Here is a 63,828-nt window from a genome sequence, read left to right on the forward strand (position 1 = left end):
ATCAACATATAGGCAGACAATTAGCATGCTTCCATCTGTCTCCATCTTCATATATAGCACATGCTCGTAGGGACACTTGTCAAATCCATTCTTTTGAAAGTAGTCATCAATCCTCATGTTCCACGCACGAGGTGCCTACTTCAAGCCATAGAGTGCTTTCTTTAACTTGTACACTTTATCTTCTTTGTCCTTCTTCACATATCCAGGTGTTTGATCGATATAGATCTCATCCTCTAGAAAACCATTTAGAAATGTTGATTTCATATCCAACTGGTAAATCTTCCATCCATTTTGCGCTGACAGCGAAATTAGTAATTTGATGGTTTCAAGTCTGGCAACCGGGGCAAAGATTTCTCCATAATCAATCCCTTCTTTCTACTTGTAGCCTTTAGCGACAAGTCTTACTTTGTATCTTTGAACTTCACCTTGAGCATTCTTCTTGGTCTTGTAAACCCATTTCACACCAAAAGTTTTGCGGCCCTTCGGGAGATTTGTCAATTCCCAAGTCTTGTTCTTCTCAATGGATTGAATTTCTTCATCCATCGATTTTCCCCATTTTTCCTCTTAATTAGCTTCCTCAAAGTTAATCAGGTCGCTAGTCAGCAACAGACAGTTTAGAGCAACATACTCTTCCATTGGTTCTATATTTTCATATAGATCAACTAGGTTACAGGCACCTCTAGGCCTCATGTCTGAGATTTCATGCTCAATTGGTGATGAAGCTTCATTCCTCTGTGGCGAATGGTAACTATGTGGAGGTGTATGCACTTCGGGAACTTGTGACTCAATAGCCACTTCTCTTGTCTGTGTGGGTTCTTCTTCTTCAAGCATTAATTCTGCATCTTTGGAAGTTTCAGTCTGGTCCCATTTCTAGGATTCATTTTCTTCAAAAACGACATCCCTGCTATGAATGACTTTCTTATTGATGGGATTTATAGAGTCGATATCCCATAGTGTTGTCACCATATCCAACAAGGATACACTTCTCTCCTTTATATTCCAGCTTTGTCCTTCTTGCTTCTGTGATTTTGGCGTAGGCTATGGAGCCAAACACCCTAAGATGACTCACACTGGGGTTGTGAGTACTCCAAGCTTCATATGGTGTCATTGTATCAAGACTCTTCGTAGGATACCGGTTAAGTAGATAGACTGCACATGACATTGCTTCTGCCCAAAAACTCTTGGGCACATTCTTATCCTTTAACATGCTTCTAGCCATGTTAAGGATCGTGCAGTTCTTCCTTTCAGCTACATCATTCAACTGGGGAGTGTAGGTCGGTGTGAACTATTTTTGAATCCCTTGTTGCCTAAGGAATTCCAAGAAAGCTTCGTCCTTGTACTCTCCTCATTGGTCTAACCGGAGTGACTTGATGCGATAGCCACTCTGTTTCTCCACAAAATCTTTGAACTTTTTGAACTTATCGAACATTTTTGACTTCCTTTTCAGAAAGTAGATCTAAGTCTTCCTACTGTAGTCGTCGATGAAGGTGAGGAAGTATCGATTCTGTCTATTTGAAAACAACCTCAATGGACCACACACGTCTATGTGTACTAGTTGGAACGGCATGGTAGATCTCCTTATCTTTTTACTTTAGTGATGGACCAATTGACTAAGAGTATTCAAAAGGAGGTTCCATGGTGTATTATATTTGCAGATGATATTGTATTAATTGACGAAAGTAGGGATGGAGTAGAGGTTGAGTTAGAATTATGGAGAGAAGTTTTGGAATCTAGAGGCTTTAAGATAAGTAGAAATAAAGCAGAAATATGAAATGTAATTTTAGTAATGATAGGAGGAATATTGGAGACAAAGTTAAACTTGATGATGAAGAAATAAATAGCACTTGTAGATTTCAATACCTTGGATCTATTATGCAAGTTGAAGGAGCAATTGAAGATGATGTAATGCATAGAGTTAAAGCAGGTTGGGTAAAATGGAGAAGTACTTCAAGTGTGCTATGTGATCATAGAATACCCTTAAAATTGAAAAGGAAGTTTTATAGGACAGTTATAAGACCAGTTATGCTATATGGATTGGAATGTTGGGCGACGAATAAGCATAATATCCAAAAAGTAAAAGTTGATGAGAAGAAGATGCTTAGATGGATGAGTGGTATAACATTGAAAGATAAATTAAGGAATGAATATATTTGTGGTAAGTTAGGTGTAGCTCTTATAGAAGATAAGATAAAGGAGGGACGACTCAGATGGTATGGACACTTGCAACGTAGGCCTTATAGTGCACCTGTGAGGAAGAGTAATTTAGTTACTGTGGGGGGCAGTAGAAGGGGTAGGGATAGACCTAAAATAACTTGGGAGGAGATAGTGAGTAAGGATTTAATATCCTTGAATCTATCAAAAGAAATGGTCCATGATCACACAAATTGGTGGAAAAGGATTCAAATAGCCGACCCCACTTAGTGGGAATAAGGCTTGGTTTTGTTGTTGTTGTTATTTGTTGCTCAGGACACAACTTTCACATATCATATTTGGGTGGTTGATGTTTGGTAAGTCTTTCACCATCTTCTTGCTTCCTAATTTTTTCAAACTTTCAAAATTCAGATGTCCATACCTGAGATGCCATAGCTAGTCTTTGTCTTGGTATATGGATTAGGAATGTACTGAAATATCTGAGATTTCTTCAAGATAACCCCACAGAATTCTACATTGGCAACCGATCAGCGATTGCACTTGCAAAAAATCCAATTTACCATGAAAGAAGCAAACATATTGATACTCAGTAACATTTTATCAGGGAGCATGTCAAGAATAAAGAAGTAGAGGTGATATCTTAAAGAACGTACGATTAGATTGCTGATATTTTCACGAAACCACTCAGGCATAATATTTTTGTAAGACTGAAGACAATGCTCGGAATGACAAAGTTAGGAGAGTCAAGTTTAAGGGGGGATGTTGAAAGAGTAAACTTGACGGTGGACGGTGGCAGTAATGGTTAATGACGACTGCCAACCAGCCGCTTCTGTTAATCACCAACCATGTAAGAACTCGAACTAGGATATATGGATTTAATATTCGAAAAAGGGGTAAAATGGTAATTTGGGCAAGCTTCGTCGATGAAGCTAGAGTTTGTCAACGAAGTCCCTTCTCTTCTCGGCGACAAAATTCAGTGTCTCGTCGATAAGGAGATCCCGAGGGATTTTGGAAAAATCTTGAACCTCGGCTTGTCGATGAGGCCACCATCTTGTCGATGAAGGTAATGGCGGACTCATCGATGAGGACGCCAATTCGTTGGCGAATCAACCCAAGTCAAAGGGCTATAAATATCCAAAAGGGTCGCTTCCAAGCTAAGTTAGCTTGATTTTCTCTCCCTCTCTCTCTAGAACTCGAAGCTCTCTCTCTCTCTCTCTTGATTTCTTCGTCGTTTGTCGCCTGATTCGTAAATCAAACTTTACTGTGAGGATCAGAGAAGGATTCTCTACGTTTCTAGTGGCTCGAAATTTCGTTTCGAGTGATTTCAGGTTTCGGGCTAAAATCGAGGTAAGGCTCAGTTTTCGTTTCTGATTCAGAATATGTGTAGTAGTACGAATTATAAGCATGTATTGTACAGTGGTTTGTAGGTTTTGGGATCTCGATTCGTAGTTTTGGGGACCATAGAGTTCGTAGTTGGAATTCGGGTTAAGGTAAGGGGATTCAGTTTATATCAGTTTATTTCGAAATCAAGATTTGTAAGCATGTAGGCTACGATCATATGTATGTTTTGATAACTTATTTGGGAAAATCTATCGCGTAAAATATGGGATTTTTGAGTTATAGTTTTCAAAAAATTTTGGGGATTTTGGGTATAATTTTTGCTTTGTTTGGAAAACCGTTTGTTTTGTTTAAACTGTATTATTGAGATGACTGTTATCCATATTTGTATAAAATGTATACTTGAATTGGAAAACGATATGATTTGTCGTAAACCAAATAAGTGTGGTATGTATGGTTGTATGTAATTGTTCCAGGTATTTTGTAAAACAGCTAGTGGCGGCTAATTACCGTGAGCTAATATGTATAGGAGTGTGAGCTCCAAAATGATTCCAGGTTTTTTGAAATCAGCTAGTGGCAACTAATTACCATACGCCGAAACAGCTATGTCGCAGCTAATTACCGTACGCTGCACCATGTACCGGTGTGAAAACTATGGCTGAGAGTGTCTGGCTCTATATTCGATGGTGTGAAATATCACTTCATAACCTGGCTAGTCACAGAGGGGTTTGAGCTACACTGTATTGGAAATGTAATCACTGTGAAGTTTCAGGTTTCATGGAGTAGTTACGTACTAATGTGAGCTACATCGTATTAGCAATGTAATCGCTGTGAAGTTTCGGGATTCATAGCATAGTTGCGTATTAGTGTGACGACACTGACCGTATTTTTTGGGTATCGTATGTACTAGAATGAATTTGTGAAAATACTGGAACTGTATGGAAATGTTTTGAACTGTATCGTATTGTATAGTGTTATGTTTTGCGTAAAATAACACTGGTATGTCACGCACTGATATAACATGCTTTCTTCCTTATTGAGAGGCGTCTCACCCCGAATGTACGTACAATGTTTTCAGGTCCATCAGGTAGCCGTATTCAGCATCTTAGAAATCGAAAGCGAGGGTGTCATTTGTTGCTGTTAGTACCTGATTAGGTACAAGATTTTGGTAACCGGGTTGTCATGATGGTTTTTGTAGACACCCGAAGTGTGTACAGTATTTATGGGATTGTATACCTTAGTATTGTATGGGTTTGTATATCCTCACTTTGTACAGACTCTGGTATGGTATCTTATATAGATAGATGAAGCATTTTTCGCTGCGTAACTAATGAGTATGGATGTATATGTGTATGTGTATAGGGCATCCGTGTACCTCATAGGGTCAGACCCTCTTATTGGATTGTATCATGTATGTTTGAATTGATACAGAGACAGGTTATGTTACTATATTCACACTTGGGACCTATCTGCGGGTTTGGGGTGTAACATCTTACTATCAGAGCTAACCAAGTTACTAGGTCTTATAGACTTGGTTAGGAATATTGATGTGTATATACTAGAGTATAGGATGTAGGAAATAGGTAGTGTTGGTCGAGGGTTGTTCTGTTGTTAGACCAGGATTTGTTGACGGTATTCCATGTTTTTCTTGGGATGACAATTCCAGTAAAGGCAGGGCAAACCATTGATGGATTCGTGTCAGTGTGACGGGGTAGGATTAAACCTATGAGAGTAATAGTTGACATGATTAGGTCTTTGATTGTGTTAACTGTGTACGATATAGGAATTCTAACCGATTCCTATTCTGTTTTCAAAATGGAGCCCAAGGATAATAACTTGGAGAGTGGCTCCGAGGAAATGGCAAGCGATGAGTCTCCTTCTGTGTGTCATGGTTTGGTGAGACAGGTGATCCAAGAGATTGGGCGAAGTGTTAGGAGACTTGAGAGCTCTCCCACTGATGTGGGGTGTACCATCGAGAGGTTCACATGCATGCACCCTCTGAAATTTATAGGAGGACCTAATCCGATAGTTGTGGAGGACTGGGTCGAGAAGACCAAGAGGATTTTTGGAAGTCCTCCACTGCACTGAGAAGCAAAAGGTCTTGCATGTTACCTTCCAGCTGACTAGGGAGGCAGGGCGTTGGTGGACAGCGGTGAGTCTGCTTGAGAGGTAGAGAACTGGTCCATCTGGTATGACGTGGGACTGCTTTAAAGAGGTATTTTTCGAGAGATACTTTCTGATCTCCATTCGGGATGCAAAGGCTGATGAGTTCTCAGGCCTGACGTAGGGAACTCTAATGGTGCAAAGGTATGCTGCCAAGTTTATCGAGTTGTCTCGTTTTGTGCTGTACTTGGTTCCGAATGAGCATGAGAAGGCTCAGAGGTTTGAAAGGGGTCTGAGGAAAGACATCTGCCGTCTTGTGGGGATGCTGCAGATCCGTGAGTTCTCTATTCTAATGGATAAAGCCACCATAGTTGAGACCAACCTTCAGGGAGATGAGGTAGTGCAAGATCAGGGGAAGAGGCCAGTATCTTTTAGTCCTCAGAGTGGTCCTCGGTAGGGACAGTGGAAGAAGAAGAAAAGCTACAGTTGTGGTTATCGGCAAAACACCGAAAAACAGAGTTATCAGGGGGATCCGTCCCCTGCACTGTGCGCCAAGTTCCGTAAAAGGCGCAATGGCGAATGTCAGCCGTTCTAGGGAAACTGCTACAATTGTGGCAAGTTGAACCACATATCACAGAGTTTCCAGGCACCGAGGGGGGATATGCCTGCACAGAGCTAGAACCGTGGGAGTAATTAGATGCCTCGAGGGAACTATCAAGCAACCACGGCTCCGGCAAGGGTATATTCACTAACTCCAGTAGATGTGGAACACGCTGGGAACGCAGTGACAGGTACCATCTTATTGCTTTCGAATAGAATTATTGTTTTATTTGATTCGGGGGCAACCCATTCGTTCACATCTGCTTGTTTTGTGAAGTTGTGTGGGGCTGAAACGTGTGTGATGAATGAGATATTGTCTGTGACTACGCCGACTGGGAGTGTAACGATCTGTAGTAAGATATTAGGGAACTGCCCAATGGAAATCCAGGGGAGACTACTACCAGTGAACCTTGTAGTATATGACATGTATGGTTTTGACGTCATACTTGGGATGGATTGGCTATTCTCTAGTTTTGCAGTGATTGATTGTTGTAGGAAGGTAGTAGTGTTCAGACTTCCTGGAGAGCAGGAGTAGGATCGTGTGTGCGTTTGACGCAACAGGTTCTATCTGCGTTACAGGTGAGGAGACTACTCTTGGATGGGTGTTAGGGGTACCTAGCTTGTGTGAAGGAACCGCTGTGGGATGAGTTGAGACTCAAGGATATTTGGGTATCAACGAGTTTCCTGATGTGTTTCTTGATGATTTACCCGTTTTACCTTTCTGATCGTGAGGTGGAGTTTGTGATAGAGTTGCTGCCTGGTAAGGCAACGATCTCTAAAGCTTCGTACCAGATGGCTCCAGCAAAACTTCAAGAGTTAAAGGAGCAGTTGTAGGAATTATTGAACCAGGGTTTTATTCACCGTGGGGAGCTCCAGTTTTGTTTGTGAAGAAGAAGGACGGGGTGATGCGCATGTACATTGATTACTGTGAGATTAACAAATCGACAATGAAGAATCGTTACCCTTTGCCTTGTATAGATGATCTGTTTGACAAGTTGTAGGGAACGCATGTTTTTTTGAAGATCAACCTACGATCTGGGTATCATCAGGTGAGGGTTAGATTTGAGGATGTAGTAAAGACTGCTTTCCGAACCAGATACAGCCACTATGAGTTTTTGGTTATGCCGTTTGGGTTAACCAATGCGCCGGCAGTGTTCATGGATCTGATGAACAGGGTGTTTCATGAGTACCTAGATTAGTTCATAGCGGTATTCATCGATGACATTCTGGTATACTCGAGGAGTTCTAAAGAGCATGAGAATCATCTGAGGTTGGTGCTACAAATTCTGTGAGAGAGGAAGTTGTATGCTAAGCTGAAAAAGTGCGAGTTCTAGTTGAATTAGGTCATGTTCTTAGGTTATGTGGTGTCTAAGGGTGGTATCTCAGTTGATCCTAGCAAGGTTGAAGTTGTAGTCGACTAGGCGAGACCGAAGAGTGTGCAGGAGGTTCAGAGTTTTCTGGACTGGTGGGTTACTATCATCGGTTCGTAGAGGGTTTCTCTAAATTGTCTGGACCTCTGACATGATTGACTAAGAAGGGGGTGAAGTTTGACTGGACTAGTGATTGCGAGCAGTGCTTTCTTGAGTTGAAGCACCGGCTAGTTACTACTCTAGTATTGACCATTCCTTCGAGGAATGGGGGTTTTGTGATCTACAGCGACGCGTCCCAGAAAAGTTTGGGATATGTGCTTATGCAACAGGGTAAGGTGGTAGCTTATGCTTCTCGGCAACTTAAGGAGTATGAGAAGAATTACCCTACGCATGATCTGGAATTGGCTACTATAGTTTATGCCCTAAAGATCTAGCGACGCTACTTGTACAGTGTTCAGTGTGAGATTTTCACTGACCACAAAAGCCTCAGGTACTTTTTCACGCAGAAGAAGCTAAATATGAGGCAGAGGCGGTGGCTAGAGTTGATCAAGGACTACGTTTGCATGATCAGTTATCACTCGGGGAAGGCTAATGTGGTAGCGAATGCGTTGAGTTGAAAGTCAAAACAAGTAACAGTATCTGCAGTTGTAGCTCAGCTTCATGTCAGACGGGATCTGGAAAGCCTTGGCATGGAGTTGGTGTCTGGTGACCATCAGACTTTCATTGCTAGCTTGGTGATCCAGCCGACCTTATTTGAGCGTATTAAAGCCGCGCAAGCTAGTGATGCGGAGTTAGCTGAGATTGTGGAGAAAATGCAACAGGGTTTGGCTGTGGATTTTAACATCTCTAATAGAGGTGTGTTGAGGTTTGGGACCAGGCTGTGTATTTCAAATGACAATAAGATCAGAAGGACGATTCTGGAGGAAGCGCATCGTTATTTGTATACGGTATATCCAGGTAGTATGAAAATGTATCGGGATTTGCGCGAGTCTTTCTAGTGGAGTGGTATGAAGAGGGATAATGCCCAATTCGTGAAGTAGTGTCTGACGTGTCAACAGGTGAAAGCTGAACATCAGAGGCCGGCAGGGCCATTGCAGCCTTTGCCTATTTCGGTGTGGAAATGGGAGCATATTTCAATGGACTTTGTTACCGGATTTCCGCTAGCGCTTCATAAGCAGAATGCTATTTGGGTAATCTTGGACAAGTTGATGAAATCTGCTCACTTTGTACTGACGAAGGTTAGCTACCTTTTGAGTAGGCTAGTGAACTAGTATTTGCATGGTGTCCATTGTTTCAGATAGGGATCCGAGGTTTACTTCTTGATTCTGGAAGAGCTTGCAGGAAGCACTGGGAACACCATTCGAGGCTTTGTATGGTCAGAGGTGTCGATCTCCTTTGTATTGGGATGAGGTTGGTGAACGTCAGGTTTTAGGACCTAAACTCATGCAATAGGCGTCTGAAAAGGTGGGCTTGATCCGGGAAAGGATTAGATCGGCTCAGAGTTTGTAGAAGAGTTACGTAGATTTTTGCCGCCGTGAGTTGGAGTTCGAGGTGGGAGGTAAGGTATTCCTTAGAATTGCTCCGATGAAGGAAATGATGAGATTCAGAAAGAAGGGCAAGCTAAGCCCGAGGTTTATCGGACTATTCGAGATTTTAGAACGAGTGGGTCCAGTAGCCTACCGGATTGCACTTTCCCATGTGCTCTCGAGGATCCATGATGTATTTCACGTATCCATGTTGAGGAGGTACGTGTCGGATCCGTCACATATTATCAGTTATGAGTCTTTGGGACTTAGGGATACTTTGGCATATGAGGAAGTACCTGTTTAGATTCTGGACTGGAAGGTTCATAAGTTGCATACCAAGGAAATACCGTTAGTAAAGGTATTATGGTGGAATCACGCGGTTGAGGAAGCTTCTTGGGAATTGGAGGCAGAAATAAGCCGAAAGTATCTGTACTTGTTCTAAGTAGTAGTTGGATAGCAGGGTTGGTATAGGTATGTATGTTAATACTATGTTATCGTAGCAGTATTGGGTGGTTAGTCTTAGGGAGAGTCATGTTGTATTGTAAGCTCCCGAGACCGTATATGTATGTAACCACGATATTCCTCCGCCATAAGTGAGGGAATGTTTGTATATATGTATGTATGTATCATGACGGGGTTGCGTATAAATGGCCTCCGTTTTCTTTAGAGTATGTATGTATCGTAACGGGGCTGCGTATAAATGGCTGTTGTTTTCTCTTAGAGTATGTATGTATCGTAACAGGGCTGCGTATAAATGGCCGCCGGTTCCTCTTAGAGTGTGTATGTATTTGGTAGTATGAATGTATTCGCAATGAGAGATTGCAAATTTCGAGAACGAAATTTTTTGTAAGGAGGGGAGGTTGTAAGAACCAGAACTAGGATATATGGATTTACTATTCGAAAAAGGGGTAAAATGTCATTTGGGCAAGCTTCGTCGATGAAGCTAGAGTTCGTCCACGAAGTCCCTTCTCTTCTCGGCGACGAAATTCAATGTCTCGTCGACAAGGAGATCTCAAGGGATTTTGGAAAAATCTGGAACCTCGGCTCGTTGACGAGGCCACCATCTCATCGACGAAGGTAATGGCGGACTCGTCGATGAGGACGCCAATTCATCAACAATCCCACCCGAGTCAAAGGGCTATAAATATTCAAAAGGGTTACTTCCAAGCTAAGTTAGCTTTATTTTCTCTCCCTCTCTCTCTAGAACTCAAAGCTCTCTCTCTCTCTCTCTCTCTCTCTCTCTCTTGATTTCTTCGTCGTTCGTCTCCTGATTCGTAAATCAGACTTTACTGTGAGGATCAGGAAAGGATTCTCTACGTTTCTAGCAGATCAGAATTTCGTTTTGAGCGATTTTGGGTTTCAGGCTAAAATTGAGGTAAGGCTCGGTTTTTGTTTCTAATTTAGAATATGTGTAGTAGTACGAATTGTAAGCATGTATTGTACTGTGGTTTGTAAATTTTGGGGTCTCGGTTCGTAGTTTTGGGGACCATAGAGTTCGTAGTTGGAATTCGGGTTGTGGTAAGGGGATTCAGTTTATATCAATTTATTTTCAAAATCAGGATTGGTAAGCTTGTAGGCTACGATCGTATGTATGTTTTGGTAACTTATTTGGGAAAATCTAACGAGTAAAATACGGGATTTTCAGGTTACAATTTTTGAGAAAATTTGGGAATTTCAAGTATCATCTCTGCTTTGGTTGGAAAACTGTGTGTTTTATTTAAACTGTATTATTGATATGACTGTTATCCATATTTATATAAACTGTATACTTGAATTGGAAAACGATATGATTTGTTGTAAACCAAATAAGTGTGATATGTATGGTTGTATGTAATTATTCCAAGTATTTTGTAAAACAGCTAGTGGCAGCTAATTACCGTACGCTAATATGTATATGAGTGTGAGGTCCAAAATGATTCCAGGTTTTGTGAAATTAACTAGTGGCGGCTAATTACTGTACACCAAAACAGCTATGTGGAGGCTAATTATCATACGCTACGCCATGTACAAGTGTGAAAATCGTGGGCAAGAGTGTCCGGCTCTATATCTGAGGGTGTGAAATATCACTTGTATCTCACCTGGTCACCGAGGGGTGTGAGCTACACTGTATTGGCAATGTAATCGCTATGAAGCTTCGAGTTTCATGAAGTAGTTGCATATTAGTGTGAGTTACATCGTATTAGCAATGTAATCGTTGTGAAGTTTCGGGTTTCATGGAGTAGTTGCGTGTTGGCAATGTAATCGCTATGAAACTTTGGATTCATGAAGTAGTTGCGTAGTAGTGTGATCTACATCGTATTGGCAATGTAATCGCTGTGAAGTTTTGGGTTTCATAGCGTAGTTGCGTATTAGTGTGACGACACTGACTGTATGTTTTGCGTATCGTATGTACTGGAATGAATTTGTGAAAATACTGGAACTGTATGGAAATGTTTCGAACTGTAACGTATTGTATAGTGTTATGTTTTGCATAAAATAACGGTGGTATGCCACATACTGATATAACCTACTTTCTTCTTTACTGAGAGGTGTCTCCCCTCAAATGTACGTATAATGTTTTCAGGTCCATCAAGTAGCCGTATTTAACATTCTAGTAATCGGAAGCGGGGGTGTCATTTGTTGGTGTTAGTACCTGATTAGGTATGAGATTTTGGTAACCAGGTTGTCGTGATGGTTTTTGTAGACACTCGGAGTGTGTACAGTATTTATGGGATTGTATACCTTAATATTGTATGGGTTCGTATATCCTAACTTTGTATAGACTCTAGTATGGTATGTTATATAGATAGATGAAGCATTTTTCGCTACGTAACTGATAAGTATGGATGTATATGTGTATATGTATAGGGCATCTGTGTACCTCATGGGGTCAGACCCTCTTATTATATTGTATCGTCTATGTTTGAATTGATATAGAGACAAGTTAGATTACTATATTCACACTTGTGACCCATTTGTGGGTTCGAGGCGTGACAAACCTCACCTACTAACTGCATTTGTTGATTATTTTGGTTTTGTATTTGCTATAAATAGATGTATGTGTGTGTAATGTAATATAAGGTGTTGAGAGAGTAAAACCAATGAGTGAGAGAGAGAGTTGTTCTTTGAAGTTCTCTGTATTTCTTTTCAGATTGAAATACATTGTTATTGCAATTTATTCTCACTGAGTTTCAGTACAATCAGTGACTGAGTGTTCCTCTCCACTCATCATATATATATATATATATATATATATATATATATATATATATGTATGTATATATATATATATAATAAAATAAAAAACATAAGATCCTTGACCTATAGTCCTATATATGTATATATAAAATAAAATAAAAAACATAAGATCCTTGCCCAATGCTCTAAAAGTTAAAACTAAAAAAAAGAAACAAGAAATAGCCCCTCCATGTAAATTGTGGAATTCATCACTCAAAGGATGTAGCCATGGTGCTTGGATTATATAACTGAGATGTACAGTTTTGTTTTTGTTTTAATATTGACCATGCATTACATTAATCGATCCAAATATTAATATACTATAATTTGATTGGTAGATTCTAAATCATATATGAATAGATTATCCCTCATGAGAAAATTTTGAGTGGTCTTGAACTATCCATGTTTGTCACACGAGTAGTATTTTCAAATCACTTATATTTCCAAAAAAAAAGGAATGTAACATATAACTAAAAATATACTCACTTATGAATAAGAGTGGTCCAAAACCATCATTTATAGTCTAAGATACCCAAAAAATTTCTCTTCCCTTACAAGTTACAACTCAGTAAAACTATATTCATTCGCAAAATCATTACAAGAAAATTTTAAAAGTGATTTGTGATTTTATTATTTGTTGAAAATAATAACATTATGCATCATTTTTTTTTTAGTGATGAGTAATCAAACTCATAAATCTAAACAAATACAAAAGTTGGGTTTGTCTCCTCTTGAGATTTTAACATGGCACTATTATGTTATTACCACATAATGCCCTTTTGTTCACTCACTTGACCTAAGTGAGTATATGGTGGGTTTGAATTGATGAGGATTTCTTTTCTTATTTCATGAAATAATATGTATTTTTCTAGTAATAATAATAGATTAAGTCCAACTATCCATTACCACAAATGTACATGACAAAAGTAAAGAACAAGACAGCTAGACTCATAAGTCCCCTCTAATCCCCTTTTCTTTTGCCATGTGAGTCCTAATATCATGGGCTCGTGATGACAAACAATTTCTTGATAAATCACAGTTGCTTAGTAAAACTTGTTATTTTTCTACTAAACTTTTACGATTAATCTCTATTATTAGAAGGGAATCCTCCTCCTTTGATCTGATTTAAAATTTTTTAAAACATCCATATAATTATCTGTAAACATTTTTAAAAGTACTCCATGTTGTTTTTTGTTCCACATTGGTATAAAAAGTTATTTTGAATTTTTTGTATTATTTGTCCCACATTGGTGAGAAGTGTTTTTTAGACTTGAGATTGAAGTTATATAAAGAGTTCAACTCTCCATTTTCAATACACACCTCAAAGTTGTACTTTGTCAATAAGTAGTGGATTGATTATCGGCGCCCGAGGACGCAGGTAATTTTATACATAACCTCGTTAATTTGTTGTCTTATTCTTTTTACTGTCTTTCGTTATTAGTTTCTACATTTGCTTTAGTTCTTTATATTTTCAATAACATTAGTTGTAGTATTGGTGTTTGGTACATGTGGGGTGCTCTACACAACAATTGGTATCAAATCTAGGTTGAATAGTATCGATATGGAGGTGTTCCTCAGTTAGGATCATTGATTCCACGTTTGATGCGTAAGAAAGACCTTATCTAAGTGAGTGCTCAGAGACCATTATGGCTCAATCACTCCCTGAAGGTCAGCCTAGTCAAAGTAGAATTTCATAGGATAAAACAGAGTAGACACAGTTGGTACGTATTATTCATCCTAGGCTTTTTGTTTTGTTAGTTGCTATTGAATATATAAAAGATGGCAGAAACTAGTGCAGCAGTAGAAGAAACTCTGTCTACAAGAACTCCAACCCCTTCGGCTTTGACAGCAAAGATGATAGCTAATGCTCGGTTTGAGGTGGAGGAATTTGATGGTTCCAATAATTTTGGTATGTGGCAATGTGAGGTGATGGACATCCTGTTTCGGCAAGAATTAGATATTTCTTTGGATGATAAACCAGTGGATATGGGTGAGAAAGATTGGGAAAAGATCAATCGTCAGACATGTGGTATGATTCGTTTATGTCTCGCTAAAAATCAAAAATATTGTGTTATGAGGGAGATATCTGCAAAGAAATTGTAGAAGACATTGGAAGATACATTTATGACCAAGAGTCTGAAGAATCGACTCTATTTGAAAAAGAAATTGTTTCGCTTTCAATATCAACCGGGTATTTCGATTAATGACCACATAAATGCTTTCAATAAAATTTTGGTTGATTTGTTAAATTTGGATGAAAAGGTGAAAGATGAGGATAAAACCATATTGTTACTGAATTCTCTCTCTAATGATTATGAACATCTGACCACCACTTTTTTGTATGAGAAAAATAAAGTTACTTTTGATGTTGTTTGTACTGCATTGATTAGTACTGAATGCCGAATGAAGGACTAGAGGGTCCATAAAGAAACAGTAGAAGCACCAACAATAAGGGGACGTTCTCAGAGTTGTAAGTTTGGAAGGAGGAGTAAATCTCATAGGAAACCTGCTAAAGATGAATGCACCTTTTATCATGAGAGAGGGCACTAGAAGAAAGATTGTCCTAAATTACAATAGAAAAATAAGGGCAAAGCACATTCTAATGTCACTATAGCCAATGATGATGGAAGTGAGTCAGATTTTTCTCTTGTTGGAACATCTTCGTCACATTATTTTGGTGAGTGGATTTTGGATTCTGGTTGTTCCTATTACATGTGTCCTAATAGGGAATGTTTTTCTAAATTTGAAGAATTAGATGGTGAAGTTGTTTTTATGGGAAATGGTAATAGCTGTAAAACAATTGGATTAGGATCAATACAATTGAAATGTCAAGATTGAACTATTAAAACTTTAACTAATGTTAGGTATGTTCCAAGTCTAAAGAAAAATCTAATTTCATTGGGTGCCTTGGAATCTAAAGAATTCATTATCACTTTGAAAGATGGAACCTTAAAGATTAAATCAAGTGTGCTGTTGGTGATAAAAGGAATAAGGAAAAATAACTTGTACTATTTACAAGGTAGTACAGTTATTGGCTCAGCAACTGTTGTTTCTGAAAAAGATGCAGGTTCAGATACAATCAAGTTATGACATATGCGATTAGCACATGCAGGAGAAAAATTTTTGTAACAATTAGTTAAGGGAGGTTTGTTAAAGGGTGTAAAGGTGTGTATAAACTTGGTATATAAACTGGGTAAATCGTTGTATGGTTTAAAACAGTCTCCAAGATAGTGATACAAACGATTTTATCAGTTTATGAGGGGTTAGAAGTACATCAGAAATAAACATGATCATTGTATTTATTTTCGCAGACTACAAAATGGATCTTTTATATATTTACTCTTATATGTTGATGATATGTTGATAGCTTCAGAGAACAGGGAAGAAATCAACAAGTTAAAAAGTCAGTTAAATCAAAAGTTTGAGATGAAAAATCTTGGTAAAGCAAAGAAGATACTTGGCATCGAGATTCGCAGAGACATAATGAGATGAAGAGTTAGTTTGTCTCAGAAACAGTATTTGAGAAGATAGTATAGAGTTTTGGCATGTCTAAGCAGTCAAAACCAGTAAGCACCCCTCTTGCTCCTCATTTCAAACTTAGTGCAACTTTATCTCCCAAATCAAGCAAGGAACATAAGTATATGTCACAAGTTCCTTATACAAGTGTTGTTGGTAGTCTGATATATGCAATGGTTTGTACTAGACTTGATATTTCACAAGTTGTTAGTATGGTGAGCAGGTATATGCATGATTCGGGTAAAGGACATTGGCAAGCTGTGAAATGGATTTTGGGATATATTATGAATATGATTGATATTAGTATAGTATTTGAGAAAAATAATATTATTGAACAACGAGTTGTTAGATATATAGATTCTAATTTTGTAGGTGATTTGGATAAATGTCGATCAGTTTTTACATTTGCTAATGGTCCAGTGAGTTGAAGGTCTACCTTATAGTTTACCATTGCCTTATCTACAACAGAATAGAGTACGTGGTAGCTTTAGAGGCTGTTAAGGAAGCTATTTGGTTGCAGGGTTTACTTGAAAATTTGGGAGTTGTTCAGAAGCACATTGTTGTGTTTTGTGATAGCCAAAGTGCTATTCATTTGACAAAAAACCAAGTCTACCATGCACGAACGAAGCACATCGACGTTCGATTTCATTTTATGCGGGATATTATTTATGGAGGCAAGATACTTCTTTAGAAGATTGTTACAGCTGAAAATCCCGCAGATATGTTTACCAAAATTGTGACAACAATAAAGTTCAAACATTATTTGGATTTGATCAATATCCTGTAAGTCTGAATATTTTTTAAGGCGCCAATGATGTGGAACTCCAGAAAATGTTGGTGATTGAAAAATTTGTTGAATTTATCATCAAGGTGGAGATTTGTTATCTTTTGTCCCACATTGGTATAAAAGGTTGTTTTGAATTTTTTGTATTATTTGTCTCACATTGGTGAGAAGTGTTTTTTGGACTTGAGGTTGAAGCTACATAAAGAGCTCAACTCTCTATTTGTAAAACACATCTCAAAGTTATACTTTGTCAAGAAGTAGTGGATTGATCGTCGATGCCCGAGGATATAGGTAATTCTATACTGAACCTCGTAAATTTCTTATCTTATTCTTTTTACTGTCTTTCATTATTAGTTTCTGCATTTGTTTTAGTTTTTTATATATTTTTTATATTACATAGGAACTCCAGTCACCAACAAGCCCTTCGAACCCCCTGGTGCGATACCAAACCTACGAATCAGCGTCCTTCCCCTAGGTCTCGCTGATCAGGTAAAGTTCGGAATACGGACACGGCTTCCGTGCATCAGTTGGACGTTCGGCCAACCCGACCCCTGGGACACATCTCCATTATCATCCACGGTCCTTGCTGACTCACAGAAAACTCTCATCATCCACGATTCCCTCTGGCTCACAGAGCGAACTCTCACCATCCACGGTCTCCGCTGGCTCATAAGGTAAATTCTCACCATCCACAGGTACCGCTGGTTCCGTGAGTGTATTTACTTATAATTGAACTCCCGATACTCCTTCTTACGTGCTAATGCATTAGTTGTAGTATTGGTATTTGACACAAGTGGGGTGCCCGACACAACACTCCACAACCACATCCTAACCCTATATTTGGATAGGTGTTGAATTTGAATTTGTGTTGTATTTCAATAAAATATAATATAAAATTATATTGAGATTTATCCAAAATTCACTCAAATTCAAGTTTAAAGTTCGAAATCTATACTTCCATATGTAATGCAGTGTATTTTTTAAAAAAATTATTAATCTTCTATGAAAATAAATATATATTCATTTATTAAATTGTATTTATTTATAATTAAATCATGATTATCCAAGGACCACATTTCACAACGTAAACTAGCCTTTTATTGTTTTTTACCGGTCTGGGCCTCCCCGGTGTATTGTCCATAGATACTCCGGCAACATTGATCTGGGGATGGGTAATCCACATCCAACGGCGCAGATCCTCCCACGTCTAAGGGCTGAGGACATCGCGGCGGGACAGAACAACGGTGGCGTTTTAGTAATTTGGAGCAGTGGGGCCGACGCGTATGCGGACGCGGTGCACCCCCAAAAAAGGGGGCCTCTTGGCGCCGACGATCCAGCCGTGCAAGACGTGACGCGTGGGCCCCGATGCGCTCCTATCATGTCGCTTTCTTTTTGCGTTGGACACAGGTTTAGCGAGGTCGCGGGTCCCACATGCAGTTAAATGTTAGGCATCCACATGATCATCCTCACCGTTAATCCTCATGATGATGATGATGATTTTGTGCCGGGGTTCGCATGCGCCGTCCGCACTCTATCCTACCTCAGTCTCTTTTTTTTTTTTTTCCTTCTAAAATCGAAGGACACGTCATAAGTTTTCGGAATATAGCAGTATATCCCTCAAAATTTTGACAATTAACAAAAAAAATCCCCCAAAATTATTATTTTGCTTAACGCATTTTTTTTACCTTTTATATATTATTTCAGGATCGTTTTAGTAATTGCCCGAAACTCATAAAATGCAATAAATGAGCTGTCATATTTCAAAAAACGTAAATAAATATTTTTGAATTTTAATATTTTTCATTAAAAGTAAAATTCAAACACACCCGTTATGGAACATTTTAAATTCTCATTATAGTAAATTCGTAATTTATTTTAAGTTTGGGGCGTTATTGTCAAAATATATTTTTCATTTTTTCAATTTTTGAAAACTTTTATTCGCACATGTCATTATGTTTTATATATATATTTATATAAATTCTGTGTATTAGCTCGAAATCTCCAACTATGAAGTTATCCATATCATTAATTTAATGTATCAAATATTATCACAATAAAATTAAATAAGGATGATTGTATTTGAGACAACTATCCTATTTCTGTCATCAATTTAATTATTTTAGGTTCATAAAAAAAAATTTATAGACACATAATCACATGTGACTAAGTCAAACCTTGTATCGCACTATATAATTAAACACAAATATATTTATTAAAATTATTTTGTAACTAATAGTCATTAAAATTAAAGGTTATAAAATTCAAGAATATCAATTGAATTTCTAAACATGAGTCTCTCGTTAGTCACTTATTCAATATGAGTTTAAACTAAACCAAAAAGCGTGATACGAACCAAAAAATTGGTCGATATAAGCCAATTTTTAACTTATAATTTATTTTAAATAGATATTAGTCACCTAAGTTGCACAAAATTAGATATAATAATTTTTTTGGAACAATATAATTGTTTAGGTATTTATTTGAAATATTAGTATTATTTATTTATTTTCATATGTTTTTTAAAATTTTTAAATAATAATTTATTTATATTGTTATGCTTATATCAACTAGTTGATCGAAATTAGTCGAACCAATAAAACTAGTTAACCCTAGAACTAGGCGTATGGTTTACTTGTAAGTTTATTTTTCAATAATATTGTACTTAACTGAACAATTTCTCAACTTAATTTATTAAATTAATGTAATTTTCTTAATTTATCTTATCCCAATTGAATGAAAAAAGGTCAAATTTTTATTTATTAAGTATAAAATTTCTTTTTTTTTTCCACATAAATGTTCATTAGTGGAATATTCTTTTTATGCATAAAATTAATTTTACCCAATTGGATATGTTTACTAATGTTTGTAGAATTACTGTTTAAAATTATAATATATGTTTTAAGGCACTTGTTAATAATAAATTAATATATCTTTAATTACAGCGATTCAACAATTTGACTTAATTTGTTGAAATATGAAAGAGAAAAATAATAAATAGGTGTTATTTTTTTTCAAATAAAATATATTAACTCAAAAATATGAAATAAATTTATTAGCAAATACCCGTTCATAGCTAGTTAATTAATTGAATGGGTTCACATTTATGCATTTATCATTTATAAACGAATCAACTCAAATTCAACCAGTTTAAATATTAAAAATCCAATTCGAACCTATTCGTTAATTCACTTTTGCATCCACAATCTTATGTTAGCCCTCTAACATTTCAAAAATTAAATTTATTATGTCCAATTTAGTTAATTCTTGTATATAAAAAACCGTAATTAATATATTTCATTCCAACACATCAAATATCGTTTAAATCTCTTTCCATAAATTGAAAATTGGATTACTAAATGCATTTTTGGTTTTTTTTTTTTTTTTTTTCATCACGAATGTCAAGTAAATGGCTTGATTAAGTTGCCATTTACAGATAGAAGCAAAAATTTATTTATCATTTAAAATTTTTAAATGATTGCAAAATTTTCATATTATTTTAAAAAAATAAATAAATATTGGTATAAAAATAAAAATAAAAATATGTAAAATTATTAGAAAATTAAAAAAATGTTAAATCATTGTAAAAAAAAAACTAAAAATATAAAATGAGTTTGTAATACTCACAATTTTATTGAGTAGGAAAGAATACAAGAAAAGAAAGTAGAATTAATTACTTGACACCAAATATTCTCATTCTTTAAAATGGTTTAATTTAATGACAATTGGCTGGGTAAATGCTGTTTTGATTTTGAAAAATTTTGGCGTGAAGGTTGAGTAAAGAGGATTGATTAGCTTGCCATTTGAGGGTAACAAAAAAAAAAGGGTACAAATACAACTGTTGTATTTGGTCAAAGGCGATTAATTAAAATGCGATTAAGGCCGTAGAAATGGTTAAGTTACGCCATTGCATTCATTTCAATTTGTTCATTTTGTGAAAGTTCATTAGTTTTAATTTAGACTAATCTTGGAGCCATATATATCTAATGGACTCCATGAGAATGTGGGTTCACCATCATCTCCAATCAAATCGTATCATATCAAATCAAATCATATCATTTTTGAATTTTAAAATGATCTAATCTCCCCCTTAAATCTCAGGTAAGCCCAAACGAGTGCAGAGTCATAGCCTACTCATCCCTGCATTCAATTTCCCCACCAACAAATTATAAACCCAAAAAAAGAAAGAAATTAATTGCTGGTAAAGTTTAATATTCTGGAGATGTTTGGGAGTTTAAATTTTGAATCCTACATTTAAATTTTTACAAATATAGCCCTTTAATTTTAAAAATTCCTATGGAGCAAAAGGTCAGATCTTGTTTAATTTTATTCAAATTGCTCGCATTTTCTGCATATGTGACTTGTGAGAGGGGTGGTAAAATGGGTAGTGGGTTGGATTTGGATGGATCATAAATGGTAGGGTTTGAACGGATTCAAATTAACCCATTTACTAATGAGTGACAAACATATAAACCCTAACCCGTTAAGAACTTGTTTAAAAATAATATCTATTTATTTTTAATTTTTTAAAACATTTTAGATAAAATAACATTTAAAAAAAAAAAAATAACACTCTTTTATTTTATTTATTAATATCTTAACAAACAAATTATAAAATGTAGAAAATAATACATCTATTTAATTAAATTTTTTTTAATATAATATATATAATCAAATAAAATGGATCATCCGACGACGGGTACCCAATCCAAACTCGCCTAACCTGTTTATTAAACAGGTTGGATTCGGGTTGACCCGCTTATAAATGAGTCACCTTCCACTAAATTCAAACCCAATTAATAAAAAGTAGGTTATTAATCATCCATCTTGCTCGCTTTGCCATCCCTAGCCTGTGAGAGAGAATTTGGCAATTATTTGATACAAGTTTTGAATTGAAGGATAAAAAGAGAGAGTACATAATTAATTGAGATTATTTTTAAGTTTTGAGTATCATTGAAGTGACTTGGTCAAGTTTACAAATTTAAAAAAATTCAAGATTCGATAACAATTATTTTTAATTTTGCACTTATCTAACACGTAAGGCGTTACAAAATTAATGAAATTAAGGTCAAAATTCGAAAATGGGCAAAGTGAATTGTTTCATACTGCAATAAAATTATTTGTTAATTTTTATTTAAATTTTATATTTTTATTATGTTACATCTTCTTGTAATTTTGATAAATTAAATTTTATTATTTCAAGCTTTTAATATTAAAAATACATGTGATTAAAGTAAAACTAATCCAAATTACGTGTCGTTGAGTATCTAAATCGCCAATAACTAAAATAAAGCATTGACTCGCATCATATAGTTTTAAGTTTAGCGTGTTTTAATTTTTTATGATGACTATTCTTACGCGCCTAAAACACTACAATAAAACAAATGCGTTACAACTAGAATTACGAGTAGATAAATTCAATTTCCTTTTATATTGTAAAAGAATTATATTATATTTTGATTTAAAATTTTTATGTTTTTTCAGTCTTTCAAAAACAATTAATGATTGGAGACCGATAACTTAATTTCAAAGGTCTAGTATTATAATTTTGAAAAAGAATAAAAGATACTAAGAGATGAACTACTTATATTTTATTGTATTACATTATAGTAGTTGTTACTTTTTAAAATTTCACGTGACTAAAATACAAGTAATCCAAAGTATACGTATGTATAAATCCATTAATAACTAAAATAAAGTATTGGGTCATCTCATATGATTTAATTTAAAAAAATGTAAAAATCAACAATCAAAATAAAACACTATAATTTGAATTTCGAAAATTTCTTGACTTGACAATGAATCATTCAATTATTTTAAAATTTAATAATAAACCGAGTAAACAATAGACCGATATCTATGAAAATTGTAAATTTAAGGTTTAATTTTTGTTAAAAATTTTTTATCTTAAGAAATCTTTAATTTTACTTGATTCGTCGACAATTTTAGAGCAATGTTACTAGCTAAAACATGTCAAGTAAATAAAAAAAAAAATTGACTTTATATAATAAAATAGATTTCAACGAGTTCCATGTTAAATTTCATGTGAATAAAGTAGAATTGATTCAAAATACATGTGAAATTTTATATAAATCTACCGATGATAAATGAAATCATATGATTGGTAAAATAAAAAAATTAAAATCTCTAGACTTTTCATTTTGAAACAATAAGAGATTTGTTGAACAATGAGGATCTTTTTCATTAAAAGAAAATATTTTTAAAATTAAATTACCATGTTGATCAATTTGTTTAATAGTTGAATTCAAATTTATCAAAAATTTAAATTTAGATTTTGAAAACTGTTACCCTATATATATATATATATATATATAGATAAGAATACATGAGGTGTGAGTAAAATAAGTAGATTTTCGAATAATTAAAATAAAATATTTAAAAGGGTAAAAAAAGAATATGTTATTGGCCTTCTAAAAAAAATACCACACTCAACATTTACATTTTATTTTTTCAACGATATAAAAGTTAGTATTTTTTATTTTTAAAATAAAAATAAAAAGTAAAAAATGTTATTTTACAAATGAAAAAGTAGTAGAGCGGTAATTTTTTATTTTTGGAGTGCTTCAAGAATATATATATATATATATATATATATATATAAAGCTAAATTGGAGAAGGATAATACTGTAATTTGACATTTTGAAAGTCACCCGATCGAAAAAAAACACACACACACACACTTCCATTCCTCCAAAGGCCTCTGTCCACTCCCCCCTCGCGTGAGTTACACACACCACGGCACCACCAAAAAGCTATAATGAAAATTAAAAAAAGAAAAATAATTAAAGAAAGCGCGTGCAAACTCACCGGAGGAATCACGCCGGTCAAATGGCCGCCGTGCGCCACCACCGACTGCCCCCGTCAACAACTACCTCATTATTACCTCCACTCATATTTAACGCACACACACAACAATAACAGTAATAATAATGAATTAATTTAGGATTCATTCCAGGCTTTGGTTTGGAGCTTAATGGGAATGCAATTCAAAAGAGAGAGAATAAAGTGATGAGAGAGAGAAAGAGCGGAGAAGGGGCCGATAAGAGAGGAGAGAGAAAGGAAGAGAGAGGAGAGAGAGAATCTGGTGGGCTTTGAGCTGTGATTTAGCTGGCCTTTGATGTTAGGTTTTTTCTCTCTCACACTCGCACACCTCCAAAATCCCTAGAAAAAACCCCTCCCCACTCTCATTCCTCATCTCTTTCTCTCTCCTCCTCCTCCTCCTCCTCCTCTTCAAGGCTGTGGGCACAGTCTCCAATCTCCGTCTCTCGAACTCCTGCGCTTCTCGTATTTCTCTCTTAGATCTCACTCCTTGTGAGCATCTGTTCATCCGCCCATTTCGTTTTCTGTTCTTAGTCTGGAGAAAACAGGGGAAGAATTTACATTCGCACAACAGAAGGAAGGTGGTGATTCAGATGTCTCATGTGAGATGAGGAAGACAACCCACCTCCATTTGTCTTCCCCACTCTCTGTTCTTCTTCTGCATTTCTTGTTTCTTTTGAGTTTTGCATCTTTCAGTTGTTATGGGCAGATCTTCACAGGTTTCAGCCATGGCCGTCTGTCGGACGCCGAGGCTAGCTACCTCAAGCAGAGGCAGCTTCTGTACTTCAAGGACGAGTTTGGGGACAGGGGAGAGAATGTGACTGTAGATCCTTCTCTGGTGTTCGCGAACCCCAGACTCAGGAACGCTTATATTGCTCTGCAGGCTCTGAAACAGGCCATCATTTCCGATCCCCTCAACCTCACCGGCGACTGGGTCGGATCTAACGTGTGTAACTATAATTGCGTGTTCTGCGCTCCGGCGCCGGACAACAAGAGCATTCTCACCGTCGCCGGCATCGATCTCAACCACGGCGACATTGCCTCTTATTTGCCGGAGGAATTGGGTCTGCTCACCGATCTAGCATTGTTTCACATCAACTCGAATCGGTTTTGCGGAACTGTTCCTCAGAAGTTCGCGAATCTGAAACTACTGTTCGAGTTAGATCTCAGTAATAATCGGTTCGCTGGGAAGTTTCCGCGAGTTGTGCTGAAATTGCCTTCGCTCAAGTACCTAGATCTTCGATTCAACGAGTTCGAAGGGGGTGTACCTAGAGAGCTGTTTGACAAGGACCTCGATGCCCTCTTCATCAATCACAATCGGTTCGCTTTCGATCTACCGGACAATCTCGGGAACTCGCCGGTCTCCGTCATTGTTCTCGCCAACAACAAATTCCGAGGGTGTGTGCCGGCGAGCTTAGGTAACATGTCTGGAACCCTTAACGAGATCATTCTGATGAACAATGGGTTCCGATCGTGTCTACCTCCCGAGATTGGGTTGTTGAAGAATTTGACGGTGTTCGATATCAGCTTCAATCAGTTGATGGGTCCTCTTCCTGATGAAATCGGAGGTATGTTAAGTCTGGAGCAGCTGAATGTGGCTCACAACATGCTTTCCGGCACCATTCCGGCTAGTATATGTAAGCTTCCGCGCCTTGAGAATTTTACATATTCCTATAACTTCTTTACCGGCGAGCCGCCGGCGTGTTTGGCTTTGCCCGATTTCGATGATCGGAGGAATTGCTTGCCGTCGAGACCGTCGCAGCGCTCTCGTGAGCAATGCAACTACATTTCGTCTCGCCATGTTCATTGTAGTGCGTTTAGATGTAAACCTTTTGTACCTTCTTTGCCTCCGCCTCCTCCGCCTTCTCCTCCATTGCCGTCGCCTCCGCCGCCGGCGCCAGTATCGCCATCTCCCCCTCCACCGGTTCAACCGCCGGTTGTGAGACATCCGTCGCCACCGCCACCTCCACCACCTTCACCTTCACCTCCACCGCCAGTTTTCTCTCCGCCGCCACCGCCTCCGCCTGTCTCCTCACCGCCTCCACCGTCACCACCACCACCATCTCCATCCCCGCCGCCTCCGCCACCACCACCACCACCGGTTTATTCTCCGCCGCCGCCTCCGCCTTCTCCACCCCCACCGTCCCCTCCACCACCTCCACCCCCAACATCTCCGCCGCCGCCTTCTCCATCGCCACCTCCGCCATCACCGCCGCCTAATTCTCCACCACCTCCAGTGTACTGTGTGCGGTCTCCACCGCCACCACCTCCACCCTGCGTCCGGAGCCCCCCTCCACCTCCCCCGAATTCCCCACCGCCTCCATCTCCAGTATATTCCCCGCCTCCACCTAGTCCGCAATATCCGCCACCACCACCTTATCATTCACCACCTCCCCCGCCACCTTCACCGCCCCCACCCCCTAACTCACCACCACCCCCACCACATTCACCACCCCCACCTCCAGTAGTCCATTCTCCACCACCACCGTCACCGCCACCAGTCTACTATCCGCCACCTCCACCCAACTCACCCCCACCACCGCCTCCCAATTCACCTCCGCCACCGCCTCCATGCATAGAACCACCTCCACCCCCGTCACCCCCGCCTTGCATAGAACCACCACCTCCCCCTTCTCCTCCTCCATGTGAAGAGTACTCCCCACCACCACCATCACCATCACCACCACCACCACCGCCCGGTGTTCCATACTTGCCACCACCTTCACCCTCACCGCCTCCACCACCTGTTTCCCAAGCTCCACCCCCACCAATATACCCTCCGCCCGCATCATCACCACCACCTCCAGTTCCATGTGAAACACAGCCACCGCCACCACCTTCGAACCAAAGCCCACCACCTCCTGCTCCGGCATTTGATGGGCCATTGCCACCAGTCTATGGGGTTTCATATGCTTCTCCTCCACCACCACCTTACTATTGATTCTTTAGAGAATTTCCCCCCTCTGACCTTCCCTCCAATAGAAACAAAATTTGACAACCACCACATCATTGGTATCTTTTCTTTTTACCTCTTTTACATTGTTTCTATCAAGTCTTCTTTGTCTCCGGGCAAATCTCCTTCCAGAATAGGAAGAAGAATAAAGGGATTGAAATGAAATGCTATGCTGAGTTCTAGAATATGTCCCGGCAGCCGAAGCCATCTCTTTTGAGTTGTTGTCAGTAATTGCTGAAGAAAAAGAAAAAGAAAAAAAAAAAAGCGGTGAAAGAAAAGAAAAAGAGGAGGTAAGAGGGGGAAATCTCTCCATATTTATTTGAATTGTTATGGATATTTGAGTTGTGGAAATAAATGGCAGAGAAAGAGAGTAGGTTTCAGAGGAAGTGTATGTATAGGGGATGAATGGAGAACCATGAGCAGGGCAGGGGGCTACAGGACAGCCGGGCTTCTGCTGTCCGCTGCTGCTGGTTTGTGGGTTTATTGTTATTATCTCTTCTTATATCATACTTTTGTTTCTTTTGCATCCCAATTTTATAGTATAATCATGAACATTTTTACTTGTATTGAATTTCAGAATTCAGATCATTCCTTTTCCATTCCCGTGTCATTTCTTTTTTTTTTTTATAAGTTCTCTCTGTGGTTGTGGCAATCTGTTTGTGTTTGTTTGATGATGTATTTGCTGGTGCAAACTTGCATGCCATTTCCGTATCTGATGATGGCTTATGTTATGGTTGATGTTCTTCTTTTTCTTCTGAGTGAGGTCATTGGGATGAGACGCTCATCTGATTGAATAGAGCCTTAATTTTCAAAGTAAAGGCTTAAGCCTGCAGGTCCCCTTGTTGATAATGGGTGGGGCCTGAATGCCCCCACCCCCCCCCCCTCTCTCTCTCTCTCTCCTCTTTGAGGCCGTGATTGGTGGGTAGCTTGAACCCTAATTAAACACTAGATTAATGTCTTCACATGCACACCTCCCAGTGGAATTCGGAATATCACTTTCATGCACTGTTCACTAAAAAACCTAAGAAGATCAGTTGTGAACTCTTTTCACACTCTTTTTTCCAGTGAAATTTAGAACCTTGCTCTGTTATTTCTGAAATTATTTAGCCCATTCGTTTCCTACCAGTCTGGAGGGGAAAGAGGGCCATGTCTTATTATTGTATGAACTTTAAAACTATGGTTTAACAACATATGTACGTTGCATCACTGGGGAAGGAAGCCCCAATAGGGGTACTTCTGAGCATGCCGTGTTTGTGTCCTGAGAAAATAAAGAGGGAAAAATGCTGAACTGCCCCCACTCATTTTGATAAAAGGAAAATGAAAATGAAGGAGAGAGCGTGCAAGGACTTCATTTCTTCATGTCACACACACCCTTCTTCCCTTTCATGAACTTGGCCGCTCCTTGACAGGGAAAGCCCCTGTTCCATGCGAAGTCTGATTGTCCTTATTATTGCAGTGCAGTAGGTGGGAATAGGGGTATGGTCCTCACGTGGAGAGGCCCTACAATCAGTGGCTGGATTTGGTACGGCACCCACATTCCCATGTGAGACCCAATCCCCAACCCCATACCCCTATTTCCTAAACTTAAAACTCCAAACCCTGAACGTTTTTCCCCCTCTGCAGCAAGTCTTCTCCCAACTGCATTGCCGCTTTCTTTTTGTTTTTTCCCTTCTGCTGCATGGAGCAAAAATCCTGATCTTATTAATGTCCTTCGCCTATCCTCCAAAGGGTTTTTTCTGTTTTGTTTTTAATCCTGTGGACCCTTCTCCATTGTGTGCTATTTTTTGTTTCTTTATTTTTAAAAAAACTTATTTAAAACTGTGAAATGAAATGGGAAGAAAACAGAATGAAAATTTTGGATTGGATTTTATTTTGTGCCAAACTTGTGAAACTCTAATGGGTGTCCAGATGTGTATATATGATATGATAATTTGGGTCATTTTCCCAAACCCTATATTTATTTTAAGGGGAGATCAATTCTTAATTGGGTTGGGCTTGGGCCCATTATGCTATGGTGAGTCCATATAAGGCTCTTTTCTTGCAGCGCCCCCATGAACAAATGTTAAACAAAATTGGTTGACTTGTTCCATTCACTTTTTGAGTCTCTCTCATTTCCTCTCTCTGGACAGGCTGTGAGTACCTCATATATAATATATTAATGGTGTCTTAAACATTTTTAAGTCATAAAGTGCAGCTCACGATATCCTCTATCATTTTACCCCCCCAAAATATTCTTGTTTTTTAATAAATAAATAAATAAATAAATAAAAACCCATATAGGTTTCATGATGCCCACAACTTGCATAAAAATAAAAGCTCCCCCACCATTACTTTTCTTTTCTCTTTTTTCCCATAGGTATTTTTAATTTTTTTAAAGGAAAATAATTTTTATATTTTAATAACAAAGTAAAGATAAGAATGGTAGGTTGTGAAGTATAGGGCGCGCGGACTGACTGACCGACCACAACGTTCAAACCTCAATTATAGGCTTTCCCTCAAATAAATTTATAACCCAACGACAACAAATTCAATTTCTCATATGATTGCACTACCATAGATCATAGATCATAGATGGGCAGCTTTATTATTATTATTATTTCGGTCCATGCTCTTAATTAATTGTTCAATCTGCGCCATTGACGAGGCAGATGAACGGATCAGATTGAATTTAAAGGCATTGATGTCCCATGTTGCGTTGGGTTCCACCACCTTCTCGCACCCTTCAAGGCTTCTCAACGGCAAAACTCTTTGACTTGAGTGGGCATGCCAAACATCCCCCCGCATATTTCCAATTTTTTTTCTTTTTTCTTTTTAAAATTCCATTGAGTGAATTATAAAGTTTGTTATTTGATAAAAAAAAATTTAATCATATTTTAATAAAAATATAAATGATTTTTTCGAGAAAAAAATGTTAAATTAATTACGTTACATTCTAAAGATAATCAATTATTTTTTGAATTTTAAATAATTTTGATTAGGGAGTGGTGCCACTATATTTTTTGTCTAAGAATATTTTGGAATTTTTTTAACAAAAAAATGATATATAACATCTATATTATTAATTATGAGAAGATAAAATAATTTTCAATCAACATTTATTTTCCTCTTATTTCCTAAAATATCTTAATTTTACAAAGTATCATTTAATTAAAATATATTAAAAATCATAAATGCATAATTTGAAATCAAATTCTCCATCATCCCCATAATTTTCATCACCCTTTAAAATGCAAATAGTTTTAACTTTTAAATAAAAATATCTCCCTAAAAATGCTTGCACTAAACCCATTGGATACATGGAGGATATACATTTTTTTTCCTTAATTTTAATTAATGCATCTCATTAATTTTTAATTAATTTTTTTTAAATAAGTTAATTCAATACAATAATCTTTAGGTGATGATTTTCACTATGCATTGTGAATTGATTAAGTTGTTAAAGAAGGAAAGAAATATCTTTCACAATTAATAATTTCCTCTCATTTGATTTCCCAAAATCAAGCTATAAATATATTTTCTAAATTTATTGCAATTATTAATTAAAATATTTCTTGATTTGTATTAAATAATTACTTAAAATTTCTTAATATATTTCCTTATTTATTAAAGTTAATATCAACCTAAAAATATTTCACTCTATTTTTTATTTGTATCAGATGGGACAAAATGTTTCGTGTTTTCTGTGGTGCAAAGGAATTTTTTAAATTAATTTTACTGTAATTTTTGGTCAATTATGTTAATAACAAGAGAAAAAGGGCAAAGACATTTCACATAAAAATTATTTTCCTTCTATTTGATTTCCCAAAATTTATCAATAAATGTGTTCCTTAATTTTTCTTTTTTCCCAATTTCATTAATAAGTTTCTTGAATTGTATTAAATTAATTGTGATATATCAAAGTTTAGTTTCGCCCATTACAAATTTTAAAAGAACTTTGTAAAAATAAACTAATCAAAGGAGGCGATAGAGATTTTCGCTAAAATTATTTTTACTTATAAACAAATGAGTCGTTAGATATATTAATTTTGAGTATCTAGTAAAAAAGTTGAAAAGTGTTTTAAAGTATTTTGGTAAGCTTTTAAAAGTTAAAGATTTGAAACTTTTCAAAAATAAAAGTCAATTTTTTTTTTCAAAAAATTATTCAATTCGATTGTTATCTTTTTTTAAAAAAAAATATTACAAAACTGTTAATAAATTTATTATATTTCTAAAAATACATATCTATTTTAGTTGTTTTAAATAATTTTAAGCACTTTATAATTTTTTTACCAAACACTCAAAGTCAATTTTTTATTTTTAATAACTTTTTTTTATAAAGGACCAAACATTTTTAAAATAATATAAAGAAACTTATTTTCGTTAGCTCCTTTAAATTTTTAAAGGTCTCTTTAAAAATCATACGGGGGAGTCATATACTTTTTTAAATAATATTAAAAAGCTTGTTTTCATCAATTCCTTTTAAAACAATATCAACTTATGGCTTTTCAGAAAAAATAAATAAATAAAAAGAAGCCGAGGAAAAGGGTTGATTGAGATCATTGTTAAAATTGTTTGGTCCAATTTTAAATAAAGAATTGTTAGAAAGAAAAAGATAGTGATAAATTTAATAGTAACAACAACAATAAAACCAAAGTTTAATCTTACTAGGTGGGGTCGGTTATATGCCAATTTATGCGAATACTGATAAATTTAATATAAATCAAAATATAGAGTAAAAGTATTCAAAAGGATCCAAATGAATATAAATTTTAAGGAAATATAAATAATTCATTAATAATTTTGTAATATTTGAAAAAAAAAAAAAACTAAAGATAACAATAGAACAAAAAATTTGTGAGAAAAAGATAATTTTTTATTTCAAAAAATCTCAAATCTGTAAGAATAAGATTATAGCTTTCAAAAGTTTTCTAAAAAAAATTAAAAATTATTTTTTTTAAAAGCTAAAAAACTGTCAACCAAACACGTTATGTCTAACTTTTACTTTTAAAACAAGAAATTGAAAGAGAAAAAAAAAAAAAAGAGGCTAAAAAAACTCACCCTTAATTTTGAATTGATACTTATAACTCTATTTAACTAAATTATTCTAAAAAAGTTAACAAAATCTTCTATGGCATCATCCAACAATTCCCAAAAATCTTCATTGATTTTCAAATGTGTAATCACACATTTGAGAACAGCTCATATTTCCACTCAATTCCTATTTCCTACTCCCATTTTAAAAAGTAGATATCTGAATCCACAACTTGAAGCTCTCTTAATCACCAAAATAATATAGTGACAAGAAAGACCCTGTTACCCTACCTACATTTTGAGTATCAATTTTAAAAATTGCTGGCCATTAATTAATGCAATAATTTATTACCTTATTTTAACTATTGCTTTTGATGTTGTCTTTCCAATGAATTGAGCAATTTTTAGGACTTTGTGAAAAATATTTTTTATTTTTTATTTCTAGATTTTTGAACAATTACAAAAATGCTATCTCATTTTTTGATTTTTCAAATTTTGCATAAGAAATTTTAAAATAATAAGAAGGGTGTTTTCTAGATTTTAAGACAAATTTTAAAAATTGAAAAAGAATTTTATTTTTTTAATTATTTATAAGTTAAAAAAATAAAACACAAAATTATTTTTCACAAATGAACAAGGCATAAATGTTTTTATAGTTCTAAGTGAATTAGTATAAAAACCAATAAAATTTCACAAGCCCAATTGGGTCGTATTGTTAAGCTTAGGTTAATTTGGGTAAAATTCAGTTTGGGCTGAAGACAAGCCCAATTGGGTCGTGGGTTAATTGGGTCTTGGGGCTCAGCTAGGTTGGGTTAGTCAAGCTGGGCTAGGACCAACCAGGATTGGGCTTTAAAATTGGATTGGGCTTAGTTTTGGTTTCTCTTGGGTATGGGCTTTGGTTTAACCAAGTTGGGTCATACCTGAGTTGGGTTCAAGTCGGTTGACTTGGACCCGAGTCAAGTTGACTTGGATTTTTGGGTTCGATCTCAAGTAATCAGATATAGGTATTTGGATCCAAATCTGGATCTAACCTCTTGGGTACGGGTCAAACACCCCAACCTATTTAGATGATTCAGTAGTGTTTTCTTAAATTGATTTGGTTTAAAATTGGTTTCTATTCAAAGATTGTTTAAACTCAAATCCCAAAATTCAAATTTTCAACAGGCCTAAAATTGAACGGAATAACATAAAATTTTAAGGAACCAACTTCTTGTTTCCAAATGCTATCCTACTTCCTCATTTTCCCAAGCTCTGCCTGAATTCCCTTTTGCCAATTTCCCACTACTTCTGCAATTCAAGACCCTTAGCAATTCTTTCTCAATTTTTCTTCAACAAGTAATTCCTTACTTTTTTCCGTGTCTATTTTTCTCTGTGTGTGTCATCCTTCCCTCACAAGCCCACTATTTATAGGCCTAAGAGAAGAACCCTAATTTAAATTTGATTGACCAAACAATTTAAATTGATCAATCAAACTTAAAACTAATTTGTTAATTAAATAAATTATTCAATTTCAAATTGTTCAATCAAATTTTAAAAGCCAATTAATTTTTAATTCAGATTACCTAATTGAGATTCTATTGTGTGTGTGTGTGTCTTAGTGTATGTGTCTGTAGGTGCAAACACTGAGAAGCTGACCCATTGATTTTTATTTCATTTTGTCTTTTGTGTGTGTGTGTGTGTGTGTGTGTTTTATTAAAAAAAATTTCAATGTAAAAAATTCAATTTCCCTATTTTTTTTTATCTCTATTGTATTTTCCTCATTTTATTGCATTAATTAATATTAACCCAATTTGTGTTATATATGCCGGACAAAATGAGTTGTCTACAACAGTCAACGACATTATAAGAGAGAGAGAGAGAGAGAGAGAGTGTGTGTACACATGATTCTTGTGACTGAGAAGGAATTAAGACCGAAAGGGTTGTAAGGTTTGGGACCCCTTTCCGTCTAAGTTGTAAATGGATAACTCAATATATATAAAAAGGATAAGTCGCCCAATGGTGACTCAAATAGTAAACTCAAGACTCTCCTGATTAAATGATGAGTATTGCGGGTTACGACTTTACATTTGAGATAATACTTTGGTATTTAAGTGGAGAATGATAGAGAGGCAGACCCATTATGTTGGTGGACTAATCAAATGTTTAATGGGCCTTGGACACCATTGTTTCAATATATATATATATATATGATAGTAATATTAATTTGAAATATTTCATTTTTATTATGGTACTAATTTCTTTCTTATATAATTTTTTTAGGAATTAATTGTGCACAACCCTAGAGTTAGCAAAATAACTGACATTTTTTTATTTTATTTTATGTTTAAAACTCAATTTATATATTTTTTTACATTTGGAAAAATTTTAAATTGATGTCACCATGCTACATTTATAGTTAATTAAAATTTTAATTTATTCTCAAATTTTGTTTTTCAAATAATGATTGCTTGAGTATACTTTGGTATGTGAGAGTAACTAATTTGTTATTCATTGATAAAATTATTTATAATTTGGCATATGAGAGCAACCATTTTGTTATTCACTGATAAAATTATTTATACTTACGTCATCAATGTAATTAAGGTGATTTCTTTTGAAACTTGTATTTTGTAAATAACTAAAAGCATGCCTCTATTTTTCTTTTAAAAAAATTATAGGGTATTTTTCAAATTATTTAATTTTTTTTAGAAAAGCAGCCAACACTAAAATTTTATTAAAAATTATCTTTAAAATTTTTTGAAATGTATCAAAAATTGAAATTTCCCTATTTTAAAATATTATACTAAATACTTTTAAAAACCTTTAATTTTAAAATCATAACTCGTGCATAGCACGTACTTTGCTAGTTTATAAAATTGGAATCTTTGGTGCTCTATAATGAGGAGTTGAGGAGATGAATGATTGACCTCATTTGTATTAGCAAAATCCTTTCTATTGTTTTTAATCAAGGATCCCTAGGCTTGATTGCACCATTTTGGTAACCCATTCCTTCACCATTTGGCCCCTTTGGATGAAAGTTATGTTTGGGTCTAGTTAAATTTGAATGCAATCATTTTTGGTGTCCTAAGTCATTATGTCAATAATATGTGCAATTGCCTTGAACCACTGTTTCCCTAACATATTGACATGTTGACTCTTTTTTCTTTTTCTTAATTATATTTTTTTTATCTTCATCAAAAAATAACTTTTACATTTCCATGTATCGAAGTGAGAGTGGAGACTGTCACTTATCCCCCTTATATGATGGTGGGGACTAGGGGTATAATCGATTTATTATAGTTCGGTTATGGGCCAAACCAAAAACTGAATCGAACCAAATCTTGCAGTTTTTAATCTTTCCAAATCGAAACCAAAATTGAACCGAATTTATTATCTCCTGGAGACTCGAACATTTAGGGCTTCAATTACGATTTTTAACCGATTTTCTAAATATTCAACAATTACTTTCCATAAGGGTTGTTCAGAATTTATTAGACATTTTGATTTCTAAATATTAAATGGATCAATCATGTATTAACATACCAATTAAATAATTATATTAAATGATATATAATTTAAATTTAAATCATTTTTTTTCCAATTTTTTGGTTTAGTTATATTTTGGAAATTGAAACTGAAAATTTACATTTCTAAGACCAAAATCAAAACTAAATACCGAAAAACCAAGCCACTTGTGATTTCAGTTTGGTTTCGATTCAATTTTTAATTTTCGGTAATTTTTGTACACCTGGTGGGACTATCCAAAAAGTTATCCAATCATCTAAGGGCCTTGTCACTCATTCTCCAATTTGACCAAGCTACTCAGGTAAGTATGGGAGTTCCCCGGCCCATTATCTAGGGCACCTGCAAATTTTCGGTTTAGCACAGGCGCAATCAGAAATGGAAAGCATAGGGAGCTTATAAAAATACCTTGGGCCCATTTATTTTTGAATTAAAGCCCAAAGACCCGGCCCATAAACTCATAGATTATTTTACCTATCTTAATGACTCTTTCTATTTTGTTATGTGCATTTTTCAGAAAAAAAAAGTGTTGAATTTAATGGTAAGTGTTTAATTGAAAAAGCATGTAGGGGGTGCTAATACCTTCCCCTCATGTAACCGAATTCCCGATTCCTACTTTGGTATGCGCAGACCAATTCTACCCTTTATTGGGTAGTAATCACGTGTTCTAACCATACTCTAAAAAGTTAGTGGTGACTTCATCAGATGCAGTTTTCTACGAAAATATTAAAACCACCTTTTCATTTCGCCCACCCCGGGGCACCTTTCCACTTCGCGGGGACGTCGTAACAGTATTAAATAGTTTCAATTATATAATTAAAGAAATAATATATTTTATAGTACACATATATATATACAATATTAAAAATAATTATTTTAAAATTTGTACACCCCTACCTAGTCCCCTACTCCCCAGTCGGATATTTTATATATATATAAAGTGATTATATTAATTTATATTTATTTTTTTTATTTAAATTGGTTTTTTTTATTTTTTTGGTTTGGCTATGTTTTGAAATCGAAAGAGAATCCTAAATCAAAAATTTATTTTTTTGAGAGCCGAAATCGAAACTTAGAACCGAAAAATTGAACCCCTTTTTGATTTCGGTCCGGTTTCAGTCTGATTTTCAATTTTTCGTTAATTTTTGTACAGCCCTACAAAGTAATGTGTATGCCTAAAATGAATGCAATAGAATGTAGTAAACAATGTTTGATGTACAACACAATGTTTGATGTACAACAAAAGGGAATAATATACAATAGAAGAATGGACTAAGTCTACGAAGAAGGATGAAACTCTTGTATCAATCTAAATGGATTCATTGACTATGAGTTTTCTAAGGCTCTTTCTTATAAGAGAAAACTGGAGTTAAATATGTGTGGTTCAGACTCTATTCCTTATTAACAATAGGTCCCCAAAATGTTTTCTATCCTTACCCAGCGGATTTAGTCAAAGTACAAACTGAACAGATTGATTCACGCATTCTTGAAGACTTATGCCTCACAGAAGCTAACACTACTACATCCCTATCTATTCTTAAGAGGGTAAAGTCCAAGTATAAGACTTATGAAAATGTGTGTTAAACATAAGGTTGAAAACCCAAAACCCTATTCATCATATCATCATACCCTTTATTCATTCTGTTGACTTTTTGAATCCGATCCCTGTTTTGATACTGACAAAGCACAAGAAACTCATGTGTGTATTTAATGTTTTTGAACAGGTTCATGATTCAATACACACATTAGGTAAAAGACATGGAAGCCTAGAGGAACATAAAGATCACATTATTTGGCGTATTCCATGGAAAGATCGAAGAGCAAAAGAATACGACACTTATTATTTCAATTTGTAATTGCATTTTAGTTTTCATAGCTAGTCTGTAATAATGCACACATCTTGCATGATATGATTTGAATGCTCAGATAGGCTATAGACAGACCTTAGGGTAGACTTCGTTCGACCAGCGTTGGATTTTTTTGAAATATTTAAATAGTATCGGTCGACCAACCCGGTAACATTTAAATCACCATGGTCGACTGAACACACTGTAGGCCAAAAGTCAACTTGTTGACCATGCCTTGGGCGACCAACCTCATATTGAACGTACCATCTACGGTCGACCGAATCATGGAACTTGACTTTTCTACTGTCCCCGGACGATCGAACTTTTAGTTCAAAAATGCCTCGATCGACTAGCCTTGAAGAACCGGCAGACCGGCCTTAGGCTTGGGTGACCGAACCTACGAAAGTTTGGAAAATTGCCTTGGTTCAGCCCACCGGCGTTGCCCACAGCCGATCGAACCCACTTTTAAATGCAACTTTCTTGTGAGTGTTTAGCTGACCGACACCAAGCACCGATCGACCAAACCTCTTGTGTTGGGTTAATTTTCAACACCTAAACAAGCTCAAATTTTAATTAAACAAATTCAAAAATACCAAGTGTGTCCCGATCATATTTTCCTAAAATTCTACAAATACCCCTTCATTTGCTTTAATTAGCAATTTTGAGTAGCCTAAATTTTCTCTCAAATCTTTTGTTAATCAAAGTTCCCCCAAATCATTTTTATTGCAAAAATCTCTTTTATGGAGCAATTTTTTTTTTTAACAAAACTCTCCCACTCTCTTTCCATTCACTTATTTCAAAATCATTTTGAAAGAGAGTATATTTATTTTAGGCATTCATTTTTGTATTCAAATGCATATATTCTCACTTGTTATTTATTTTTGAAAATCATTTTTAAGAGTATAGCTTTGGTTTCTTCCAGTTATTTCTATTGATTAATATTCTTAGGAGAAATTATTCATTGCACAAATATTTTTGAGTTTAAATCCCAGATTTTTCAAATATTTTTTATTTACAAAAATCTTTGTTGGAGAACATATTTATCATTTATCTATATTCATATATATTACTTGTGCAAAATTTATTTGAAGAACAAAACCCTAGGTTCTCCTACTTCATATTGAAAATATCTTTTGGAGAAATATTTTATTAGGGTTTATATATTTGAGGTATTTATCATATATATATCATATTCAAAGATTGCAAAAATTATTTTGAAAACACCCTTACTTCATTGAGCATAACTCATATCATATTAGAGTGTATGTATTTGAGCTTTAACGTGTACCTCTCTGCTTGTATTTTTAGAAGCATTACTTTGTATGAAAATATTTTTATGTACCGGTTGGGTTTTGCCCATTAATTGAACTGGGGAGTTTCCACCCCGTAAGGGAGATCGGTTGGGTTCAGTCTATTAATTGAACTAGGGAATCTCCACCCCGTAAGAGAGACCAGTTCGAATCAGTCTGATAATTGAGTTGGGGTATTCCTTGCCCCGTAAGGAGAGGTGTGTAAAGGTTGAGGTCAGCCCTGTAATGTGACCTGGGGTATTCCTCAGCCAGTAAGGAGAGGAGATTGTAAGTAAGGAGAGGAGATTGTAAGCGATTTCTGCTCCACTCATAAGTGAGCAGGTTAGTGGAACCTTTAGGGGGTATGCCCAAGACGAGGACGTAGGCTAGTTTGGCTAAATCTCGATAACAAATATTGTTTATCTCTCTCTCCTTATCTCATTTATTTTCTACACCTAAATTTCCATATGTGTATGTTTGTTCATTTGCAATTACAATTATTTACATGCACACATTCAAATCAAATGAGATTTATTGTACACGTGTATGCCTCCACTCATAGTTTAATTATTTTATATATACGTTTGTATTATGAATGAGATATGATTTGTGGTGAATCGAAGAAATGGTTAAAGTAGCCAAAAAGTTTTTTAAAACCCAATGCACCCCCTCTCTTGGGATCACACCAATTCCAACTCATTCATTCATAATATTTATACAAACTAACATTCACATATATGCAACAATTTATAAGTAAAATATCATGGAACAATCAAAAGAACCATCAAATTCATTCTTAGGATAATTCTTAATTAATCCATGGCTCGAATCTCTAAGTTTCCAGTGGAGTCGTCAAGCTATCGCAACGTCGTGGAGAAAGGTCCAGAATATATAGCGAAGGATAATAATAATAATAATAATAATAATAATAATAATAATAATAATATAGGTTGAATGGAGTCATCACGAACCTGTTATCTACTTAGGTGTGGTTAATTCACCTAATTACTACTCGCTAAGTAGTCTCTAGAATAATCATAAGGCCAAGAAACTAGTAGTCTCGGTCTGCTTTTACCAAAGTTGAGATCGGGAGTTCAGTTATGCGAGAGAAGGTATTAGCACCCCCTACACACTCATTCTATGAACGGTACCCAATTAATTATAAATTATTCCTAAATTGAATCAAATGGTTCTTAATTAACTCCTTAACAAGAAAAATAAATTGTGAAATTTTAAAAGAAAATGTAAAATAATATACAATTTGGGAATGTCTAATAAGACCTCCAAATGACGGTATTTTATTAGATAAATCCCTCTCAAAACTAATATAGGTGAAATCTAAAACATATCTTTGCCTTTTGCTTAATCATTTGAACGCACAATATATATACAAATATTTAAATTAACATGAAATGAACAAACAAATTCATCAAACTTAACTAAAAAGATTCTTTAAGACATTACCAGATTTTCAAAATACTTCAAGATTTTTCTAGAATTTTCCAAGTTTCTTTTTTGCAATTTTTTGGGATTTTTAAAGAAATTTTCTCCATTCTATTTATTTTTTTGTATTTTTATTTTTCACTTTTCTTGTTATCTGAGAAAAAAATTACTCAAATAATTTTTAATTTTTTTAATTTTTTTAAATTTCCCTTTTTCTAATTTTTTACTATTTTCCCTAATTTTAAAAAATTTTAAAAATAAATTAAAAATAAAAATGTAAACTTTTTTAAAAAATGAACTGACGGTCCAAAAGGAATCAGATCGATTCAACAAATCAAATCAGGTTAACTTGGGTCAAACCAGATTGACCCGATTCAGGAAGGGACTAATGCGTGTCAACTAGCAATGGCAAGATGTGGCACAAGATATTTTTTTATTTATTAATTTTTAAAATTTATTATAGTGACATTAGAATGGTATCCCCCAGTCCCTTCACTCCTACAATCCAAATCCTATTGCTTCTCAATGTGTCAACCTACCCGTTCTTTTCACTCTTAATCTATCCATCTTTCTTTATTTCTCAAACTTCTTAATTACAATCTCTCAGCCTCTTGCCTATTTTTTCGTTTGTCCAATTCTTCTCCAACTTTTTTCTCCCCTCAACTCTTTTCTTCTCTGATTCTCTCCCTCAATTTTCTTCTCCTCCATCACCCTTTGTAGATTTTATACCATTTAAATTTGATTGATTAATCAACTTTGATTGATCAATCAAATTTAAAACTGATTTTTTTCAATTGAATCAATCGAATTGAAAACTGATTGGTTGATTTTTTTTTTATTTATTTGTAATTACTAAAATTTCTCTTGTGATGTGTGTGCAAGTATAAAATGAAGGCCCATTGATTTTTTTTTTAAATACTTATTTATTTATTTATTTTTGACTGCATTAATGAACATTTCAAATCAAAATTTAAAGAAAGAAAAACCAAATTTCGCTAAATAGAACCCAAGAAAAAATGGACTGTCTACACTTATATATGAAATTTATTAAGAAAACCTATACTCCTATCTTGTTTTTGTTGGATAGTATGACATAAATTTTGCACAAATAATTTGTTTATAAACTATTACATCTCTATACTAGAAGAAAACAAAATTGAAATAAAATTTTTTTTAAAAATCATATTAATATATTCAACTTTATTTTTTTTTTAAAAAAATCTCTAATGTAAAGAATTTATGTATTGCATTTTAAAATGAAATATGATGTGAACAAACATTTTTCGAATTTGTCTAATTTCAGTTGTGGATTAATGGATCGTAATACTCTTTTCTTTTGTAAACTAAAAAACTGATATATTAATATTATCACCATTTTAATCGTAGAAGTAGCCAAACATGTACTACTACTCTGGATGGGCCTATTGCGAAGTAGGCCCATCAAACTGTGAAGTCCATATAGGACGGCCCAGGTTGACTCTCCTGCATTTATACACAAGTCTGGCCCGATGGACCTCTGCTCCTTATGTTACTAAGATCCCTTCGCAGGCCGGCCCAATGTACATGTCAAACCATTCCCAAGTGAAAATACAAAAATCTAGTAGTAATCAAGGTGATAAAATTCAATATTCCAAACTTATTCTCTATAATTCATTCATTCAAAATAAAAATGTCTTATATGTACCAAAATCAAGACTCAAGTAGATTATTTGTTTATCTTCATCCCTTATTAGTTGATCTCCTGTACTTCTTCACATTTCAATAACTGTCTGCTATTCAGCGTCATCTTCAAATGAAAATAGAAGAATATTTTTATATACTAGTGAACCTTGCATGTGAAAAATATGTTTATATTTTCAAAAATATTTAATTTAAAATTTTTATTTAATTGAAGGGCAAAGCCAAAACAAATGTCAATATACTGCTACTATTTAATGTTTCTCTGAGAATGGAAAATGATGTAAAAGAAGATGTGAATCTTTGTTCTAACATGAACTTCATGGAGCCACTTTTTGGTTCAATGATGAATGTCCTTGGTTGTATATATTATTGTCCTAAATGTTTTATTGAAAGATGCTACTTTATGCAAATATACTTTAAACTTCACTCGGAACGCCAGTGATGTGCTACTGGTGACTCAACTTCCAAAGAAGAGAAGGTAAGGTATGCAACCTTGTGCTCGTTAGCCAGAAATGTCACCTAAAATATTCATGTTAAAATTTCAACCCTTCCAAATCCATGAAGTAGCAACACAACAGGCTTATTCGTTTAATGTTCTTGTTTAGATCACTATTACTTGGGGTCTCATCCCAACTATCTTCATTAGCCTATTCATTAATTAATGGCTTTAGCATTTACCATTTCCCTCTTTGAAGTTCTTCTCTAACACATGCTTGGGTTCTTATTGCAGTGTATTATTCACATATAAATGAGATAAGGAAGGAGTGAACGTCATGGTGATGCATCAATATAGGGAAAACAATAGTGCGGCTGATTTTTTTACTAAAGAATGAGAAATGGGAAATAATGTAATTTACAAAAAACAACATCTTCTACCACGTTATCTGAAAGGTATTATTCGGATGGATATGTGGGGTCTCATTTCCGTTAGTCGTTAATTCAATTCTAGAGTTTCGTTTGATGTATTTTGATTTGATTTTGAAGGTCTTGCATGTGAATTTAGATGTGATCCAACTCAATTTCCTAGATATATTTTCTTAATATGTCATTATGTCATCAAAGATTTGTAATTACCCAACTCAAAAATGAAGTTAGCATTAAACTTAAACCACAAAGGGAAAGGAAACAAAGCATATCAGGGTGCACACAAATTTTTCAAAAAAAAAATTCCACTTTGCCTTGAATATAAGGAGAAGAAATGTAAGGTTGGATGAAAATACTATTGTCCTATTATTTCTCTATAATTATCTTTGTTTCTTCTTAGACTAGCAACCTATTGTGAATAAACTGATATACAATCTCCACAGGTGTAAAAGAATCAGTGATATTTTCAACTTGGATGCAATTTAATTGCAATTGCCATGCGAGCAGTGAAAAATATGGTTAGAATAGAAGGACAACTATCGCAACATTCCTGGTGAAGAGCTTGGAATGGAGAGGAATAATTATATTATAATTTTAATGGAGTCGCTACTAACCTATTATTTACCTAGGTTCGGTTAGGACACTTGATTATTACTCATTTAATTCGTCACTAGACTAATCCTAGGCCAATGAACCAATAGTCTTAGTATGTTTTTACCATAGTTGTGATCAGAAGTTCAGTTATGCGAGGGACAGGTATCAGCACCCTCTACACATCCATTCTACAAACGGTACCTAATTAATTATGAATTATCCTTAAATTAAGTTTAATGGTCTTTAATTAACTCCTTTTGAAATAAAACGAACAAATGAATAAAATAAAAACATAAAAGGGAAATGGAAATTAAAGTAAGATTTAAGAACATCTAATAAAACCTCCAAACGAGTGGGTCTTACTAAATAAACCCCCTAAGCGATGCATGAAATACACATTTTACCTTCTTTTTTTTTTTAAATCATTGGGACGCACAGGAGCAAAAATTGAGAAAAATTGCTAAATTTTGAGCAAAAGAGTCTCTAAAAATATCCCCATATTTTTTCAAAATTTATTAAAAAAATTGAGATTTTTAAAGACTTTTTCTCCTTTATTTCCTAATGTTTCCCGATTTTCTCTAATTTTCCCCAATTTAAAAATTAAAAATCCAATTAAAATTAAAATTAAAATGAAAATAAAATAAATAAAAATAAAAAACGACACAGGAAAAATCAAACTGGCCCAACCGGTCTGGACTAGGTTTAGCCTGGTTGGGCTCAGTGGGCCACTTGTCCACCCACAATGGGGACACGTGGCTGTCTTTTTTTAAAAAAAAATTTGTTGTGCAGGGTGACATTAGTGTGATGTCACCTGCCACGTGTCAACCTCCGGCTGCTTCTCTCTTTTTTGAATTTATTGTGTCAGGGTGACATCAGTATGATGTCACCTGTCTCGTGTTAGCCTCTGATTGCTTCTTTTTTTTTTCTTTTTCTTTTTTGAATTTACTATAACAAGGTGAGGTGAGTTGAAGTCACCTACCACGTGTCAACCTCAAATTGCTCTCTTTTTTTCTTTTTTTTTTTACTATAACAAGGTGACATCAGCTTAGTGGTGACACGTGGCATAACCTTGTCCAAGTGTTTTTCGGGCAACTTGGAGCAAACTTGGTCGTTCAATCTTTGTTTTGTCTAGATGGCTGGATTGCTGCCACATTAGCAATCCTAGTCAAAATTTCAGAACTAATCAGGTGGTGACATATGACATGTGAGGTCATGCTGCTGTCACCATGCTACAGTTAATTCGAAAAAAAAAAATCATCAAAGGGTGACACGTGGCAAGTGACATCATGTTAACATCACTCTACTACAATTAATTTAAAAAAAAAAAGAAAAGAAAATCATCGGAGGTTGACACGTGACAAGTGACATCATGCTGACGTCAGCCTACTACAGTTAATTAAAAAAAAGAAAAAAAGGGAAATCACGAGAGACCGATATGTGGCAGGTGACGTTATGCTCACGTCACCCTATTACAGTAAATTCTAAAAAAAAAAATAGCAACTACGTGTCCTCACTGTGGATGGACACGTGGCCTACCTAGTCAATCGAGTTTAATCCGGTCATGTAACGACCCAAATTTAAAATGAAATTTAAATAATAAGAAAAGGAAAATGGAAACCAAAAACAGAAGGAGGCCGTAGACTTCGTCGACGACATTGCATTTCGGAAGAGAAAAACAAAAAGGGGGAGTTTCAGGGCTTCGTTGACGAATCCCATGTATTCGTCGACGAAGGCTTAAGAGAATTTGTCGACGAACACAGGGGGCTCGTCGACGAGAAAATACCAAGAGAGGTTCTGAGGCAGCCTGAATTTCTTCGACGAACACAGGGTTTCGTCGACAAAATTTGTGAAGGATTCGTCGACGAAGGTCGGGCTCGTCGACGAAATCCTGTTTTATAAGAATGAAAAATTCAGGAGAAATATCATTTTTTTACGAAACCTCTCTCTCTCCTCTCTCTCTCTCTCTCTCTACGGTTCTCTCTCCCTTCTCTCTACGTTTTCGGCCCCACCATTCGTCAGATCGACGATCCAAAGTCACCACGACACTCCTGACGGAGTTCTCTCCAAATCTGCTGGAGCGGATCGTGGGAGAAAGTTAGTTGGAAATCATCTCAAAGTTGAGGTAAGGCTTTTTAAGCCATATTTGGTCTTGCACTAGTTAGAAGAAATGTTGTGCGCATGAAAATACTGAAGTTTAATATTGGAAATTTTCAGTTTCAGAGTATTGGTCAGGGAACCCCTCAGGTGTTAAACTTGAATGCTTTTGAGTGAAAACTTTCTACTCAATATGCGGGTTTTTGACAATTGAGGAAAATATTGTATGCTTAGATATACTGAACTTTAATTCTGAGATTTTTCATTTTCAGGGTGTTGATTTAGGAACCCCGCGGGGGTGGGGCAATTTTATTAGGGGCTTTCCAGAAATCAGGTAAGGGGATAAACTAAGTTAGTATTGTTTTGAAAAATGTTTATATATATATATATATATATATATATATATATGTCTTATATTTGCAAAATACTGTGAAAATGATCGTATGTTGAATATGTGGAAAATCTACTATGTGGCATGAGTAAAAATGTTGTGAAATGCTGTTTTCTGGGAATGTGGATGAGATGGATTTTTATGATAGAAAACTGGCATACGGGCTTAGATGTTTTCATATATATATATATATGGATGTGATTTGCCAGCGTATGGCGGCCGTGCTATGTGATTTGCCGGCGTACGAGCCGTGCTATGTGACTGCGATTGCCGGCGTAGGGGTCGTGCTATGACATGTGATTTGCCGGCGTACGGGGCGTGCTATGTGATTACTGTTTGCCAGCGTATAGGCTGTGCTATGTGTAACTGACGTACAGGCCGAACTATGATAAAATGTGAAATACCGACTTACGGGCCGATGATTTTTTTATGATATGTGTATATATGTGAAATGATATGATTGATGTGAAAATAAATGAAATGAGATATTTATGTATCATAGTTTCAGTATATGTATATGATATCAGAACCTGGTTGGCTTGATTTAGGCTAGCACTTGCACGATACCGTTGCTATGTGTCCATGGTCCTCGTGATCATAATATCTGTGTTAACGCCGCTATACGGAGTGGTGTGAGATTGGATGGTCGATGTGGTTATGTTCAAGGAGTGTGCTGTTATCGCCCCTAGTGTACAGACCAGTCTGGGTAGACCCATCGGACCAGAAGACTAGACTATCGACTTGGCAGTGGTCGGCCAACCATTGTCAAGTCCCACCTTCGGGTCATACAACCCAGTCATGTGGGGGTAATACATGACAACAACCAGCTAACCTACCAAAATTGTTTTATGTTATTATTATTATTATGACATGAGTTGAGATATGTTATGAAAATACATTATGTTCTGCCATGTTGATTTATATATATATATATATATATATATATATATATATATATGTTTTCTCAGATTTGATGAAACAGTACTAAATGTGTTATATATATGATATATGTTGAACACGAATTTCTCATGTTGCCACACACTAGTATTAGTTTATTTCCCTTACTAAGAGGTGTCTCACCCCTAAATTTCATTAACTTTTCAAGGGCCCCGGATAGGAGAGCAGGAAAAGCCCCGTAGAATTAGTGTTGGTTATCTGCCCTTTTTGAGGGGTAAGCTTTTGGTAGGGATAGTATGTTTTGTGGGAATTGTCCCTAGATTCATTTTTGGGATGTATATACTGAGAGATAGTGTTTGTAGTACTCTGGTATGTGTTATGCACATTATGATGAGATGTATATGATTTTATACTTTCTACTGCGTAGGCTTCTGCTGTATGTTTTGTTATATCCCTGATACCCACGGGTCCAGGTGGATGGTGACCTGCTGAGCTGGATGTAGAGCATGTGTTATTGATATGTTTAAAATATATATATACACGTGAAAATGAGCAGGTCGTGATAGGTCAAGACTGATTTAAATCAGTCTGGTTTTTCCATAACCATTTATTATTATTATTATTTTTAATTGGATTTTTAAAAAAATTTAAAAATAGGGAAATATTAGGAAAAATAGGAAATAATATTTTGGAAGTCAAAAATTTTTTAAAAAGTTGAGCTATTTTAAGTCAAAAATAAAGGAGAAAAAGTCTTTAAAAAATCTTGAAAAATTTTAAAAAATCTTAGAAAATTTTTATAAATCTTAGAAAAATCTCGGAATATTTTTAAAGACTTTTTACACAAAATTTGGCAAATTTTCTTGATATTTGCTTGGGTGTTTCCCAATTATTTTAAAAATGATAAAGAGGTACTTCATACCTCAACTGTATTAGCTCTGAGTGGGGTTTATCTAACAAGATCACCTCATTTGGAGGTCTTGTTATATATTTTTAAATCGCACTTTAATTTTCATTCCCCTTTTTAATTCTTTTATTCAGTTGTTTGTTTTATTTTAAAAAGAATTAATTAAAACCATTAAATTCAATTTAGGGACAATTCATAATTGATTAGGCACCGTTCATAGAACAAGAGCATAGGGGGTGCTAGCTAATACCTTCTTCTCACATAACTGAACTCCCGATCCCAGTTCTGGTAAAAACAGACCGAAACTACTGGTTCCTTGTCATAAGATTAGTCTAATGACCAATCAAATGAGTACTAATTAGGTGTCCTAACTGTACCTAGGTAAATAATAGGTTAGTTGGTGACTTTATTCCAATTTCCAATATTTATAACCCTCGCCAATCCAAGGGACACCTTTGCCTGCTAGGGCACATTGCGATAGTTTGGTGACTTTGTTGGGGAACTTTAGAGAGTCGAGCCATTAAATAGCTATGAATTATCCCAAATATGAATTTAATAGTCTTTTGATTACTCCATGATACTTTATTTGTAAATTGTTGCATGCTTGTAAATATTTTACCTGTATATGTAACTCTTATATGCATGTTGTATATAATTGGCAAACATATGCAAAGTTTGATAATATGCGGGGATTTGGGATATAGGCTGAATATGTGAGCACACACACTTTCACGAGCCTCCTACCCAAGATTTACCTTTAGGATTAGATAGGGGCATAGTACCGATAGCTTTCATGAGACAAGGTTTTTGGGGGCACATGAACCACTTCGCTCAGTTTGTACTTTGTCCAAACCTATTGGGTGACGATAAAGGACATGTTGGGAACCTTTTACTGATAGGGAATAAATCTTGAACCACACTTAAGATAGAGCCTTAGTGAAAACTTTAAATGATAAATCCACCTAGGGTTGGGACAGGATCTCCATCCTTCTTCACATGACTTGATTTAATATTTTTTGTGACTGGATAAATGCCTTGATATGTTGTACCACATTTTTTGCATTCATTCTAGGCATACATACTATCTTTCCAAAATTTCGAAGTAAATTTAAATCACCCTATAGATAGCTCAGTAGTGGTACATAAAGAGTAAGAAGTCACAAATTAGTCATACTCCGAACTCCGGGAGAGCCATCAAGGGGATAGTCTGAATAAAGAGGTTAATGCAATGCTACCAACACGGGTCAGGGTGGATACCAAATCGAACTCTCTAAGGGAATTAAGGAATATCTAGGCTAGTTGGATAGGTGAAAGGCGTTTGAAGTTCTCCCAACTATACAGTCACATCAAATTTCCTACTGCATGTGATAGTGAACTTTGAAGTGGTGAATGTCTTGGTGGAATTCTGGAACCCCTTTTACCACTGCTTTAATTTTGAGGGGGTAGATATGGCTCCCACTATTGAGGAGTATACATCACTGCTACACCTGATGAAGACTCGTTCACCTTACGAGGTGTATAGACACAATCCTGCAGTAACTTTCAGGAGGGAATTATGTAGGCCTCATAAAATAAATCGACATATGGAAAAAGAGGCTAAGAAGATCACCTAAGAAAGCTTGAAGACTCTGATGGAAAGGGAAGAGAAAGAGGAAACCCACATATATGTGCTAGCCCTTGCCATTTACGGGTTGGTAATTTTTCCTAAGGAATTGGGGGTTATTGACCAAGAAATGACATCTTTTGTGGCTCAAGTTTAGAATGGGATTAACTTGATACCCCAAATTCTAGCAGAAACTTTTTGGTCCCTCAAAAATTGTTGAACTAAAGGAAAAAGGCTGATTGAGATGTTCTGTCCTGATGCTTTATGTCTGGTTTATGAGTCATCTACTATGCAAATAAGGATATTTTCATCCCATATTCTCGGATCTTCGAATTCCTTTAGTTGATTTTGCAAAGGTCAAGTGGGAATAGCAACCAAACAAGTGTGAATGGTGTGAAAGAATGCGAAATTGGGTTACAAAGGGGTTTGTGTGGCAAGCTCCATGGATGGGACACACAGACATGATATACAAGTGCATAGAATTTCCATGGGTCCCATTACTAGTCCCATAAGGTGGAATAGCTTATGCTCCTCTCATGTTCAGAAGACAGGTGGGGTCTTGTCAATTCATACCTATAACGCACGGAATGAGTGATTCAAAGTTTACATATGAGCAAGATGGAGTTCAGAAACGTATTGGGAAGATTGTGGCAGCATGGAAGTTCATCCATGTGATAAATCCAGGCAGACGCATCACAAGAATCCAAGGGGACTATTACAGATGGTACACCGGCAGGATCAACCCTTAGATCGCAAACTTCCAAGTGTTAAGAGTTCATAAAGTTCCTACTTTTCCGACAGAGTCCCCACTAACTGCTCAACCCCAGATGAAAGCAAAAGATAGAGAAGCTGACAGAGCATAATGGTAGAAGAAACGTCGCTTTGCTGAGGAGAGAGCCATGGAGGCTGAATTAAGTACTAGATTGGCAAAGCAAAGGGAACATGACATAATTCTCCAATGTTAGAAGAATGTGAAGGGAAATGATAAGCCTAATTTTTACTATATAGAGCTCAAGATAAAATGGGGTGTCTACACATCCAAACAGGTTATCCGAATCTGGTGTTGACAACCAGTTAAGCCAATGGTGCCACAACTGGTGTAGCAAGGCCCTTCACTATGTGTGAATTGTTTGGTCCATGACAATGGGCAAGCATAGGATAGCAAATAAGACTCAAGATGCTGCCTTAGGAGCTTTCGCAAATCAAATTCCCACTCAACAGAGAAGGAACCTTTTAGTTCTTTATCGAGTATAGGTCTTAGGAAGAATATTACTATTATTTCTCGTGTAAATATAGTACCACCTTAACAATGAAGATGTTTCTTAAGAGTCAAATGAGATTAGAAGACTTTGACATCAAGCCTCTCCTACACAGAGGAAAGAAAATTTATAAGGAGTCATTAAACATTAGGAATAAGCTACATGGGGGCAAGGCTACAGTGTCGAAAGGCTTTGTCATGCACAAAGAAAGGGTATGGAAGTCTTAGTCCTGAGACTAAGGTATCCTTATATATTAGATTTTACTCAACAAAATTATTACATAAAAAAGCTTGCCATGTGCAAACAAAGGGTGAGGATATATCCTAAACCTTGCAACTAAAAAATCCTCATAAACATGGATCATAAATAGAATTACAATGTTGGAAGGCTTTACAATGAAGTAAGGGTGAGGAAATCTGTAAAGACCCGAACTCGTTAAAATAAGAAAAGTATAAAAAGGAATTTTTCAGGCTTCGTCGATGAAGCCAATGTTCTCGTCGACGAATGCCCTTCAGTTCTTCATCGCCAAAATTCAGAGCCTCGTCAACGAGGAGATCCCAACCAACATGAAAAATATCAGGCTTGGGTTCATCAAAGAGGAAGGAGGTTCGGCAACGAACAACCTTCTACGTCTCGTCGATAAGGGACCGATTTGTCGACGAGTTTGATCGAGTCAAAAGGCATATAAATATCATTTTTCATTACTTAAGGGTTAAGAAACCCAAAACTCTCTCTCTCTCTCTCTCTCTCTCTCTCTCTCTCTCTCTCTCTCTCTCTCTATAGAATCGGCAAGTTCACTCTCTCTTTCTACCATTCTTCGCCGTTCGTCGCACGTTTCAACGATCGAAAGTTACTGCGAGGATCAGGGAGCTAGGATCTACAGTTCTAGCAGATTATATTTTTGGTTTGGTGATAAAGGTCGAGATTTGGTTTCTGAGTGTTTCGGTTTCTGGTTTGAAATCAGGTAAGGGGATTATGTTTAATGCAGTGTTTTATCATTTTTGACCGGTGGATATGTTTATGGTGTGAGTATGTTTATGTTTTCAGTCGTTCTTCCGAAAACCAACCGTTCAAAAGGTTTATTTCCAAACCTAGGATATACAATATGATATTTTGCATAGAAATGAATGGTAGAAAGTTCGGTTTGATCCTAAAAACCATTTATTCAATATTTTCCGTAGTTGCCTAGGGGCTATGTTTTAAATATGGAAAATTGTGTAGCATGAGAATATGAGTTTTGGAATGATGGAAATACTAGGATGGATATGTTTGTGTAATACTGAACTGTTTGCGAAAATACTGGAATTGTTTTGAGAAATGCAAGATGTGATGACCCAAAAATATATATACGATTAAAGTATAATAATAATAATAATAATAATAATAATAATAATAATAATAATGATCATTAAATTAATATCAATACAAGAGTGCTTTTCTGTAAGATCTTTGATTCCATATTTGATGCTTAAGAAAGACCTTATCTTAGTGAGTGCTTAGAGACCATTGCGGCTCAGTTGCTCCCTAGAGGTCAATCTGGTCAAAATAGAATTTCATAAGATAAACAGGATAAACATTATTTGTACACGTACATAAGTACATATTTATAAAATAGTGTTTTGAAAGACATAATTTGTAGAAATACATGATAAAATAATAATAATAATAATAATAATAATAATAATAATAATAATATAGGTATCCTATGTGGGGCCCACAAGACTATATGGGGCCCACATGAGTTCCGAAGTCGTGTGGGATTCACATGAGTCCCGGAGTTATGTAAGACTCATAAAACCGTGTAAGGACTATTGGAGTTACGTATGATCCACTTGGATCTCGAAGTTGTGTGGAGCCCACATAAGTTTTCGAAATTCGAATTTAATTCTTTAAAAAAAAATATTAAAGCATGGCTTAATAATAATAATAATAATTTAATAATAAATAAATAAATTAAGTAATTAATTAAAAATTAACTAAAAGGAAGTGGTGGCAAGCATTCCCACATGACCTCCATCCCTATCCCATACCTAACCCATGCCTAACCCATCCCATGCTCATTTTTTAATTTAAAAAAATTATAATTTCACTCCTCTCTTTACACTTTTAAAAATTCAATTTTCTTCCCCAAAATTTTTCTATAAATAGGAAACTCTTAACCTTCATTTTTCACAAAAAAATTCCAAAGAAAGAAAAGGATTAGTAAGTGAAAGAATTAGTGGTGGAGGGAGAATTTTTGCTATAATTAAAATTCTCACTCGCCCACTCTTTCCGATCTCATTTTTTAGAGATATTCATTGTGTTCGTAGCTCAAGGTAAAAGAAGAGGTAAGTAAATTTGATTATGTTAAATTTTTATTTTAAATTCATACCCGAATTTATTTGTAAGTAAATTTCGATTATGTTAGTTAGTTTCATAAAATTCTCTTGATTTTATTTTTACGTATATTTAATTATACTAGTTTTATCTTTAATATACTTGCATTTATTTTTGAGTTAAGAAATGTTCTAAACCTCTCGAGTATTGTGTGACATGAGTTTATTTATACGTTGCATATTTCACGAAAATATGAGTAAAGATTACATGAGTTGATTTTTTTTTACGTTGTGTATTTCACGAAAATATAAGTAAAAATGATATTTTCATGATATTATTTTAATTGTACAAATTTATAATAAAAATATTTTTTAAAACCCTTTATGGCAAAGGAAGTCCAAAGTTACAGATGCTCAGTACCGCAGCTTAAAGTTTAAACGGATCAGAGTGCACCCACACTATTTACAGAGTGGTTTTATATGGTAGTGGATTTCTCCTGAGTGCACACCTGGGTCAGACCAAGGTTTAATAGGGAAAATCTCACTTAATGATGATGTATGTTGATTTAGTTTGACCGGCCAACCAGCTAAGTCCAGTCTTCGGACCGCACAACCCAGTGATGGGGGTAAACAAGACTTACGATTAACAGGCCTAAGGGTGATTTTTACAGTATATGTATATACATATTTAATTACGTGTACAAAGTTATTGATGATTTGAAGGTAAAGTATAAGTTTATATGAACATGGTCATTATTGTGCCTAAATGATGATCTTTAACGTATAAGGAAAAGTATATATATGTATATAACGACCCGAATAAAAATGGTATTTAAATCATAAAGGAAGGAAAATGGAAACCAAAAACAGAAGGAGGCCGTAGACTTCGTCGACGAACGCTTCGTGTTCATCAACGATATCGCATTTTGGGGGATAACCATAATTTCAAGGAAATGGCCAGGACTCGTTGACGAGTGCATCAGAAAATTCGTCGACGAGAAAATACCGAGAGAGGTTCTAGGGCAGCCTGAATTTCGTCGACGAATACAGGGTCTCGTCGACGAAATCCCCTGTTCTATAAATATGAAAATCCAGATTTTAAGCTTCTTTAAGAAGCTAACTCTCCCTCTCTCTCTCCCCTTCGGTTCTCCCTCTTTCTTTCGTCAATTTCGGGCCAAATTTACGTCGGATCGACAATCTAAAGTCACCACGACGCTTCTGGTGAGATTCTCTACAAGTCTACTGGAGTGGATCGTCAGGGAAACAAAGTTAGATTTCATCCCAAATCTTGGGTAAGACTTTTTACTCAATATTTGGATTTGTGATAATTGAGAAAAGTGTTATACGCTTAGAAATGCTGAACTTTAATACTGGGAGTTTTCATTTCCAGGGGTGTTGAATTGGGAACGTTGGAAATCATCCCTAAGTTGAGGTAAGGCTTTTTAAGCCGAATTTGACTTAACGATAGTTATAAGAAATGTTATGCACTTAGAAATATTGAAGTTTAATACTAGGAGTTTGTGTTTCCAGGGTTGTTGAGTTGGGAACCCTGTACCTTTTCTTAGGGGCTTTGCAGGAATCAGGTAAGGAGATAAACTAAGTTAGTTTTGTTTTGAGAAAATGTATGTATATACATATTTAGCATCTGATTTGCGAAAAATGTATATATATTTATATATATGTTTTATATTTGCAAAATATTGTGAAAATGATCGTATGATTGAATATGTGAAAATCCGTTTGTGTGGCATGAGTATAAAATGTTGTGAAATACTGTTTTCTGGGAATGTGGATGATATGGATTTTTATGATGGGAAAACCAGTGTACGGGCCGAGATTTTTGTGATATGGTTTGCCGGCGTACGAGCCGAGTTATGTGTGTGATTTTCCAGCGTACGAGCCGATCTATGTGTGTGATTTTCCAGCGTACGGGCTGTGCTATGGTTTACCGGCATACGGGCCGAGCTATGTGTGTGATTTGCCAGCGTACGGGCCGAGATATGATAAAATGTGTAATACCGGCATACAGGCCGATGATTTTCATGATATATGTATATGTGCAAAATGATATAATTAATGTGAAAATTAATGATATGAGATATCCATGTATCACGATTTTAGTATATGTATATGATATCAGAACCTAGTTGGCTTGGTCTAGGCTAGCGCTTGCACGGTACCGTTGCTATGTGTCCATGGTTTTCGTGATCATGATATTTATGTTAACGCCGCTGTACGGATTGGTGTGAGATTGGATGGTCGATGTGGTTATTTTCAAGAAGTGTGCTGTTATCACCCCTGGTGTACGGACCAGGTCTGGCAGACCCATCGAACCTACAGACTACTGTTTGACTTGGTAGTGGTCGGCCAGCCATTGGTAGGTCCCGCCTTCGGGCCACACAACCCAGTCATGTGGGGGTAATACATGACAACAGTCAGCTAACCTACCAGGAATGTTTTTATGTTATTATTATTATGATATGAGATGAGATATGCTTATGAAATGCAGTATGTTCTACCATGTTTTGATATACATATGTTTTCCCAAATTTGATAAACAGTATTGAATATGTTATATATGATATATGTAGAACACAGAATGCTCATGTTGCCACACACTGGTATTAGTTTATTTCCCTTACTGAGAGATGTCCCACCCCTAAATCTTATAAACTTTTCAGGAGCCCCAGATAGGAGAGAGGGAAAAGCCCCGCTGAGCTAGTGTTGTTTATTTGCCCTCTGCGAAGGGTAAGTTTTGTAGGGACAGTTAGATTTTGTGGGAAATGTCCCTAAATTTAATTTGGGATGTATATATGGAAATACTGTGGACTATAGCAACTCTGGTATATTATAATATATGGTATTGAGATGTACATTATTGTATGTTTTCTGCTGCTAGGGTTTCTGCTGGCTGTTCTAATATATCCCTGGTACCCACAGGTTCAGGTGGACTGTAACCTGCTGAACTGGAATATGAGAAATGTGTTATTGATATTATTATTATAAAAAAAAATGTGAAAAAATGAGCAAGTTGTGACAATGTATATAATTAAAAATTATAATTACAGTTTTTAAAGTTAAAAGTTTAATTTAACAGTTATAGTATATGATTATAAATTTTTACTATTGTAGTTGATGACAAAAGTTTTTATGTAGAAAATTTTAAATTTACGTTTATTTTAAAAATATTTTTGAAGTTATAGTATTAAATATTATTTTACGAAATTATGAAAGCTCATTTTGGCCACACACTAATAATAATCTTATTTACTTACTGAGCGTCATCTCATCCAAATCATTATTTTACATTTCAGATCATTTTGAAGAGTGTACCAGAAATCTGGCATAGCAAGTGCATGGGCGGGAATAGAAAGAGTTGAGTAGAATAAAAAAATTAGTGTAGTACAATTTAGAATATATTTGTATATTTTAGAATTTTAGAAATTTGCATTTTAATAGTTGAAACATATATTTGTAATAAAACTAATTAGTGCTCTGGTAATAAAAATAATTTAGATTTATTTGCATCCGCTGAAAAATTTATATATAGGAACCCATTCGGGTTCGGGTCCTTACACAAGAACTTGTGAGAGGGCTGAGGTCGAGTTTGTATTAAATGATCAAGGCTGGGTTTTATGAGTAACAGAGTTTATTTTGAGGTTGGAGTTTGTATTAAACATCGGAGTTGTAACAGAGGGGCCGAGGAACGAGTTTGTACTTTATGAGAGGGCCGAGGCCTGAGATAGTATTAAACGGTCGAGGCCGGGTTTATGAAATGAGTTTTAAAGTATAGTTTTATTTACTTAAATTGCACGATATGCTTTAGAAAACTTGTGAACCCAGTGTTGCGAGCGCGATACCATTGCTAGAGAGAGTTTCACCAGTTGACCGCGTGCGCCCACATTTACGAGCGTGTGGTGTTGGGTGGTCCTAACCGATTGACCTAGATGCAATCGGATTGTAAGCGATCTTACGGAAGCCTACTGACTTATAGAGCAAGGAGTTGACTTGACTTGGGTTGATCGCTAGGGTTTTTGTCCAGCCTTCGGGCCGCACAACCCTAACTACGGGGGTTTATACATGGCAAGTGGTTCTAGGGTGTATCTGTTATGCATATCTATATATTCATGTATGATTTAAATATTTTCCCAGTATTGATATATGTTATGAGAAATGAGAAATGAGTATACATACTATGTTTAGTAAGAGAAAGAGGTATGATTCTAGTATACACTGCCACACATTATCATTAACTTAATCTTCCTTATTGAGAGGTGTCTCACCCCGTTGTACAACATATCTTTTCAGGGAATCCTAGAGATCGAGTTTAATGGGATCTAGGGTGTGGAGACTAGTGTAGTTATTTTTGTGAGTGTCTTCAAGAACTCAAATATGAGTAGTTATTGTAGTATGCCTTCGGGCTTGTATTTAGTGTTGCGTGGACCAAGTTTGTGAACTTATTAGATTGAGATGTAATATGACTACAGAAAGACCTGGATGTATGTTGATATTTAGACTCTGGTAATAGATTGTGAAGAATGTTTTATTTATTCTGCTGCATATTTTATATGTTGAGATGGTATCAGGGATACAGACGTTACTAAAGTAGCACTTGAGCCCATGTGTCGGGTCAGGGCACTACAAAATCTCAGTCTTATGATAAAGGTATCCTTGTAGTTACATATTACCTAGGTAAGTCAACAAGCTCGATCATAAGTTGTGGGCAAATGAAGAGAAATAATAAAAGGGATATCTTCTCCTTATCTTGTTTAGGTTAAATTGAGGGTGCATGTTGTGCATGTTATATGTTTAACACTTAAAGATGAATCAATAATTAACCTTGTGAGAAAAGAGACCAACTTGAGCCCACAATTGATCAACTTAACGGTGAATCAAATAGCTCAATGATGCACTAGCAATAGCTTTTGGTTGCATGAGAACACAAAAAATTGACCAAATCAAAGGTGAATTAGATAGCTCAATGTCCACACTAGGCATAGCTTTTGGTTGCATGGCAATAGGTGAAAATGTTATTACATTTCTCGCAATTCAATCAAGTGAGGAACTCTACGTTCAGAGGATTGTTCTAAATTATCTTGGCTTATAAGACATCATGATGTGCTTATGATTAGGGACCATGTTATAAGAAGGAAAAGAAGGATGACGAAAATAGAGAGGAAGCAAAACTAGTACTAGAAAGAAGAAACAAATACTAGTAAGGAATAAAGAAATCCAAACCAAAAATAAAAACTTGATATAAAGAGAACATGCCTACAAAAGGGGAAGAGGAGATTAATTAAAGCAAAAAAAAAAAAACTAATTTTGGTTAGAAGTACATTAAGCTTCAAAGAAATCATAGATAAAAACTTAAGTTCAAAAAGTATAAAAGTGAAAATGACAATAACATCCTTAGATTTGTATTCAAATGTGGGGGTATGCAAATTCGGTTAATTAATTGAAATTTTCGATTAACACTAATCCCTAATTGAACCGATCGAATTAGTTATTATAACCAAACCGTACTCAATCGAACCAACTTTTTGGGTAATTCGGTAAACCGAATTTGACCGAATAAATTAAAAATTAATTATAAAAACAAAATATGATTGCAAATTTTGTTTCTAGTTTACAAATTCTAGCCTAACTAACAAAAGGGATATTTTAATATTAAACATTTAAGATTTAACATATATCATATATTAATATTACTAATTTATATTTAATTATTAATTAATTAGTAATTCGAGTAATTCGTTAATCGAATTAAAGATTCCTCATACCCGAACTGGAAACTAAATATCCGAAATTATCCAAATTTCAAATCAAACTGAACTGAACCTATATATTAACTGAATCATACCAAATTAAACCGATCGAACTCGATCGATTAATTCAATTAAACCAAAATTATGCTGACCCCTATTCAAATGTGAGAAAAACATTATAATGAGTTAAACATCAATGATTGGTATCAATTTGTCAATGCGTGTCACGAAAAGCTAAATACATAACTTATGCATTAGAAGTTACAGCAAAAAGACAAGGCAGTAAAAAATAATTTTTTATTAATCTTTTAACATTTACTTACGTTATATAGTGTCTTTTAAGTCATATTAGTTCATTTATGGTCCTAAATTTTATTAAAATGAGTTTTTCAACAAACTTCTAACTAAATAAAATAACAAAGAAATGAGCTCTAAGCCCCCATTGGACCGTTTATTAACATCAATGCAATGAACTCAGGAATGATAATGACTCTCACTTTAACAAGCATGATTTAATTAAAAGGCACAACAGCAGCACTTCATCACTCTTTCCTCTTTTGTTTGCAGCCGACATGCTTACGCACGTGATCAAGGTTTTGCTCAAAACGACATCATTTTCTATGATGTAGATTACAATAGAGTGGACCAGTCAGAGATTCCCTCTTTTCTCCTGCCAAAGGTTGTCCCTTCACCGATCTTAATTAGCGTCTAAGTATCCGCTCCTTGATGAGCGCCCGAAAGGCTATATATATATATATATATATATATATATATATATATATATATATATATATATAGAGTAAAAAGTACATAATATATATATATATAAATTATTTAACTTTATACTCAAATATATAAAGACACTAACCTATGATTTGATAAAAAGACAAAAATCTTTCTTAAAAATTCAAAAATTTCAGAGGTCTCTCTTGAAATTTCCAAAATCTCAGGGACCCTCCTAAGATTTATCAAAAGATACAAATTTTTCCTCACATTTTATAAAAAGACAAGTTTTTCTAGGAGAGACTTGTATCTTTTTAGTAAACGTGAGGGGAAATCTGCGATATTTTGAAACCTCAAGCAGGATTTGAGTTATTTTTGACAAACCTTACAGGAGGCTTATGAGATTTTTAAAACCTCAAGGAAGGTTTTTGTCTTTTTGTCAAACCTCATATGAGTGCCTTTTGCTTACTACTTTTTAATTTTTTTAAAAAAATAAAAATGAATATTTTTTGAGAAATAATAGGTTAATTGATTGTCTCTTTATCTGTGAAGAATTAATGAAAAAATAAAAATATTATTAAATTAATAATATTATAAAATTAAGTTAATAATGATATTATTGTTAATTATAATTAATAGAAAATATTTAACATTTTTAATCAATTTTCTAATTAGACAGTATTATAAAGGTGAACTAAAAAAGTTAATTGACATAATATTAATTAATTTGTTAATCTTAATGTTTTAGAATGTTAATAAGAACATTAGTTGGAAAATTTGATTAGAATTTAATTAATTTCTAGTTTGACAACATTTTTAAGTGTTTATTAAAAGTGTTAAGTCAAAATATATGTAATATAAAAATGTAAATTTGAAACATTAATTGACATAAATATTAATTAATTTTTAGTATAAATTATAAGATATTTTAATTAATTAAAATTTTTAACATAATTTTATAATTAGGCAATATTTAAAATGTTAATTAAAATGTCATTAACTATATTTTTCAAACAATACTAAAAATGTTAATTATTGAAAATATTAATTAAAATTTGAATTCTAAAATATTTAAAACAATAAATATCTATTACCAATAAAATATAAATTAAAATGTTAACATGATCTATAAACATATTAATGAGAACTTTTTAGACACAATTTTCGTCAGTTTTTCAATTTAATATTTACTATCAATATTTATAAAATTTTTACATTTTTTAGAAATATAATTTTCTATAAATTGATCCAAATAATCACTGAAAAGGCTAAAAGGGAATGTATCTGTGATTCTCCTATTTCATCATTTTCGTGCATTCTTGCAGACGCCATCACCAAATTAGTTTTGGCATAAAAGAGGCTTGTATATAATATTTGAATTGAAAATTTTATGAAAATAGTAGCTTCATATATATATATATATATATATATATATATATATATATATTTTTTTAAATTAGTATAACTTCAATTCTATGAGGCAAATGGAGAAAAAGAAAAGAAAAGAAAAGAAAAAACACAATCCCGCTATCTTTGTCATTGCATTCAAATTATCGTCATATACATGTTTATTTTTAATAAATTATTAAAAAATCTTAGTATGAGAACTCATAATTTTCAAAAGAGCTTTATTCTATTTTACTTTTTTTTGTGCATGGTTTAAGTGTGTTTATGTAGTAAACTATTATAATAAATACAATAGTTCTTCGTGTTAGTACCATCTAATTATTTTATGTTAATTCCCCCAAAAGGTTGACTCACCTTGTAAGGATCGGCTACTACCTACTTTTTGTTAATAATTAATATGGTTATAGGTTCATAAATGGAAAGATAAGTAGCGATAAATTATAAATAGCATGTAGTTGACCAATATACATGTTTTCAACTATACCATACATTTAAGAAAAATGCATGCATGCACGTAATATCTTTTATTTTTATTTTTTTATAATTCGGGGACTTCAGCTACCATTGTGTCATTTGGACACTATCGTGCGGCACCAAACCTGAGGAGGGTGAAAGTCGCCCGCCCATCGACACATCTCTGATTATTCGTTGGCGTAATGCTTGATCAAGGGAGAATCGAACTCGTGACCTTAGGGTCATCAAAATCACAAATCATCCTTACCATTCGAGCTGGTCTGGCTGGGCCACGTAATATTTTGCTTATGCATTTTTCTCAATTTGTCAATTTGAGTATGGTAACAATGACTTCTTAGCTTACCATATCACAAAGCGTATTGCTTACATAGGAATAGACACATTATAAGATTTGCCTTGATTTTTTTTTTTTTTTTTGGGTCATGATGCTAACTCTTTGAGCATTTGAATTTAATTCAATGAATTAGAGAAAAGTTTAAGAAAAAAATAAACTTTGAAACCGTTGACCAAATACTATTATCATTTTTCTTCAAATTAATTAACAAGACTAGTCTTCTCGGACCAAAAACAATAATTTCTACTATATATATATATATATATATATATATATATATATATATATATATATACATGTTGACTTAATTTTTTAATTAATTTTTTTTGGGTAGCCCAAATGGATAAGAACATTGTGATATCTGCAACGTTCAGAACTTTTGAAAGCAGTATGGAACAGATTACTCATCTCATATTCTGATTATCTACACTTCTATATATATATATAATTGTGGAAGGGATATGAAAGCATCGAAGCCACGTTATATATATTCGTATATGCTACAAATAAATTAATTAATTGAAAAGGCAGCCTTGAATTGCTTCATTGCATTGGAGGATTGCTGGGGTTGGCGTGCATATGCTCTATATTCAGCTTGAATTTTTCTTCACTCTTGAGAAACACTTCCTTCGCCAATTATTCAGCCAACTTTAATAATTCCATGTGAAGCCATCCTAATTCTATACGTCTCCATGCCAAACCCCCCAAACTCTTGGATTCCAATTTATCAACTCTCTCTCTCTCTCTCATGGACAGCTAAAGGCATATAAAAAGAAGAAAAATATTAATTACAAATGAATATGAGAGCCTGCCTCTTCTACTTTCAGAAAGATTCAGTTTAAAAATGTCATTAAAAAATGAACAATATGTTGAAAATTTTAAGAAGAACCCAATAAAAGATATCATTATTTGCTTCCAAAAAGAATAATTTCTCTAATTAGACTGAAAAAAATGTCCAACGTGAAACTTTCTTATTCTTATTACTTACTAGCTAATTAATTTTATGTAGGACAAAAAAAAAATTGATCGAGATTGAGCAAAAAATATACTTTTTCTAAGGTTTGACAAAAAGACAAGCACATTTTCTGAGGTTTCGAAAATCTTATTAGTCACCCCTAAGGTTTCAAAAATGTCACAAATCTATCACAAACCTGCTCTGAGATTTGCTAACAAGACAAAAATTTTTCCTTAAAAGACTTAATTTTTTGCAAAATAAAACGAGAGGCTTGTGTCTTTACGACAAACCTGATGGGTGGCCTAGGGTCTTCTCAAGCCCAAAAGTTAGCTCATGGAGTGAGATTTTTCCTCACACTTAATAATTGACCATCAGCCCATTCCACAACCGATGTGGGATAATCCAACAATCTCTCCTTCATACATCAGGGTCTCTCCCGGTAAGGTTGTAACGACCTGCTCCTTTTTCACATATATTTTTTTTTTATATATAAATAAATTATCATCACATCATACATTCCAACTCAGCAGGTCACAATCCACCTGAGCTCGTGGGCACCAGGGATATAACAAAACATACAGCAGAAGCCTACGCAGAAGAAAGTATAAAATCATATACATCTCATCATAATGTGCATAACACATACCAGAGTCACTACAATTACTATCTCACAGTATATACATCTCAAAAATGAAATCTAGGGACAATCCCCACAAAACCTAACTGTCCCTACCAAAAACCTACCCTTCCAAAGAGGGCAAACAACTGCTCTAGATCAGCGGGGCTTTTCCCGCTCTCCTATTAGGGGCTCCTGAAAAATGTATAAGATTTAGGGGTGAGACACCTCTTACTAAGGGAAATAAACTAATACCAGTGTGTGGCAACATGAGTATTCTGTGTTCTACATATACCATACATAACATATTCAATACTGTTTATCAAATCTGGGAAAACATATGCATATCAAAACATGGCAGAACATACTGCATTTTCATAAACATTTCTCATCTCATATCATAATAATAATAACATAAAAACAATCCTGGTAGGTTAGCTGGTTGTTGTCATGTATTACCCCCACATGACTAGGTTGTATGGTCCGAAGGCGGGACCTGACAATGGTTGGCCGACCACTGCCAAGTCAAATAGTAGTCTGTAGGTCCGATGGGTATACCCAGACCGGTCCGTACACCAGGGGCGATAACAGCACACTTCTTGAAAATAACCACATCGACCATCCAATCTCACACCACTCCATACAGCGGCATTAACACAGATATCATGATCACGAGGACCATAGACACATAGTAACGATACCGTGCAAGTGCTAGCCTTGATCAAGCAACCAGGTTCTGATATCATATACATATACTAAAACCGTGATACATAAATATCTCATATCATTTATTTTCACATCAATCATATCATTTCACATATATACGTGTATCATGAAAATCATCGGCCCGTACGCCGGTATTACACATTTTAACATAGCACGGCCCGTACACCGGCAAATCACATATACATATAAAAATATCTCGGCCCGTACGCCGGTTTTCCATCATAGAAATCCATATCGTCCCCATTCCAAAAAAAAATAGTATTTCACAACATTTTTATACTCATGCCACACTAAACAAATTCTCTACGTATTCAACATATCATCATTTAAACAGTATTTTCCAAATATAAATATATTTATTTTTCCTGAAACCAGATGCTATATATATATATACATACATTTTCTCAAAACAAAACTAGTTTAGTTTATCCCTTTACCTGATTCCTGAAAAGCCCATAAGAAAATCTACCCCGTACCCACAAGGTTCTCAACTCAACACCCTGAAAATGAAAACTCGCAGAATTAAAGTTTAGTATTTTCGTACGTACAACATTTTCTATAACTACTATTAAGTCAAATTCAACTTAAAAAGTCTTACCTCAACTTAGGGATAATTCCCAACTTTCCCAATCAATACCCTGGAACTGAAAATTTTCAGTATTAAAGTTCAGTATTTTTACGCATATATCACTTTCTTCAACTGTCAAAAATCCAAATATTGAATATAAAGCCTTACCTTGGAT

General features: G+C 34.9%; 1 protein-coding gene across 2 annotated transcripts; it reads left to right on the plus strand.

The window, feature by feature from the left end:
- Window positions 1-23,550: 23,550 nt before the first annotated feature.
- Window positions 23,551-26,991, plus strand: LOC131157387 (leucine-rich repeat extensin-like protein 4). 2 transcript variants are annotated; one of them, XM_058111496.1, is made up of 2 exons: window positions 23,594-25,567; window positions 25,625-26,991. In XM_058111496.1, the coding sequence occupies exons 1-2, from the start codon at window positions 24,049-24,051 to the stop codon at window positions 26,380-26,382; spliced, it is 2,277 nt and encodes a 758-aa protein (XP_057967479.1). In that variant the 5' UTR covers window positions 23,594-24,048; the 3' UTR covers window positions 26,383-26,991. The 2 variants fall into 2 exon arrangements, with proteins under 2 accessions (XP_057967477.1, XP_057967479.1); XM_058111494.1 differs by having other exon boundaries at window positions 23,551-26,991.
- The last annotated feature ends 36,837 nt before the right edge of the window (window positions 26,992-63,828 follow it).

The sequence above is a fragment of the Malania oleifera genome, chromosome 6, assembly GCF_029873635.1.
Source record: "Malania oleifera isolate guangnan ecotype guangnan chromosome 6, ASM2987363v1, whole genome shotgun sequence".
In the NCBI taxonomy this organism is placed as follows: domain Eukaryota; kingdom Viridiplantae; phylum Streptophyta; class Magnoliopsida; order Santalales; family Ximeniaceae; genus Malania; species Malania oleifera.

Bases quoted from the DNA above. Each gene is read 5' to 3' on its own strand.
- LOC131157387 (XM_058111494.1), top strand. From the start codon at position 24,049: ATGAGGAAGACAACCCACCTCCATTTGTCTTCCCCACTCTCTGTTCTT.